Genomic DNA, 72089 nt, shown 5'->3' with positions numbered 1-72089 from the left:
AAGAAATCAAGGAAGAAGTGTGTGAGGTGCAAGGCTTGACTCGTTCGGGAAGATGTTTTACTCCCGAAGAGCTGAGAAAAACTAAAAACAATCCAATACCAACAAAGAAAGCTGTGACGGAAAAAGAGGCGGAGGAGTTTTTAAGAAAAATGAAGCTCCATGATTATTCTGTTGTGGATCAATTAAAGAAAACCCCCGCTCAAATTTCATTGTTGTCATTACTAATCCATTCATAGGAACACCGTCTGGCGTTGATGAAAATCCTGAATGAAGCTCATGTTCCTGAAAAGATCTCTGTAAATCATTTGGGCAAAATAGCCAACAGAATCTTTGAGACAAACAGGATTACATTTGCTGATGATGAATTACCTGTGGAAGGTACCGAGCACAACAGAGCTCTTTACCTCACCGTGAAATGTGAAAACTCCGTAGTAACCCGGGTATTGGTCGACAATGGGTCCAGTGCAAACATATGCCCTCTCTCCACTTTAAACAAATTAAAAATTAAAGAGGAGAGGATCCAAAAGAATAGTATCTGCGTACGAGGATTTGACGGTGGAAGCAGAGATTCATTTGGCGACATTGTGTTGGAACTAACTTTAGGGCCAGTTGAATTCACAATGGAATTCCAAGTGTTGGACATAACTGTCTCTTACAACTTGTTGTTGGGTCGACCATGGATCCATGCTGCTAAAGCAGTCCCGTCAACACTACATCAGGCTGTCAAGTTTGAATGGGACCATCAAGAAATAGTCGTGCATGGAGAAGAAAGTTTAAATGCTCACAACAGCACCATTGTACCAGTCGAGGGAGCAGAAATTGACCAAGGACCATGGGTATACCAAGTGTCCGACACGGTGACGGTAGAAAAAATTCCAGAAGGAAAATACCTTTCGAATCCAAAGGTATCCTCTGCATCAGTCATGGTAGCTTATGAAATGCTGAAGAATGGCTTTATACCCAGCAAAGGTCTGGGCTTATCTTTTCAAGGAATTGTACAACCAGTATCTCTCCCCGAGAACTGGGGAACATTCGGTTTAGGGTTCACACCTACCACCAATGACGTGATAAGGGCCAGGAAGTTGAAACACCAAGCATGGGTTCTTCCAAAACCAGTACCACAGCTGTCGAAGTCTTTTGTCAAGACCGGTGCTAAAAATCGCCCGATAACAACAATTCCTAAATCCCAGGTCAATCCTGAGGAGGAATTAATTGAAAGGTTCGAGAAATTGTTTAGTGATGTGAATATGCTGGAAGGCGGAGAAGGGTGTAGCAACGCAGAAGTTCAATTCGTTGGACCAGAAACAAAGCTCAATAATTGGAAAGCCACTCCTCTCCCAATTCGAAAGGAGTCTTGGTAGTTTATTTTGATTTTCTTTCAGTTTGTTTGGGATATTTCAAGGTTGTAATCCCAAAGTTTATCTTACAGTTGGTTTGAAGTGTGCAAAACCTTGTTATCTTTCATTATCCAATAAAAAGCAGTTTCCTTTTTATTATCATTCCTAATAGCTTTCTTTTCTTTTTCTTCTTTTCTATACAGTTCTTTTTACGCTGGCTCTAGTGATATGGCATGCATGAGGAATCTTCAGCCCAGTCTTAAAAATCAATCTGGTTCTGAAGTAATAATTCAAGAAATATATTGTGATTACGAATTAGAATATGATGAAGATGAGGGTTTTGAAGAGATTAGTAAAGAGTTAATTCACTTTGAGGAAAAAATCAAACCTAACTTGAGTGATACCGAGGACATCAATATAGGGGACACGAGTAATATCCGAGAAACTAAAATAAGTGTCCATCTCGAACCAAAGATCCGAGAAGAGTTAATTAAAGCACTCATAGAATTCAAAGATGTTTTTGCATGGTCATATGACGACATGCCGGGTTTGAGCACTGATTTAGTGGTCCACAAATTGCCCACCGATCCAACGGTGCCTCCTGTCAAGCAGAGGCTGAGAAAATTCAAGCCTGATATGAGTATGAGAATTAAGGAAGAAATCACCAAACAATTGGAAGCAAAGGTCATTCGAGTCACTCGATATCCTATTTGGTTAGCTAATGTCGTTCCTGTGCCAAAGAAAGACGGCAAAATTAGAGTATGCGTCGACTATCGCAATCTCAACAAAGCAAGTCCAAAGGATAATTTCCCATTACCCAATATCCATATTTTGATCGACAATTGTGCCAAGCATGATATAGGATCTTTCGTGGATTGTTATGCCGGATATCATCAAATTCTAATGGATGAAGAAGATGCAGAAAAGACGGCATTCATCACACCATGGGGAACTTATTGCTACCGGGTAATGCCATTCGGTTTAAAGAACGCCGGAGCAACCTATATGAGAGCAAATGACCACAGTGTTTCATGATATGATACACAAGGAGATTGAGGTATACGTGGACGATGTGATCATAAAATCAAAACATCAGGCCAACCACGTTGGGGATTTGAGGAAGTTCTTCTTAAGACTTCGCAGGTACAACCTCAAGCTTAACCCTGCCAAGTGTGCATTTGGAGTTCCATCTGGAAAGTTATTGGGATTCATAGTCAGTCGACGAGGCATCGAGCTAGACCCATCAAAGATCAAAGCCATCCAAGAACTACCACCCCCAAGAAACAAAACTGAAGTAATGAGTTTGTTGGGAAGGTTAAATTATATCAGCAGGTTTATTGCTCAGCTCACAACAACTTGTGAGCCAATTTTCAAATTGTTGAAAAAGGATGTTGCGGTCAAATGGACTGATGAGTGTCAAGAAGCGTTCGATAAGATAAAAGGGTACTTGTCGAAACCACCCATGTTGGTCCCGCCAGAGCCAGGAAGACCTTTGATTCTTTACTTAACGGTCTTGGAGAATTCATTTGGTTGTGTATTGGGGCAACATGACCTCACGGGCAGAAAAGAACAGGCCATCTACTACCTTAGCAAGAAGTTCACAGCTTATGAGGTTAAGTATACTCATCTGGAAAAGACATGTTGCGCCCTAACATGGGTAGCTCAAAAATTGAAACACTATTTGTCATCCTACACCACTTACCTCATTTCTCGGTTGGATCCATTGAAATACATTTTTCAAAAGCCTATGCCAACAGGAAGACTTGCAAAGTGGCAGATATTGCTCACAGAATTCGACATCATCTATGTGACTCGAACTGCAATGAAGGCTCAAGCACTGGCCGATCATTTAGCCGAAAACCCGGTCGATGAGGAATATGAGCCGTTGAAGACTTATTTTCCTGATGAAGAAACAATGCATATCGACGAGGTGGAGCAAATTGAAAAACCTGGCTGGAAACTTTTCTTTGATGGAGCTGCTAACATGAAAGGAGTCGGAATAGGAGCTGTAATCATTTCTGAAACAGGGCATCACTATCCTGTTACGGCTCAACTACGATTTTATTGCACCAATAATATGGCTGAATATGAAGCTTGCATTTTGGGGTTAAGGCTAGCCGCCGATATGGGTATCCGAGAAATCTTAGTCATGGGAGATTCGGATCTTTTGGTACATCAAATTCAAGGAGAATGGGAAACCCGAGACTTGAAGCTCATCCCATACCGGCAATGTCTACATGATCTTTGTCAGCGGTTTCAATCAGTGGAATTCCAACATATTCCAAGAATCCATAATGAGGTTGCCGATGCATTGGCTACCCTAGCATCAATGTTGCACCATCCGGACAAAGCTTATGTAGATCCAATACATATTCAAGTCCACGATCAGCACGCTTATTGCAATATGGTTGAAGAAGAATTTGATGGTGAACCATGGTTCCACGACATCAAGGAGTATATCAGGATGGGGATATATCCCGCACAAGCCACAGGAGATCAAAAGAGGACCATTAGGCGATTAGCAAATGGATTCTTCTTAAGCGGAGGAGTTTTGTATAAAAGAACACCAGATCTCGGATTATTAAGATGCATAGATGCCAGACAAGCTACAACTGTCATGTCTGAAGTACATTCAGGAGTTTGCGGACCCCACATGAGTGGATATGTGTTGGCAAAGAAAATCCTCCGAGCTGGTTACTATTGGCTTACCATGGAGAGAGATTGTATCAGTTTTGTACGCAAGTGTCATCAATGCCAAATACACGGAGATTTGATTCATTCTCCACCATCCGAGTTGCACACAATGTCGGCACCATGGCCTTTCGTTGCTTGGGGCATGGATGTGATTGGACCAATTGAGCCGGCAGCATCCAATGGACACAGATTCATTCTGGTAGCTATTGATTATTTTACCAAATGGGTTGAGGCCAAGACATTCAAATCAGTGACCAAGAAAGCTGTGGTCGATTTTGTCCACTCAAATATCATATGTCGATTCGGAATCCCGAAGGTGATCATCACAGATAACGGTGCTAATCTTAACAGCAACTTAATGAAAGAAGTATGTCAACAGTTTAAGATTACACATCGTAACTCTACCCCATATCGGCCCAAGGCGAATGGAGCAGTAGAAGCAGCCAACAAAAACATAAAGAAGATACTTCGGAAAATGGTAGAAGGTTCAAAACAATGGCATGAAAAATTACCATTTGCATTATTGGGATACCGCACTACTGTTCGCACTTCAGTAGGAGCAACTCCTTATTTGTTGGTATACGGCACTGAAGCAGTAATTCCTGCAGAAATTGAGATTCCTTCCCTTCGGATCATCGCCGAAGCAAAGATTGATGATGATGAATGGGTCAAAACCCGTCTAGAACAGTTAAACTTGATTGACGAAAAACGATTGACCGCAGTATGCCATGGTCAATTATATCAAAGAAGAATAGAAAGAGCATACAACAAAAAGGTGCGTCCCCGGAAGTTTGAAGTAGGTCAGCATGTGCTGAAACGTATTCTTCCACATCAGGTTGAAGCAAAAGGCAAATTTGCCCCGAATTGGCAAGGACCATTCATTGTGACCAGAGTATTATCGAATGGTGCACTATGTTTAACAGATATTGAAGGCAAATGCATAGATATGGCGATCAATTCTGACGCGGTAAAGAGATATTATGCATAACTTTTTGAATGTTTGTATTTAGCACTATTTCGAAGATTGAAATGACAAAGGCAATTTATTCTGCTATCCAAACACTATACCATTTGCTTCCCCTTTGAGCCATACTTGTTTCTTTCCTACCCTCTCTTGGAATCAATAAAAAAAAAGATCAAAATCTTCACTATTATGTGGTGAACTACGTTTGACCTGATTCCTCAAAGAAGGATACGTAGGCGCTTCACGGCTCGGTCATAGGGTGCACAACATACATAAAATGTGCACAAAAAGAAACATTAAGCGACCCCAATCAAGGAACTAGGGCAAGAATTGTATTAGGAATAAGAAAAGATTCCAAGAGTTGTAATTTCAAACACATACCAAAATTGTTTAAGCTTTTCACCTAAGAACCCCATACCAAAAAGACCTTTCGACCAATCTTAGAAAAAATGCTAATGGTTCATAACATTCTGGTACAAACAAGAAAAGAAAGTAAAAATAAGAGAGTCTTATAGGTGAAAACCTAAATGGGCACCATAAGGCGACAGAAGTTGAGAGAAAAAAATAAAAATGAGAGAGTCTTATTGGTGAAAACCTTTGTAGGCACCACAAGGCGAAAAGGAAATGAGAAGTGAAAAACGAGAAAATTTATCGATGAAAACTCCTTGAGACAATTGAGAGGAGATTGATTAAAAGACTGGGTTGATTAATCCGAAATGCATACCCTGATCATTGGTGCCAGTAATTCCAATCAGATAAGTCCTTTATTCCTTTTCCAACAGTCATCCAAAAATTGGATTTTTCTTTTCATTCTATAATTGTCGAAATCAGCGTATTTCGTTACTAATAATCTTACTTTCTCCAAGCTTTGAGATAAGTTTTATTCCAAACAAATAAGAAGGAATGTCAAGGTATACTACCAAGATTCAAGGTTACAAAATACAGCCACGAAAGGTGGGAGATAAAATACGGGTGTAAGAAAGATGAAATCAAAAGTGGATCAGCAAAGTCAAAAGAGGCACATGATTACAGTTGAAAGGTTTTGAAGGAAAAAGACACAGAGGGGAATCCTATAGTCAAGGCTCAATTACAAAGACAAAACAGTCTTTTCAATCATTCCAAGGCAATAAAGAGAGACGAAGAGAAACATCACCATCTGCAAGAATACCACAGCCAACCACCCTGCTTTAAACTAACGAAGTTTTCTTTGATTTAAAACAGGGGCAAAAACAATATTTGTGTCAGGAAATACCTCGTAAAGAAAAGAAGAAGTCAGGCGTCCACCTGGAGAATGAGGATAAAGAATTAAAGAAATCAGGCGTCCACCTGGAGAATGAGGATGAAGAAAAGAAGAAGTCAGGCGTCCACCTGGAGAATGAGGATGAAGAATTGAAAAGTCAGGCGTCCACCTGGAGAATGAGGATGAGAATTAAAGAAATCAGGCGTCCACCTGGAGAATGAGGATGAGAAATTGAAGAAGTCAGGCGTCCACCTGGAGAATGAGGATGAGGAAAAGAAGAAGTCAGGCGTCCACCTGGAGAATGAGGATAAAGAATTAAAGAAATCAGGCGTCCACCTGGAGAATGAGGATGAGAAAAGAAGAAGTCAGGCGTCCACCTGGAGAATGAGGATGAAGATTTAAAGAAGTCAGGTGTCCACCTGGAGAATGAGGATAAAGAATTGAAAAGTCAGGCGTCCACCTGGAGAATGAGGATGAAAAAATTGAAGAAGTCAGGCGTCCACCTGGAGAATGAGGATGAAAAAATTGAAGAAGTCAGGCGTCCACCTGGAGAATGAGGATGAAGAATTAAAGAAATCAGGCGTCCACCTGGAGAATGAGGATGAGAAAAGAAGAAGTCAGGCGTCCACCTGGAGAATGAGGATGAGGAAAAGAAGAAGTCAGGCGTCCACCTGGAGAATGAGGATAAAGAATTAAAGAAATCAGGCGTCCACCTGGAGAATGAGGATGAGAAAAGAAGAAGTCAGGCGTCCACCTGGAGAATGAGGATGAAGAATTAAAGAAGTCAGGCGTCCACCTGGAGAATGAGGATAAGAATTAAAGAAGTCAGGCGTCCACCTGGAGAATGAGGATGAAGAATTGAAGAAGTCAGGCGTCCACCTGGAGAATGAGGATGAGAAAAATTGAAGAAGTCAGGCGTCCACCTGGAGAATGAGGATGAAGAATTAAAGAAATCAGGCGTCCACCTGGAGAATGAGGATGAAGAAATTAAAAGAAGTCAGGCGTCCACCTGGAGAATGAGGATGAAGAAAAGAAGAAGTCAGGCGTCCACCTGGAGAATGAGGATGAAGAATTAAAGAAGTCAGGCGTCCACCTGGAGAATGAGGATAAGAATTAAAGAAGTCAGGCGTCCACCTGGAGAATGAGGATAAAGAATTGAAAAGTCAGGCGTCCACCTAGAGAATGAGGATGAAAAAATTGAAGAAGTCAGGCGTCCACCTGGAGAATGAGGATGAGAAAAGAAGAAGTCAGGCGTCCACCTGGAGAATGAGGATGAAGAATTAAAGAAGTCAGGCGTCCACCTGGAGAATGAGGATGAAGAATTAAAGAAGTCAGGCGTCCACCTGGAGAATGAGGATGAGAAAAAGAAGAAGTCAGGCGTTCACTTGGATAATGAGGACAAAGAAGAGAAGAAGTCAGGCGTCCACCTGTAAAATGAAGATGAAAAAAGAAAAGAAGCAGTCAAGGCATCCACCTGAAGAACGAGGGAATGAAATTGAAGTGTTTAAATCAAAAGGCCTGCTCATATGAGAAAGGAGCACACTTAGAATCAATAAAGCAGAGGGGTCTAACAGAATCCCCAGCAAGAAACAACAAGAGTCTCAAAAGAAAATACGGGACATAATGAAAAAGAATACGGAATAAGCCAAATGCCCAAGAGTCACCAAGATATCAAGACAACAAGAAACGCAAGGGCATGATCTAGATAAGATTTTTACAATTCCTGTACCATAATCTAGTTTAGCTTTTTGTATTTCCTTTAAAGTAAGGTGTAATAAGGAGGTCAGCAAGCAGTAAAAACAGCACGAAGCAGCAGTAACATCACAGTCCCACGGTAGTCCCAGCTACCCAAAACTTCCCGAACTACATTGACCTGATTCCTTTATAGCCAAGGATATGTAGGAAACCTTTGAAGCAGAGGTTCGGTCAAATCTTTCTAAAAATGCTTCCCACGGAGTATTCGAACGGGCAAAAATCGCTCGTATCCGCTCACTTTATCTTTGCACGAAAACTCTTCGAGTTTCCGCACAAAGAGGGGCAGCTGTGAGCACGTGATTTTTGCTTTAACGAAAACTACTCCAAAAATAAATCAAAAAATAAAATAAATTTCTTTTACTGTGTAATTTTTGAATTTGCGTGGTGTTAAATGTTTGTGTTATGTCCGTAAATGTTTATTTTGTCAAAATAAATCAAAAAATAAAATAAAATACATATTGCATGCATATAGGATTTAATTATGCATTTAAGAGATAATTTAAATAAAATCACAAAAATATGCGTTTGTTCTAATTTTAATGTTTCATTGTGTGATTGATGTTTTGACTATGTGTTAAATAATTGTTATGAAGTAATTAATATTTTTTGTGTAAGGTTAAAAATTGTTTTATAATTTTTATTAGGATTTTTTTTAATTAGAAAATATATGTAATTGTGAAAGAATATTGGACCTGGATTAAAATCCAGGCCCAAGTGAATTAATTACCCCAACAGCCCAAACCAAATTACCCCCCCCCCCTTTAGCCCAGGTCTGGTCCAGTCCGAAAAGAATCAATACGACAGCGTTTAGTCGCGGTTCAGCATGGACCGTTCGATCAAATCCAATCAACGGACGAGATCTCCTACCCTTACCCGAAACCTGTAACCCGACCCTTTGACCCAATACAGGCCGACCCTGAACTTAGACCAAACGACGTCGTTCGGATTAGTGGATTAATCTTGGCCTTTCATCTTACTTGATCGGACGGATAACATCAATCCACCCCACCCCTATATAAACTCGTAACCCTTTACCCGGCCCCCTAACTAAACACCCCCCCCCCTCTCCGCTCCTGTTCATCATCGTTCCAAACAGACCTCTAACCCTAGCCGCCCCTATTCCCCTTCGCCTGAAACCCGGCGGCATCAACGCCGCCGGTCACCAACTTAACACCCTAGGACCCCCTGAACACCCTCTATCCGAATATGTTACCAGCTTGGTTCGAATCTCCCTGGAGGTTCTCGAATCTTCATTTGAAGATTCGAGCCAAGTTCAGATCTAGACCTAACAGTCCCAAATCGACACCACAGCTTCCCCTAGTCACCCTGAATATGGATCTATCGTTTGTTTGGTTCGAATCAGTGCGGAACTTCTCGAATCTTCTTTTGAAGATTCGGACCAAACAAGAACAGACTCAGATCCGTTTCAAACTAACACCAAATAACCCCTAGGCTACCCTCACCATTGTGTCATGTTTGGTTCTTCTCGAATCTGACCAGAAATGGTTAAATTCCAAATCGTGTTTTTAAGAACCCTAAAAATACCAAACTTCCGGATTCTGTGCCTATTAAATGAAGATTGAGGTTTAATCGACCTTAGTCGAAGTATTTTCAGTGGAAAATACTTCGACTAAGGTCAGTTTGATTTCAAACAAAAAGGTCCAAATCCAAGTTGAGTTCGAGTGAAGATTCAGAGGTATTTTTTCTATTTCTTTTGTGTATTCTACGTGTATTGTTGTCTGTTTTAATAGCTTTTTAATTTTTCATATTTGTTTTGATCAATTCTGTCATTTCTGTCTCCTACCTATTTACTTGATCTGAATGTGAATTGTTTTTATTGGTTGTGATTGTTTACAATGTGTGTAATCGACTCGATTAAGTTCGTCGATTAGTTATATTACGAATTTTCATTTCTGAAAATATTAACTGAAACAGTCTGCTTCTATTGTTTAGACTAATATTTGACAAATGTTGTAAATAGTCAATTGATTAGTACTCGTCAATTGAATCATGTTTGTTTGTGAATCAGTGAATTCAAATGTATGCTGTATTGTTGTTTTCTAAACAGGACATTGTCAGTATATTGACAATGCTCCTGTATTTGTTTGCTTTTAATTCAGTTTTGAATTCCAGTGGAAATAATCCTGCATATTCTGTATAATGTTAAGGTTGTTTTTATTCAGTATTCAGTTGAGAATTCCCTATTTAAATGCAGTTTTTGTCAATCAGTTATTAGAATGTAATATACTGTCTCAAAGTCATAGGATTGGTTATAGCTGTAAATCAGAAGGATAGTTAAGTCTATACAGATTGTAGAATCTGTTTTACAGTGGGTTCTGATTTTTCAAGTAATAACAGTAGGTCAGGGGCATTTCTGGGAATAAAACAGTAAAAACAGGGTGTTAGTGCTAGTGTATTATAATGTAATGTTAATGGCTATATTTAAGTAATAAAGGGGGAACAAGGGATAATGGGGCTGCTGAAAATCATGTTAGGATCACATAAAGTATTAAAAAGAAGTTTCAATGGAAACTTTCTGGTTGTTAAAGGGATAAAGGGTCCCTCCAATACTAATGAGTATAGAACCAGCCCTGTATAAATACAGGAGCTGGACAGACTTTAAAAAGAGGATCAGTTTTTAAGACCCTAGAGAATTTTTAGGAGAGTTTGGAAGGAATTTTAAGAGGGCAGTCTTTAAGAGTTTTAAGAGAAAAAGAGAGTGTGAAATTGGGAAAGCAAACAGATTTTAGGATCAGTTTTCAGGATCAGTTTTTAAGGGAGAGAAAGATTTTTGAGGAGAGTTTTAAAGGAATCCTAAGAGGGAGTCTTGATCATTTTTAAGACAAAGAGAGAATTTTAAGAGAGAGAGAGAGAGAGAGAAATCTGGACAGGAACATACAGAGGAAAACACACAGAAGCAGAAACAAAAATCTGAAAAGAAATAAGAAAAACAGAAAAAAAAAAATCTGAAACATTATTTTTTTGGAATCTGTCCGGGTTTTGTTTGTTGATACTGCTGGGTTTTAAAATCTGAAATTCTTCAAGAAGCTTTACTCTTGTGCATCTGGGTTCCTCGGGTCCTGTTTTTGTGGCTCAAATCTGTGGAAATACTGATATATTTCGCTGCTTTGCTGCTGTTGTCACTGCTGAAATTCATTTCTTCTACCTCCATTTTCAGGTACATGCCTTTTAAATTTTAAGTTGGAAAGAGATTCAACATGACTCATCAATGAAGTTTGAATTGAAATTCTGTTTTTTATTTGTCCAAGTTCATCAATTTAAATTTCATTTTTATTTTATGTTAGTTAATTAGTAGTGAATTCAATTTGATAGCTATGAGCTAATTGTCTTGCTGTGAAAGTTCGTATAAAGATTTGTAATAACATTAGCTCATTATCTCATTAGTTTAATCAATAATAATTGTCGAAGTAGGGAATATGGTATGAATGTTGGTCATTATTTAAATTTTGTTGTTGGTTAAGTAAGAAGTGATGTAGAAAGTGCCAAGATAACTATAGTAGTGATATTTATGGTGATGTTGATAAGATAATAGATGTGTGTATAAAAGTGGGCGAAAGGCGATATGATGTAGCTTATTACAATACGTTATGAATACGATATACAGTTAAGTTGCATGTAAGGTAATTTTATTGAATTAACTTGTATAATAATTCGGCCATTATAGCTCGATGTCTATCTACCTTCATAAAACAAATTAACCAAGTAATTAGGCCTATTAGATTAAAAGCAAGCATATAAGAATGAAAAGAGATGTATAAGCATAAATTGCCACACTTCATACCAATGATAATTAAAAGTAGAATTTGCATTAAGTAAATAATGAAAATTCTCGGAAAATATTTCCTTCCTTTATGAATCATTTATTTTCAGTTCCATATGCAATTTATTATTTGGCATATATATATATATGTCATATTTGTTTAAAAATAGTATTAATCATATTTTTATTCCGTTCTTTGAATTTGAGTAGTCTTGGATAAACATGTTATATGCGGAAATTATAATCAATGGGTAACATTTAATAAATTATTTTTTTTCAAAAATTAAGGATATCTTAGAGGAAAATTTCTCATAATATAATAAACATTTTATGGAAAAATCCGTAATATCATTCCAAATATGTCGCGCGATTAGGGATACGTTCGCGTACCCTGATTATATTTTTAAAAGTAAAAATTCGGATTATGCGTACGCGCAATTTCGAACAATATTTAATAAAAGGATTTTTCCAAAGGCGTTAAATCAATTTCATAAAAAAACGAGATGTACGGTTCATTATTCAAGAAAAACAAATATTTTTGATTCAACACAATCTCGGAAAAATGATTGTTGTATATATTATCAAAAGTTATTGTGTACACGTACGCGTGACACAATTCCGCATTTTTAAATTTATAACACGAATATACGTACGCGTAATTCGATTCAAAGAAGGGTCCTTAATCACAATAAGTAAAAGCGGTAGAAAAATCACGTAACAAAAAGTATTTAATAAAAATCAAGATAATTAAGCCAATAATAAAAACAGTTAAGCGACCGTGCTAGAACCACGGAATTCGGAAATGTCTAACACCTTCTTCCGGATTAACAGAATTCCTTACTCAGGATTTCTGGTTCGCAGAATAATAAACAGAGTCATATTCTCCTCGATTCAGGGATTGAAATTGGTGACTTGGGACGCCTTAAAATTCCCAAGTGGCGACTCTAAAATAAACAAACAAATCCCGTTTCGACTGTCCTTTAATTGGAGAAAACTCCCCACGCGCCCCGCGGGCGCGGCAAAAAGGAGGTGCGACACACATCACCATATATACACACACTAGAGTCTTCAAACATTATATTATCTACTTCTTCACATGACTCTAATGAATTCTTCTTATTATTGACATCATCAGCAAAAATATGATAAAATGATTGGCTCTCTGCTTTAGCTCCGCAATTTGGCTTGTCAATTCTTTCAGCTTCACACAACTTGTAACTAATTTGTTGGATGTTAAACGCATCAACCTTTGAAATCAAATTATCGTTAAAGTTGTGAATAGCTAAGCCAAACCTGTCAATATCTCGACTCAATTTGTCTTCAAACTAAGTTATTCACCAAACCTTTTAGTAAACGACGTCACCATGCATATTTTTCTAATCGCATATATTCTTCCATAAGCCAACTTTTACTCCCTTGCTCAAACTGGTACTCCTAAGATGCCAAGTCATGACAAGAGAGGCGATTCATGTCAAAAAAGCAATGCAAATATTTACACAAATAAAATTCCAAAAATAAAACTTAGATAGATAAAAAGTAAAAATCTAATCTAGAAAAACATAGTTAATTTTTAAGTCCATGTCAACAATGCCAACAATTTATTGCGGCCAAATGCACGTGCAGGTATACGCAGTCTTCAAGTATAAAATAGTGAGATAGATGTCGTACCCACATAAACTTATAATTTAACCAAATACCAGATTAAACTATCCTAATAATCTAAATAAAAATTAAACCTAAGAGTGGTACCGCTAAACTAATTAAACTAAAAAGAAAATAACTTATGAATTCTAAACAAAAAAGAGCAGTTTTTATGTTATTAGTGTGATGAACTCAATCTAGAGTTATGGGATATCTAATAATACTAGTGTATTCTTCAACTATTTTAACTTCTTATTCTATCTAGTTTACTTGCTGAAATTGTGCATATGGCTAGCATGCTCCCGCAGTACTACTCGCATATTCAAAATATATCAACCATATGTCCCTATAGTATCAAATCTATCAGGAATAAATAAAATACGGCATTCAACTAAGCAAGATGGTTAGGTACATCCCTATTCTAACCGCGAAATTATCTTCCAAGTCACGGGTTCAGAAACATGCTCTACTCAATCCTTTTTACAATATGGAATTCTCTCTTTCGAGTTCAGCTCTTGATTCGTAGATAATGTTCAACTGGTGATCAAACAATCAAATAATAAAGTGCATGATTAAATAAATAAATATGATAACTCAAAAAATTGAAATTAATATTCAAACAATAATAGTCATGAAAGAACCGCAATCCTTAGAATGTGAAGTTTAACTCCACATAGACATGGTAGCCAAACGACCAATCATCCAATGAAACATAAAAATCACCAATCTTGGTGGAAGAAAAGATGAACTTCAAGCTCCACACCATTCCCTGCTCTTCATAGATCCAAAGTTATGTAAAAATCATGTTTAGGGTGTATTTATGGGTGAAATAAACGATTTAGACCAATCCCAACTTATAAAGGAAACTGGGGACCACGTTTGGCATCCGCACAACGCAAGGACCTTGAACGAGCTCACAATTAGCTTTTTCATCTTCTTTTCTTTTTTTCTCGCGCTGGCTCGCGCGATGGTCTTCAGTTCACTGCTTTGAATGAGACTGACTCCTCCGGCTTGTCCCTCTCTCTAGCGACGTTCGGCTTTGGACGAGAAGCCTTCAGCTCTTCCTTCTTGGTTCTTCGCGTCCCGTTTCGCTCTAAATCAACCGCTTTTGACCCACTTTCGTGCAAACATGTGCCTACATATAAGAAACACGAAATGAGCATAAATCATTCATATAATCATTGAATCTACATCAAATCACACAATACATGGGACACAACACAAGCATACTCAAAAACATGTACTTTTTGCTAATTATAAGTACAATTTCCTCAAATTCATGTTGAATTAAACATAAAGAACAACAGTAATAATATTTAAATCATTTATAAATTTTATTAATGTAATTATTACATTGTACAGAGCGGCAATTGCTCTCATGCGGTCCAGAGACGAAGCACCTTTGGTCATGAACAACAAAAACCAATGATCACACATTGAAAACTTGCCATTAAGCACACCAATATTGCCTGAGAAAGAAAAAGTGCAAAGAACGCTTTTTGCCTTTAGTCGAAATTATTTATATTCGGTAGCCGTAAAAGTGTATAAAATTTGTATTTTTTTATATATAATATACAGGAATGCGCGTGTATGTGTGTATATATATATTATTTTTTTTATTTAATTATTATTTTGAGAGCAGTTATACAGCGTCATTTTCTCAAAGAAAAACAATAAACCACTACTGTTGTTCTGCTTTTTTTTTCCTATTATTTTCTTCTTTTTAAATTTTGGTGGAAAGAAACTCAATACTGCTCTTCTTCAAGTTGCAGCTAGATCAAGATAAGGCTTGAAAGGTCGTGTAGTTTTCAGAATGCTAATTATATCTTTCCACGTTTGTCATGTCAATGGCATCATGACTTAAAATGGAAAACAAGGCAAAAAGCTACGGAAAAGATACTTGCATCAAACTCGTTATCCCTACTCATTTGAGGACCTGACCAGCATTCTCAGTAGCCAAGTTTAGTGCGGTGCCCATGCCGGCGCTTGCCGAAAGGAAAATCGCATTGGCACTTAGTATCAGAGATACCACCAAAACACGTTGACTCCATTGCTGAACAGATGATACACTGAAAGCACAGTAGGTGCTTAGTGTTTAAGTACAAATGAGCTAAGCCTAAAGATACAGGTTATATGAACAAGTCCATGTCAAATACGACATGCAAAATGAATGCAGCTTCGCAATTTCAACTACAATTTCACCAAGACCCTAGGGAGCAGTATAACGTCGGAGATAGCTAATGAAAGCTAATCAAAACAAAGCTGAGCAATATGACATCATGAAGGCTCGAACATGCACTAAATCTTCATTGCCTGGTCCGGCCATGTCTGTCTGCACTTTTTAATCCATTCCGTTATCAGAAGCATGGTCATTTTGAGCAGATGAACTTGAACTTCTCAATTTTATATCTCCAGCTTGCTGCAATTGTTGTTCCTGCTGTTGCTGCTGGTGGAGCTGATGGTGCTGAAACTGGTGTTGCTGCTTGTGAGAATGTATCTGGAGCTGTTGAAGCTGTTGTGCCGTCAATAACGCATGTATTGCATGGTTGTTAGAGTAAAATTGCTGATTGCCTCCATTATTGGAGGCTGGAAAGTTCATCATAGGTCCAGCATTTGCTAAGCCTTGGCCAGTTAGCACTTTGAGATGTTGTATTTCCTCCTTAAGTGCATCATTCAATGCTACATACATGCAGAAAAAACAAAGAGAACAATGTTCAAAAAAAAAATTGCTTAAATATTTTAGGTCATGCATTCAAGAACCCAATAAGCACTACAGGGAAATCATAGACCAAGGAACACCATTTCACATAGAAAGTCTGCACAGAAGCACTTAACCACTAAGTTAGTCAGGTGGAACCTCCTAATCAGTTGTAGCAACGAGGTATTTAACACATCTATCTCTATGCCTTCGGGTTTCCACAGTTGTGAATTGTCAGCGTTGTACAAGACTAGGATGCAGTTTGACAAGAAAAATGAAGAGGTAAAAGTAAATCAGACACAACAGGAGCTGGAGAACATGTTGACCAATTAATGCACGACAACAGAAGTAGCAGAGGGTGCATATATTTGCTCCTTTGCTACAGGAGGTAACTGATTTCTGGCACACTAATTATGCTAATTTAGGCATTTACTTGGTGATGCCCAACATTGTTAAAGCTCTGTCAAACTGCTGGACTTTGATTGGACTGGTAAGAGATTGCAAAAGTCACACTAAACCTTGAATTCAGTGCTGACTTTCCTTCCCAATGATCTTTAAAACTTAAGTAATATGCTTAATCCCGTGGAAAATAATTCAGTTTAATCCCGTGAGATGCGGCATGTATTCATGTCCTCTTCTTATATGTAAAGGCCCATTAATGGGCTAAAAGATAGCGGCCATATTGCGTTATCTTTCTGACTTGGTCTATTTCTTTGAATCCACTAGGTGAAGAAAAATTTCTCTCTGAATTATAAGGTTGCATCCCACAACCTGAAAACAATTATTTACCAAAGTTAGCCTTCTTTTCTTATGTGATGCACTCTCCTTTCTAAGGTGATTTTAATTTGGGACTGGCATTCTAGAATAGGAAAGTGCGGCACCGCCTTAGAATTACTTGTTTAGGATATTATCTTACTTAGAAATGTATGCCTATTCAAATTTTAAAAGTAACTAATACCAATTAACAGAATAGGACCTAATATACTGGCGCCTATCAAGGAGAATAAAATATATATTTTCTGAATAATCAATAATACTATAATGACAGTGCTTGGCTAGACAAACAAAAGTTTTGAAAGTTCAAATATCTGAAATAACCAGCACAAATTAAAAGAAAGTGAAATATCAAGCTTTCTCAAGACATTTACTTTTTAGCTCTCAGGCACACTCCCCGAGGAGCCTGAGTACAAGAATTTTTAGCTTTCCATGAACACCATTAGACAGCCCTCGAAATTCCGACCACTCCACTGAAATTTTTCCGACGAAGCAGCCTCCACGCGCCGCCACGCGCGGCACTTTCCGGCGACCCTTCCCCACGCGCCGGGCGCGTGAGCCAATTTTCGGCAGCTTTTCGAAAAAAAAATTTGGACAGCTTCCTGTACTGCTAATTCCGACCAGATCGGTACAATTTTTTCAGATTTCCGACGACTTTTATTTTTCCGGGAGCGGGAAACCACTGTTTTAGCCCAAATTTCAGTTTCTTTTACCTCAACAGCTCAACTGTGATGACCATCAAATACTCCTTATAATTTCCATAACCTGAACAGCTGGGTTGTACAATATGGGAGACAACCGGATTTATTTCAACGCAGGATTCAAATCTTTTGACATCACCAGATGGAATTCCAACAAAGAGGTATGGTTCGAATGGGTGGAGAGAAGCCGCAGCATGATGAGACGTTCATCCATGGCAGAAAGGTAATGGAATGGATTTGTTTTGTACTTAAAGAAGTGTCGAAAGATCAAATGAATTTAGTGAAGCGATGGAAGTACAAGGAACATATGACATAACATTTCTGTACCAGGAAATTCAACATTCATGGAAGATACAAGAGCATTCTGTCACTGAAGGGAGAAGGGAGGTCTGTTATTATAATTCCAGAGTTAGCCTTGAATGCAGGTTGGAAAGACATAGCAGCTAAGATAGAAAGATTCATACATCAGACCCCCAAAATGAATCTCACAGCCCCACCTAGAATCATTGTGGACAACTACCTTTATGTCAAAGCAATCAAGGAGAGTAAATGGCAATCCAATACCCTTCGAGAGGCAAAGGTCAGCATAAACAATGGAGATATCTCTGTTGTGGAACCGACAGGTAGCGAGGATTCTGGTTTACTAAAAAGATGCATTGTCGGGTTTTTTTGGGAAAGAAATCAATGAGAGACCCACTTTAGCAGACATAAGGCGATGGGCTAGTGCGTCATGGAACAAAGCATATGGAGTAAACATGTATGAAATGACATGTAACATGTTTCTTTTTGAATTTCCAAACAGATTCATGGCGGAGCAGATTATGCAAGGAGAATGGAGTTGGAAAAAGTTCAAGCTTCATCTGGAATGGTGGAGTCATACTGCTGGATGCATTCCAAACTCACAAATCGAGGAAACATGTTGGATTAGAGCCATGGGGATTCCTTTACATCTATGGTCACAAAAGATCTTCAAAGAAATAGGAGATCTCTGTGGGGGATGGATAGCTACTGAAGAAGAAACTGATCTCAAAAATCATCTTAAGTGGGCAAGAATTAAAATTGTTGGTGATGGCAGAAAGACTCCCAATGAGGTTGGGATTGAAAGAGACGGTATCAAATTTTTCATCCCAATCTGGGCTGAAAGACAGACAAGATATGAGCTGAAGATGCAAGAAAACGAACAATGTTTTGAAATAGAGAGATATTTGAACAATCAAGTGGGGTGCACCATATTGCAAAACACTGATAAAGGAAAGGCAAGCGTGCAACTTACACAAGGTTCGAGTTCGATGAATCAGAGCAGTAAAGTGACAAACAATGAGCTGAAATCCTATGACTCCGACTTGGCTGCACAAGTCATTTTTAATGATCTATCGTGTGAGTTTTCTGGTGATATTAGGCTGAAGCCTTGTATTGAGGAAATGGGAGGACCTTCTTACCTGGGGGCAAAAGAGTCCACTCCAGGGGATCCAATCCCCAATGAAAACCTTGAAAGTATGCCAAAGGCAACACTTAACAGTTGCAGTCAGCCAGAAGGTGGAGCAGAGATAGCAAGACTGGAACAGAAGACAGGGGAGCAGAGCATAAACACAAATATGGGGGAAGATCAAGTTGGAAGTGCTTTGGAACAACTAAAGCACCTTAGCTCTATCCAAGATTGGGAAATCGAGGAGGTGAATCCTATAGCAGTTCAGCAACACAATCCATTAATCAACACAATCCATTAATGGATAAAGACATAGATGCAACACTATGGGTCCATCAAAATATGATCAAATTGGGGAAAATGTTTGGAGTAGATTTTCAAGGCCATGAAGAAGAAGCATTGGAGTTGTTAATGCAAATTGACAGTTGCAGACAGGTTAGAAGGGTGGAGACAGAGTTGGAGGCGAAGAAACAAAGATTCAAAGGATCACTGGAATTAAAAGGTTTAACTTTGTTTGATGTCAAATTCAAGAGTGACGGGAAAAGGAGTAGGGGAAGAGATCTATCAATCATTTCAATATGAAGATCAAAGTAATTTCCTGGAATATAAGGGGATTAAACGACAAGAAGAAAAGGGAGATCATAAAAAGTCAAGTGCAGAACTGGAGGGCAGACATTATATGCATGCAAGAGACAAAAGTGGAGGGGGATATTAAGGAAATAGTCAGTCAAATATGGGGTGGTAGATGGGTGAGGTATGCAAGATTAGAAGCTAGCGGCACGAGAGGGGGGATTTTGTTATTATGGGATTGCAGAGTATGGAAAGGGGAGGTGTTACAGATTGGTGCATACACTTTGACTTGCAAGTTCGAGGCTCTTTTACAGAATTTTCAATGTCACATAACAGGAGTGTATGCCCTTGAGGGGATTGATGGAAGGTCCTTGGGCTGTTTGTGGCGATTTTAACGTTACAAGGTACCCTTTTCAAAAACGGGAATGTTCAAGGAGGTCCAAAGCGATGGTGGAATTCTCGGATTTTATAGAAGATATGGAGTTGATAGATCTACGACTTGAAGGAGGCTACTATACTTGGTTCAAAGGGGACAATCATACATCCGCTTCAAGAATTGATAGATTTCTCATTTCAGAAGAATGGGATGAAAGCTTCAGAAACATCAAGCAAACTATCCAACAAAGGTTGATTTCGGACCATTCACCTGTGGCTCTATATTGTGGTGCGTGGGAACAAGCTAAATCATACTTTAAGTTTGAAAATTGGTGGCTGAATGTGGAAGGTTTTGATGACAGAATTAGAGACTGGTGGACATCTTTTGAATTCTCAGGAAGACCAGATTACATTTTAGCTTGCAAGTTAAAAGCTCTCAAGGGCAAGCTAAAAGAATGGAGCAGAGTTTATGAAGGTAATTTGGGACTGCAAAAAACAAAATTGCTAAGTCAACTAGCAGGTTTTGAGACAACACAACAACTAAGAGCGCTGACAGAGGAGGAATCAGTGAGGAAAGCAACTACTCTAATAGAGATTGAGGAACAACTCAAGAATGAAGAAATTGTATGGGGACAAAAATCAAGAGCTCTGTGGCTCAAAGAAGGGGACAGGAATACAAAATTTTTCCATCGCACTGCAAATGCACACAAGAGAAACAACAACATTGATCAACTAATGATTCGACATGAAGTAGTCGAGGATCCAGACAGAATAGAGATTGAGATAACTGAATTCTACAAGGAGTTATACAAAGAACCTGAAGAGTGGAGACCAACGGTCAATTTCGAAAATAGCTCAAGAATTTCTGAATCGGAAAGGGATGTTTTACAGAGTAACTTTGAGGAACAAGAAGTTTTGACCTGTCTGAAGATGTGTGCAAGTGACAAGGCCCCAGGTCCGATGGATACACAATGGGTTTTTTCAGAAAGTGTTGGGACATTTTGAAGGAAGACATCATGGCGGCCTTCAACAACTTCCATTCTCAGGAGATGTTTGAGAAAAGCTTCAATGCAACATATATAGCTTTGATTCCAAAGAAGACAGGTGCGAAAGAATTGAGAGATTTCAGACCGATCAGTCTGATAGGGAGCTTCTACAAATTGCTCTCAAAAGTCTTAACCGAAAGACTTAAGAGGGTGGTAGGGAAAATTGTCGATGCTCAACAAATGGCTTTCATCAAAGGAAGACAAATAATAGATGCAGTGTTGATTGCCAACGAAGCTGTGGATTCAAGAATAAAAAAGAAGGAACCTGGAATCTTATGCAAATTAGATATTGAGAAGGCCTATGATCATGTAAATTGGAGCTTCCTACTCAGAATGTTAGAACTAATGGGTTTTCGGCAGAAATGGAATAGATGGATGAAATTTTGCATATCTACTGTAAAATTCTCCATTCTCATAAATGGATCTCCCAAAGGTTTTTTCCATTCACACAGAGGTCTAAGACAAGATGATCCTTTATCTCCCTTTCTATTCATTATAGCCATGGAAGGATTGAACAACATGATCAAAACGGCTAAAGTCAGTGGATGGGTTAAAGGTTTTGAGGTAAACAGGAGTGGGGCAAACAATCTAGAGATCACACATCTCCAATATGCTGATGATACTCTAGTCTTCTGTGATGCCGAAAAGGACCAACTTAGATTCCTAAGAATCATTTTGGTCTTATTTGAGGGAGTCTCAGGATTACACATCAACTGGAGAAAGAGCAATATTTTTCCCATTAATGAAGTTAACAACATGGAGCAACTGACACAGATATTGGGAGGAGAAGTTGGGTCCCTACCAACTGTTTACCTTGGGATGCCTCTTGGTGCAAGATCCAAATCAAAAGAAATCTGGAATTCAGTCATAGAAAAGTGTGAGAAGAAGCTGTCAAGATGGAAATCACAATACCTATCATTGGGGGGCAGGCTAGTTCTAATCAACTCAGTATTAGACTCACTTCCTACTTATATGATGTCTTTGTTCCTAATTCCAGCAGGCATTTTACAGAGATTGGACAAACTCCGAAGATCATTCCTTTGGCAAGGTAATAAGGAGAAAAAGGTCTTCCATTTAGTTAAATGGAAGACACTCACAATGGATAAAAAACAAGGTGGTTTAGGAATAAGGAATTTGAAGAATCATAGCAAGGCTCTTAGAATGAAATGGTTATGGAAGTACTCTCAAGAACCCCAATCTTTATGGGGCAAAGTGATCAAAGCAAAGTTTGGTGAGGAAAATAATGGGTGTCAAAAAAAGTCAGAACATCATATGGAGTAAGTGTGTGGAAATCCATCAGAGAACTTTGGCCTATAATGAAGAATCACTCCTCCATAAGAGTGAACAACGGAAGGAACACATCATTCTGGAATGATAATTGGTTAGGAAACGGAAGCTTAAAGGAAAGATACCCCGATATGTTTGGTTTAGCACAAAACCAGCATAAGACAGTAGCTGATATGAGGAGTCATCAAAGATGGGAAATCGCTCTAAGAAGACAGTTGAATGACTGGGAGATAACAAGATTAGCTAACCTTTACAAAGAGCTGGAAGCATTTAAAGGATTACAGGAAGGTTTTGATTCACTTTGGTGGAAGAGGCACAATAGAGGGGTTTACCGGGTGAAGGATGCATATAAGATTTTGAATCATAATAATCAACAGGTGGACCCATGGCCTTGGAAACATATATGGAAAACAAAGATTCCATACAAGGTAGCTTGCTTCACTTGGCTACTAGCAAAGGAGGCGGTATTAACCCAGGATAATCTCATAAAAAGGGGAATTTCTCTGTGCTCAAGATGTTTTCTGTGCGGGGAAAATGCTGAAACTGTCACACATTTGTTTCTACATTGCAAGATTACAGACCAACTATGGAAAATCTTTATTAGTCTTAGGGGTATTTCATAGTCAATGCTATACAGGCTTAAAGATGTCCTTTATAGCTGGGAAGAAGCTGGAGCTGAAGCAACTAGTAGAGATAGATGGAGGACTATCCCGGCTTGTATCTGGTGGACAGTTTGGAGGGAAAGGAACGCTAGATGTTTTGAAGATAGAAGCAATCCAGTGCAGAAGATCAAACTCAATTGTATTCTTCTTTTTTGTTTTTGGTGCAAACAGATTTACATAGAAGATATATTGACAATCATAGACGTACTAGGATCTTGCTAGGTCTCGAATTAGAACATCTACTAATCCTCTTCATGTAAATTTGGTTTTCAGTGCAACCTATGTACTGATGTTTTTAATATATGCAATAGTTACCAATTCAAAAAAAAAATATCTGAAATAACCAAACCTTCAAAACCAAAACATTATATCTAAAAGAATCCACTTTAAATTATCGGCATGCATCCGAACCTCCACAACCTAACTATTAGAATTCGCAGACTTCACTACGAATTATTATCGATATTTTAATTGCAAGAACTGTTCAATATTAGGGTCAACCAGTTTTGGATCCTGCGCTTATGGACAACAAAGATGAAGAGCACTTACGGAACTACTGCATTAGTTTAACCAGAAAAGTCAATCAAACATGCAATGTGAAGCTGAAGAAGTATTTCAACTTTGATTTCACTTAACTTTTTCCTAAAATTAAAGTATACTTGAAAACAAAGCACGCCATAATACTTATCAGATCCAAATAGTAATCCTATTTGAATCAGCATGAATTATCTGAACTATATAGATTCAAAGGGGATGTTGATGAAACGGCACATTTTCCAGCAAAATCAGGAGGCGGGAAGAAAGGGGAGAACTATCTGACATCCGGAGTAAGAGATGAAGAAACTAGTCAGTTTTCTGAGAGAGAAGACGAAGTCATGTTTAGTTTCTTACCATCTTGCAAGTGCACCTGTTGTTCCATTGTCTGCAAGCGCAATTTAAGTTCATTGTTTTCAGCACTCAGACCATTTGTATCTCTCTGTTCCATATGGAAAACAATAGCAGATATATCAAAACCTAGCTTTTTATATGTGCGTATTGCACATTAGAGAAATATAAGAAGTTGAATATGCATTTATATATGTATTTATGTATATACATTCATATGCTATGCATATACAAGACCAAGAAAACAAGGATTTACTTACTTCCATCTCTTCAACCATGTCCATGAAAAGAATGCAATACAAGTTTTAAAAAAAAAAAAAGGAACTGCATAGCTGTGAAAGCTCTGATGTATACCTGCAACAGGGTCAACTGAGCAGACAAAGAAGTCGCTTCTGTTTGCAGAGCTTGCACTCTCCTCTCGAGCTCTGCTATATATCTCATCTTCCTTTCCTTTGATCTGGCAGCTGACTGCCTGTTTGCCCAAATTCTGTATAGTGAAGCACAGACAAGAATGTGAGAATGCAGCAGTAGTAGGACATTTGTTTGAGTATTAAATTTACTTGAATTTTGAACCATGCCAGACAATTTTCAAAATGAGAGTAAGTGTGTGTGTGAGAGAGAGTGAGAGAGAGACTTCAAAGCATTGGACGACTTAAAGCATTAAAAAATACTTCAACAAGCAAACAAAAAAATTTCCCGTTAAACTAAATAGAATTAAGACATCAAATGCAGATGTTTAGAATCCTCAGTCACTTTTAAGAGTTTGTTGGACACCAAATTTGAGACCTTGGGAGGAAGAAGGCATAAGTCAGATGGCGGAGGAAGTTAAGAAAACCAGGATTAATAACTTTTACTACACGCAGTAAAAGGAAAAAACGGATCACCCTGGAAAGGGAGGACACCTTTTTTTCTCGGTAGATAAGGAAAGGATAAATGATCCAGAAGAACAATGGTGTAGTACCTATCTAAAATAGCAATGGTGTAATATTTCATAATACAAGATATTTTGCTTACCACACAAAAAACTTTTCAGAATTTTAAGCCATCCGAACAATCAGCTTTCAGACTAACTTCCAACAATGCAACTTAAAAATGAGCACCAGAGCCACACGTGCCTATATAACTAATATTAAAAGAACACAATGTTATTCGGGAAAGGAATGCATATAACCTAATAGAACTTCCAAATAGCTACAGTTTCCTAACATGCAGTGTTATCAAAGGCAAGCGCAAAAAAAGCTCTAAGGTCTTTTGGGGCTTTAAGCACAAAGCGCAAATAAAGCGTGAGCTTTAATGAAGAAAGGTGCAAATTGAGAAAAATTACAAATGTGTTTGTGTTGTCCAAGACTAATATCTATAAGCATGAATACCAAATACATGGACAAATAAATTGAAGAAACTTTATGATAAAGTGAAATATCAATTGTTTGGTGTCTCCTCTTCAGGATTACACTCATTGGCATGGAAAAGTATGTTTTGGTCCCTTGATGACAACACTAAAGCGCCCGCTAAGCGAGACGAAGCGCTCAATATGTTTTGAGCCTCACTATAGGGCTTAAGCGCGCCTTTGATAACACTGCTAACATGACTTCCGAATAGTCAGTGCCATATTACGCAATATAGAGCACATTCATAACATTTTGAAAGAAAAACAAAGCCTGAGAAACTCATACCCCTCTCTTGACCTCCTTTTATTACTCTATAAACAAGTATTGATATCCAAAAGAAAGCAAGACTGGAGAAATTGAATGTTGAATACAAAGAGTGATAGTTTTCAATTAACCTCAGAAACATCTGAAGTAATTACATACGGGGAAAGGAAACAGACCGAGTTTGTATCCCATCCGCCTCCTTCCCACCCAAATCCAGTGCCCTGTTCCCCCACCATCATAAAAAGGAAGAGCAGGAGACGAGGAAAGAAAAAAGCGCACATTTCCTTTGGCAAACAAGCCAAACATTAAACCAACCCTTAAGAAAATGTCACAACTTAAACTTATGGTGTGTACCGTCTGCTTTGGTCCAACAGAATTCACGAATTTGTCCCTTGGAGATTCGAGCCTAAATGTGGGCATACCGTGTGAACTTGTGCTCTATCTTATATATCACTTCCCTTTTCAAACTGGAGTTTGTCTAAGGTGTCATATGCACCTCTCCTTCAAAAGCTTCCCAACCTATAAGACTGACAGTCCTTTACTTGACCCACTCTCATCAGTTCACCCTCTATTATGGATGTCATATAAATATCCCTTAGCGACTCAGTATCCATTCTGAGGTTTTGTCTCACTATCTTACTGCAAAACAAGCTCTAATGCCATATTTGTCACAACCCAATTATATAAGGTAGCAACATGCATCTAATGGGATGATCCGCCCGGCGAACCATGTATCTCATCCTACTAAAGCAGCTAACAGCACAATTTTCATTTTTTGACAAATAATCCTACTATTTCATAAGTCACTATTTATTGTTACCTAGTTCATGCAATATAAAACTCTAATATAATACTATTTACACTTGGATAACATTGACTCGAAATTCCTCATCTTTGAGAGGCAGAAAATTAGGACAAATCTAACAATGAACCACAGGTTTATTTGTTCTTGATAAATTCTTGAAAGATTCATTAGAGACAAGTGATGAGACCAAGATATATCAACACAAGGACCTAAAGAGCAAGGAACACTGGAGGGAGGACTTCAGATACCCCACTTTCAGAAAATGGCATTGGAAGTCCTCCCTTCAGAAAATTCTAATAGTATTGGCATTGGAAGTCCTCTCTGCTGAAAACAAGTAACTGTAAATATATTCTGAAGGAAGGAATTCCAATGCCATACTTTCAGAATATATTTACTATTACTAGTTTTCAGCTTCAGTATGGCATTGCACGTGGCTATCTAACTCTTGACCCGATAGTTTAAGGAAGATTATCTGTTCAGTGGATCATTAGACTCACTCTTTACTTCTAAAGTTGGTGAACGGTGAACCTCACTTCTTATTCAGAGTGCCTTTATGGGTTATCCAGACTTTCCTTTTTTGACAGTTGTCTGAAATCTGCAGTCATGTTCCATGAGCTTGGTAATGGGTGTATTTCAGTTCGATTTAAGACTGGAGTTGTATATGTTAACTCCATCATAGTACTTTATATCACTCACAAGAGCTAGCTATACTCAAGGTTGTAATGTTAGCTAGTATGAAACACAACATTCGCGTGGTCAATTAGCCCACTAGGTACTATGTCGCGGTCTTATAGAATTGGGTGCTGACGAGAATAATGAAGCATAAATAAAGCAATTTGCACCCCAGCATCTATCTCAAACAAAATTACCGATAGGGGGCTGACAATAGTAGCTTGACATCCTTCCCATCAATGAAGGCCAAGATAAGCTAATATGAAGGGCTTCAAACAACTGTTTTTGGCTTCTTACTTCTTATAGGTAAATCTTGTGAACAGCATGTCTAAATTCAACTGCTAATAGGATTTTTTTTATCTTTCAGCCATTAAAGCGAAAAGTTGACAGAAGAGGCCCTGGGCGAAGACTTTAGAAAGAGTGAAGAGCGAATGCTTCAAAATACTAAAAATCAGAAAAGTTCGAGGAGCAAAGTGATTGGAGGTAATAAACAGTTGAAAACGAAACATCACTAAAATGAACTCACCACCAATAAAACACTAATTAAAGTCAACAAATACAGAAAGTATTCATTTAACAAACTACATTGCAGTATAATAACCAGATCATATCAGGATGTTCACAGCTTTAGCTCCCCCCGCCTCCACCATTTTCAGCTGCCAAATCTCCAACGAGGATTTCATCTCGTGCATGACAAAGTATTATAGAAGCAAATCCAAATGGTTGCTCAAGCTTTGATATTGGTTAAATTGTGAATAATGTCAGAGACAGCAAAAAACAAAGGAGCAACAGATGGAGTTCTTGTGGGATTATACTGGGTCGTTGTTGTTGTTGTTGTTGCAACAGATGGAGTTACCTCTTCGCACGTTTCGGATCAATAAGAGCGAGCTCAGCAAGCTTTGCTGCGGACATGGCTTTCTTAGTCTCAGCTGAAGATGGATCTTCTCCTCCTGACATAAGCATCTCCGGCTTGATTATAGTTGAACCATCCATGGACTGACTATGCTGATGTCTGACTCTTGGCTTTTCACTAACAGCGGCAGTAACATTGTCAGTCCTTGAAGCTGTAAAACCCATCGCTGGAGCTTGCAATGAGCCCGAAGATGACTCACCCACTTGGAATGAAGAAGTAGCAGATGAAGAGTTAAATTTATCCATATCAAGATACATAGAGAGGAAATCCTCCTCAGTCTCATCAGACAAAGACGGTCCATCCAGTCCACCAACAACACCAAGATCACTATCGAAACTTATATCATCAGGAAGTGTAAGAATCTCCGAATGGGCACGTCGATGACCCAAATTCTTAGGTGGGTTATCTGGCATTCGACTAATATCATGACTAAATTGGTTTGCTTTTAGTTCTGAAGCAGGTACAGGCCCTAAAGGAGGTAAATTAGATGATCCAGATGGCTCAGACTTTACACTATAACTACTCCCGGAAGGCAAAAAGAGCGAATAGTTTCCTGATGGAGGCAATAAACCCCCTACACACTTCTCTTTATCCATACTTAATAATCTTGAAACATAATAGCTCCGAATATGCAATCTTGAATACAAATAGCAAGAAACCCTCAAGTTGAAAATTACAACTCACAAGACAGAGCTTGCATTTTTCAACATAACTGAAAGATGGGTATTCAAATATTTACCAAAAAAGTTACTAAAAATTAGCAGAAACCCCTGTAATCCACAATTTTTTCAATAATCATTCTCCTGTAAAATGCACCCTGCAAAATGGAAAATTGTGAAATAAAGATTGGAGTTTTAGAAAGCATAAATGTTAGTACTATTTTGAAAGAATATGCCCTAGAATTCAATGTTTTCAATGGTTTTTCTAGGAATTTTTGCACACGCCAAAAAGAGAGGAACAACAGAAAGGGAAAATGAGCATTTTTAAAACCATAAAAAAAAGGATAAAAATCAGCATAAAGGAAAGGGTAATTTTCTTACACAGTTTCTGGTTTAGCTTTTAAGATAAGATCTCCAGAAAAGGGAAATAAACAAACGGAATCCACAGCAGCTGTTGAAATGGCGCGTGTGTGGGAGAGAGAGAGCTCGGAAAAACTTCGGGGAGACGATATATAAGGCAGGGTATTCTGAGGGAGACAGAGAGTGTGTATGTGCCCGTCGTGACGAGGAGGAAGTGTGTAAAAATTAGAAGTATTAGTTTGATTGATTAAACTTTTAGAATGTAATTCTCGAGAATCTTGGTGTCTAGTCTAGAATTAAAAGTGTGTGCAACATACCAAATATATATTTAGATTCCTAAAATGCTTATTAAATGGAAAAGTGCTCCCGAATGCCGATCATAATTTTTTTATTTTCAAAGACAAGATCTTTAATTAAAAGTGGCGGGATTATATATACCTCATCATAATTCTTACATGCTAATTACTATGTAATCTTAGTTTAATTTATCAATCAATCACGGTATTTAACATGGTTTAGTATATTCCCTCTTTCACTTTTACTTGTTTACAATGATCTTTGCACTACCCTTAATAAATAATAAATGAAGTACATATTTTATCATAATACTCATAATAATTATAGCATTTTAAAAAGATTTGAAAAATAATTTAAAAAATGAGTAGTTAATGATAAGTGTAGAATAGGAAAAAAAGTATTTTTTTTCTCTTGATTTGCTAAAATAAATAAGTAAAAATAAAAATATATTTTTAATATAATACACAAGTAAAAGCAAACGGAATATTAATATATACCTAGTCAAAGACAAGCGTTTTACTTCCTAAGGGCAAGTTGCCCAGCCGATACACATTCCCCATAGGAAGCTGGATTGTGACACAAATAACTAACAATTGTATGGGTTAAAATCTGATCATAGGATGGTTGTTCTTAAAGGGAACGACAAGGGGTCACCCAAGTCGTAATCACGCCCATGTGGCATGATAGCAAAGAGCATCTCGGTCACTGCCGGGGTCAAACCGTCGGAAAACTTATATTGCAGAACAAGCGTAATGTTTGAGCGAGCGATGAAGAAAATTGCTAATATATATAGGGGAGCTGAGCCAAGAGAAATGGGGGATGATTCTACGATAGAGTCAATAAGGACAATCTCTTCGTCACCCACAGTTTCTTCTCTTCTCCTTCCTTACTTCCATGATCATGGTGCAAATATGTCTTAGATGTAAGCCTATCATTCATATTCGAAGTACAATAATTATATTAAGAAATATTACACATTCTTGTTCTTCTTCGATTTCCGTATTCAGCATATTTGGATCTAGAATTAATTATGTTTGGCTAAGATTTACCTTCTATATCTCGATAATTAGTTTGACAAAAGGGTTTAATACTTTTTGGTCAAACAATTTGGCACCGTTTGGGGGGATTTCTTAGCCAAATTTCTTAGTTTCTTTTAGATCTAGAACCGGCGAAATGTCACTACCTACTCGAAAGAGCGGTAAGTAAGCCTTCGAGACAACAGTACCAAACTAGGTCAGGCTGCTACATAAAGTAGAAGTTATAACCAATGTCTATGCAAAACCCATGTCTCGCATGTAACGATGGGTTTGGCACGACGTACGCACGATCAAAATAGGATTATGGTCATCTGGCATGACCATAGCCCCATTTGACGTATTTACCTTATATATTGACCCGCATTCCCACCCCTTGGGAGGGGATGACAGCTTATTGCGCGGTCTTTTGAAAAAATTGGCACATCCTGCCCTATTTTTACATTCTCCCACACATTGGATGGTCTATGAACGAAGTATGACATGTTTCCCTTGTTGTTGGTACAAATCGGACGAGATCGGACCAGGACTCGATTTCACCACTTCAGCGAGTGAGGTGGATCCAACCCATGCAAAGCCTAGACGCTGTTAAAGATGGAGCCGAACACGGCTGCTAAATCTGAAACCACCATTCGAGCACCAAGAGAAGCGAGTAACACTACAATGTCACTCCTTCTTTCACTGACTCATTGGGTCGAGGTAACGAAAAATTTAATTTTGGTTTATCTTCACTCTTGTGTTGGTTCGAACAGGAATGCGAGCACTCGCATGGGCAAGCAAAGGAGCATTCCAACTAGAAACAATGGAAGGAAAGCTACTACAAAACAATTAAAATGTTGCCCACCTCAAATACTTCAACTTCGTAAAAAGGACACCCCTCAAGTCGTACCCTTTTTCCCCCACCCGGGTTTTGTCCTAATTGGGTCTTCTCGGGGAGATTTCTGGCGAGGTGACGAAAGGGACGTCTCAAAGTTCAAGTATGATTCATCACCCTGCCTGCTGACTGCTTCCCCAGGCCGGGCGATGAAAGGACTAGATACATGGAAACTTCTCCAATATATGCATGGAACGAACATGTATAACATTTTCTAGTAAATGAAATAGAGCAACATTTTGTACTCTCCACCAAGATATCCTCCAATACATGCGAAGTTAAGCTAAACTGGGACTCACCCAGGAAGCGCACAAAAGCAAACGGGGACTCACCTAGGAAACGCATAGTATTCTCCAATGCAAGCGCACAAAAGCAAACTGGGACTCACCTAGGAAACGCAGAAGCTAAGCAAAATAGGGACTCACCCAGGGAACACCCAATATTCTCTAGTAAAAACAAAGCCGAGACAACGAGTTAATATTTCGACCTTAGTGTGAAATAACACCCCTACGGCCAATTGCCACCGCCAAAAGAAGAATTCGACCTCGCTCGAATTACAACGGGTTAACATTTCGACCTTAGCTCGAAATAACACCTTTATGGCCAACGGACACCGCCAAAAGAATAATTCGACCTCGTTCGAATTACAACGGGTTAATATTTTGACCTTAGCTCGAAATAACACCCCTACGGCCAATGGCCACCGCCAAAAGAAGAATTCGACCTTAGCTCGAAATAACACCCCTACGACCAATGGCCACCGCCAAAAGAAGAATTCGACCTCGCTCGAATTACAACAAGTTAACATTTCGACCTTAGCTCTAAATAACACACCTACGGCCAACGGCCACCGCCAAAAGGAGAATTCGACCTCGCTCGAATTACAACGGGTTAACATTTCGACCTTAGCTCGAAATAACACCCGTCGGCCAACGGCCACCGCCAAAAGAAGAATTTGACCTCGCTCGAATTACAATGGGTTAACATTTCGACCTTAGTTCAAAATAACACCCTTACAGCGGATGGCCATCACCGAATCGAATAGGTTACTATTTTGATCTTCCACAAAATAACACCTTTACGACCACCGGCCATTGTCAAAACAAGTAGGTCACAATCCAACCTCGTTTGGAACAACACCTTTTACGGCCGCCGGCTACAGTCAAATAAAAGGAAAAGGCTGGCGTCATTCAAGTATAAGTCAAAAATCGACTTTGCCCAAAACAGCGACTCCAAATTCGATCTCGTTCAAATAAAGTTAGAAATTGGCCTCGCTCTAGATGACGGTTCCAAACTCAACCCCGGTCAAGTACACACTAAAAAATTAATTCTGCCTAAGTCAGCAAGTCTGAACTTAGTCCCACTCGAATGTTCGAGTCAAAAATAGCTTTGACCGAAAGGACGGATCCGAATTCAACCTTGTTAGAATCAAGGATGATACCGCCTAAAGAGACAAATTAGAAATAAATCTCGCCCGAATGTGCAAGTCCGAAGAAGCTCCATTCGGACTCACGCAACGAGACCCTACTCGATCCGGTCAAGGTCGGATTCCCAAATCGAAAAATTAGGGACTCGCCACACAAAATCCGAAGCTACGCCAAAACAAAAAGATGTAACAAGCAAGGGGAAGGGAAAGAAAATCAAAGGATATACAAAGGCGAAACAACTTCTTTATTTATATATACGTGCGCAATAGCCGCACCTTACAAAAGGCCAAAACGAGCCCGACAAAAAGACAAAGATGAACAAAAAAAATAATATATACTAAAGCAGTAACAACTTTTCACTCGGCATCATCACCGTCGTTCTCCCCATCATTGTCCGCAAGAAACTCCTCCTCAACATCAGCCTCCTCACCGACCTCCGATGTCGCAGGGTCGTAGCCGTAGTTGACACGAGTCTCTTGTGCCTTCACTCGGGCTTCTTCATAAGCAGCCTCAGAAACATTGCTCGTCTCCCAAAATCCTTGTATATATCTCGTTGGGCATCGGCATGGACCCAAAGCTCATGCAATTGACGAGGAACAGCGGCAGAGACAGATTCAACTTGAGCTAACAACTACGCCCTCTCAGCCTCAAGTGCCACGACCCGGTCGCCTAGGATCGAATCCTCCCAATCGATCTCGTTGATGCGCTCTTCGAGCCTCGCCTCCCTTAGTGTGGTCGTTGCCATCTCGGACTCCTGCTTAGACTGAAGGATATGGATAGTGTCCTCCAACGCCGTCACACTTGATAAAGCTGACGCTCGAGGGTTCTCGGCATTATCCAACTCATCTACTTTTCTCTCCAGCTCGGCTAACTTCCCCCATACATTCTACACTCAAAGCCTCAACTCTGGCAGCATTCTGATCGAGTTCGGCTTGCAACAACAGCACTCAAGTTCCTCGTCCTAAAGATGCTCGCACTCTGTAGCGACCCCCTTTCCCAACTCAAGTTCCTCGTCCTTAGCATGAAGTAGCTCCTCGAGCTCACTACACATGCGAATGGACTACATCAGCTTCTTATCCCTTTTCTCCAACTCCTCCCCGAGAGATTGATTGACAGTGCTCGCTCTGAGCCGCTCATGCATATCACGACATTTTTTGCGATAACGCCGATACTTTTCAAGCATCATCAGAAAAATCTTGGCCCGGGTCTCGGCCCTGCAAGCACTCTCTATCTCCAGCATGTAAGTCTAAAAATAGCAAGGAGAAGAGAGTCGATAAGAGCCAAAGTAAAAAAACAAACAAAGAAGAGAAACTTACCCTCAAGCCTAACGCGGCCACACCTTGCGATAGTTTGGCATCGCTAACTTCCTGAAGAGACCCGCTTTTTGTGGCAGAGCATAGAAGGCCAAACTGCGGCACAAAATCCACCGTATCTTGCAGAAGGTTGAGATTCGACGGGATTTCGAGTATTCGGGAAGGACCTCTCGCTCTTACCACAGTTCGCGTAAAGCCCTCCTCGAACATCCTAACATAGTTAGGATCGAGGTCAGATTCAAACTCGTAATCGTCCACCATGATGCCTTTCCCCCCCTCTTTGGCCAAAGAAGAAGTGCGGTTCGGCCAGGAAGACGAAGGGCCGCCCAAGATAGTAATTGAAATCCTGGGACTCCGTCTCTCCACCACATCAGCCTATTGACCACTCACAACAGGTGCTGTGTCCACAGCAGGGCTGACATCATCTCTGATTTCTATCAACGCCAGGGTAAGGGTACCCCTCAAAGAAGTATCGGCCGGGGAAACCTCTTTCAACACCACCCTTCGTCTCTTCGGTGGGTCCTCCTTACTACTTACGCGAGAAGATTCGTCGACTGGACAGGGTGCAGGGGGGAGTAATCTCCGAACATGCAGCTTCGGCCATAGGTGCAGGCTGAGTAGTTCTTGATACAGGACATGCAGCAGCCCTCAGCGTAGGATGAATAGAAGGCGCTGGTTGACGCAACGCAAGCAGAGGAGCCCTCGTCCTTCGCACCCTCCCTGTCAGTAATGAAATACGGTCATACAACGACAAAATCAAACTATAAGGCAAAGAACAAAGAACTGCAATGGGCTCACTCACCAGTGAGAGGCTTACGCCTATATCTCTCATAGAAGGACGCCCACACGCAAACCCCCATTGTATAGGGAAGAATGGCGTTTACCCACTCACGGATGTCGTCAACTGGCAGGGGAGGCAATCTCTCGGCTACGAAAGCGAAAACAAGTCATTAGCAATGCCATCTAAAGAAGAACGGTCGACGATCGCCTTAGAATCGCAAAATAAACAAAGGAAAACTTACGTGTGAAGTTCCACGTCTCAAGGAACCCCGCCGAGTCCGCCATAAGGTGTTTTATCCGCACATAAAAATAGCTTTCCTAGAAGCGGTGATTAGCCTTATCATCCATCTTCACCATCAAACTCTTGGTTCTTTGATGACACATGTGGATCATCGTGCCTAAAATAAATTGAGGGACAAAAATATTAAGAATATGCCCCAAAGTGATCCCTCGACCGGCGAGCTCCACATACTTGAGAAGCATGAGGAAGAGCTTGTATGCGTACGTTGAAAGCTGAACCGGGCACACTTCGTAAAAACGACAGAAGTCCACCACTAGAGAGGGGGGAGGAAACATATATCCGACAACAAAAGGATACGCGTAAAATGGGCAGTACCCCGGGCGGTGCAAGTGCACAATGTCCGTTCCCGTCGCCGGTGCCATTTCGATATGGTTTGGAATTCCCCACTTGGTCTTGAGCGCCATAATCGCCACTTTATCCATGGTAGAAGGGACATGTTCTGGTTCTTCTCCGGTGATGCTGTTAAAATCAGTCCATAATTTCCCCAGGTAGGGTAGTATCTCAGCCATTATCGGAACTCCCTCATCTTCCGTCACCTCCACTCCCTCTCTAAGAGGAGGTACTTCATTTTCCAGCACCAGAGCTTCGACGAATTTGTCGGTCTGGGAAGGAGTACCAACTATTTGACTAACTTGATTGAAATAAACAAGAGTGATGAAGGAAAAGAGAAGATGGTCACGTCAAATTCAGACGAAAGCAGAAGTATGAAATCGAAAGTATGAAATATTGAAGAGGGTGGAAGTTTGCAAAATTCCTCAGGTAAACCGAAAAGTGTAACAATCGAATGATAGGTTCCCCCTATTTATAGGAACATGAATGTCCTAAGTGGGAAACCCAAGAGCCGCCAATCAAAAAATTGAAAGGGCACGGGAAACGATACGGTTCTTGGGAAACGTGCGCCATAATGATGCATAATGGGTATCCATGATATCTCGAATCGATGCAACGATTCAGCTCCGAACTGACATAACAGTCCGATGATACCACTGAAGCATCACGTCGCCGCCTCGATTTAAGGACCTCGTTTAATGCTATTCAAATTTCTCCTAATTATTGAATCGATAGAGTCCACCCGTTGTGGACGGAAGGACTAACTCTATGGGTCAAAATATGATCATAGGATGGTTGTTCTTAAAGGGAACGACAAGGGGTCGCCCAAGCCGTAATCATGCCCTCGAGGCGTGATAGCAAAGAGCATCTCGGTCACTGCCGGGGTTAAATCGTCGGAAAGCTTACATCGCAGAAGAAGCGTAATGTTTGAGCGAGCGATAAAGGGTACAATCATAAGAAAGTACGCCGGTCAAAGATCATTGGATAAAAGAAAAATTGCTAATATATATAGGGGGAGCTGAGCCTAGAGAAAGGGGGGTGATTCTTGATAGCCATCACAATAGAGTCAACAAGGGGAATCTCTTCGTCCCCCATAATTTCTTCTCCTTCCTTACTTCCATGATCATGGTGCAAATCTGTCTTAGATGTAAGCCTATCATTCATATTCGATGTACAATAATTATATTAAGAAATATTACACGTTCTTATTCTTCTTCGATTTTCGTATTCATCATATTTGGATCTAAAATTAATTATGTTTGGCTAAGATTTACCTTCTATATCTCTGATAATTAGTTTGACAAAAGGGTTTAATACTTTTTGGTCAAACAACAACCATTTGTCATCATCATTCTTGCTACCAAAAGGGAATGTGCTCTCTCCGAATAATTTCTACTATCCCGACCAGTAATTTCTTGCATTGGAGCATCAAAATTTGCACAACCTGGTAAACATGCTTGGTGATGTGGAGCATTTTCTAAGGTTTGTGAAGTCAAACAAATGAAAAGTGCTTAGGATAAGTTTCTAAAATAAACTAATTTTGACAAGTATTTTTTTCTTTCTAAAATGCTTTTTTTCAAAACTACTTTTAGTAAGAAGCGGTTTGTATTTAGTTAATTAATTTGAAAATCACTTTTGAGCAGCAATTAGTATCTGGCCAAATACTTTAATTTTAAAAAAAAGTACTTTTTTGAAAGAAAAAGAAAATGCTTTTGGCTTTGGAGAATTTTGGTCATACAAGCTATAGTTCCAAGGGAGCTTTTTTTTTTTTTTTGACTTGTATCTGACTATGTTCTTAACTTTAAGAATTGCACAATAGCGTACTTTTTTGGTTCCAAAAATATACTTGTTTTTTTATAAATAAATCCCTACCAGGCAGGGTACCTGAATGGCTTCTAACCTGATACAATCATGAGTAAAATATGGACGTGTAAGAGTGTGTTTGGTATGAAGGAAAACATTTTCTGTCATACCAAACACACCTAAGAGTCAAAAATTCTAGTATCATCTTAGGATTTAAATGACATCCTAAAATGATAATACAGGATGAAGTGTTAATAAAATGAAGCATCTTTATCATGCTAACAATCAAAAATTCCATGGCTAACTTTTTGTTGGACATCGAAGCATGAAAAGATTAAAAAATTCCTTTAGCTGGCAGCTATTCAAATGAGTTCCAATAAATAGCCCAGTAATTTATTTGAACCGATAAACTATTTCTTTGTTTAGTTCAAGTCCTTTATTTTTTTTCTAGCTATTGCCAATTAAGACGTTTTTTTTTGAGTATTTCCATCTCTGCAAATATAATCTACATGAAGAAATTTCCACAAAACACTGTTGATCCCAAAAGAAAGTAAGAAAACAGAACCAAGAAACTAGTTAGCCAAATATACCAAATAAGAGATATTAATAATTTCCAAGCACAACCTTCAAATGATTCAACAATTAACAAGAGAATGAACCAAAGCCAAATGCATAGACCTTTGCATAACAAGCCCCACTATTTAACAGATGGACATGACATTTACATGACTGAAAATCACTAAATCGTCAATGAGGAAAAACAATTAGGTCATTGGTTTATCTACCCAATGGTACAACTGGATTACACAGAAAGAAAGCCAGTAGAACACTTTAGCAGATCATATGTGAAGCACAGGTATATCGTTGGTTCCATTTTGTGAATGAGTCTCCAATGTTCTAATGGCTCGTGCCATTTCTTTGTCAGCCTTGATTCTTACTTTTCTTTTCTCCACTTCTTCACCAAAACATATATTACCACTCGAGGACTGCAACAATCTGGATGCCACTGGTTTTGATCTACACGGCCAATAGTGAAATCCTCTGCAGCTGCTTGTAAGAAGTACTCAAGGATAGCATCTGCCACAAGAAAATCACATGATATATATCTATCTCCAGACCATCTGAAGTTTAGTAATATCCAGAGTCTATACCGTTCCGGAGTTCTCCAGCTAAAATAACTGTTGTCTGAGTACCAGAGAGGTTGAGAAGTGTTGCTAACAAATCCATGACAGCTCCCTCACTATAAATCACGTCTGATCCAAGTACTGAAATACAAATATATTCAGAACATGAAACAGTAAACTAAAATCAAGGATATGCAAACTGGACAAGTGACCAGAGACCATTTACCTGGCCTTTGGAACATGAAAGAAGAGAAAGGGGGTGGTATGTGAGCTATCAAGCTGAGTATGTGATATTTTTTAAATAACAGAGAAATCCCCTAGGGCTAGCTGGCTCGCAGTTCGAAACTAAGTGGATAATGGATCAGTCCCTCTATCCTTCTCCACTTAAATACAGACTTTTATCCATGACAGGGTTCAAACTCGTCTGCTCAACCCACACATCATATGCTGCAGTCTTACCTCTGCACCAAACCCTGAGGGTCCCTAAAAAATCTTTTGGCATGTCAACGTAGAAAACATTGAGGTGGTGTCCCATGTTTTGCTATGGGTAGAGGGAGCGGTGAGAGGGTGTAAAGCTGTAGGTAAGAACATCCATTTTCTTTGCAAGATTAGGTGGCAACAGTGTTTCATAAATAGGCAAAATTAATCAGACCCAACAAATTCTAAAAAAAAAAAAGATAAGAGTATCAACAACCCATATACGCTCAGCAGCAATTTTGGACTGGTCTAAAACTGATAGCACGAACAACCTATATATACCTACTTGCTAACTCAGAAAAGGAAAACAAGTTAAACTCACTCCCCGACCTAAAATGAAAACAAGGAAACAAATTGTTATAGATGACCAATCGGGGAGTGAGTACGTACCCTCTCAATACATCTCTTCTGATTCAGGGCCAACTCCTACAGCCCCAGCTTCACATACTTCCCAAGCCCTACAACGTGTACCGTCTGAGTTGTCTGATGGCTCAACAACAGGCAGCGGTGAATACTCCACCTCCCCCACAGCTTCAGTATCTGGGGAGAGTGTAGAAGGTGGGACGAATAGTGATAATGAGGTACCGGACAGTGGTGTGCCCCAGGTTGGGGGTGTTGAATGAACTAGAAAACCTGAAGTTTGGGAAGATCGATTTGTCAGCTAGGTGGTGTTCCACAAGTTTAGGGAATGGTGGCCATTACAGAAGTTGATTCTTGAGAGAAGCTTCATTGACAAAGAACTTCCACCCCTACACCCCAATGTTCATAGATAGTTTCAGGCTCGAGCGGGTTGGGAGTTCTTTAAAGATAATTGTTTGAAGGCAAATAAGCATATGGTCAAGGAATTTTACAGCAATGTGGCCCATATCTTGAAGGTCACTAAGGTGACCAAGGTGAGAAACAAATATGTGGTATTCACCGGGAGGGAACTGAATGAATACTTGGGGTTCATTGATGAAGATGAGTCCCTTTACAATGAAAAGTTAGAAATGGGCGAGGAGGTTCGTCCGTGGTTAGCTTCATACCTGGAAATCCCGGGTACGGTTCCAGAATGGCAAAGTGCATAACAACCCATATACACCCACCGCAACTTTTCAAGTGAGGGAGAAATGAAATTAGGTTTTGATTCTGGTCGGACTTTGTAAGAAAGCTTCTTAAGAGCAGGAGCAAGGGTCAAAACAAACTGATTCATTTGTAGTTGTTATGCAGCCACTTGACATCCTTATCAATTTTTTTTTTTTTAAAAAGGAAAAAATAAAACAAAAGTAGCCAATTGACATATATCTCTTATTGAAGATGTAATTTTCTCCATATTTAGTCTATTGATTACATACATAGATCTACTCACCACTTGTCACCGGACAAATTGATTTCAAAGGGGGGGGGGTGTTACCCATTTTGCCTTTCAGGATTGCTCTAATATATTAAAAGCCTAAAGCTGGCAAATGTCTCAACTTAATAGAAGCCAGTCATATACACAACAACAACTTCAAGTTCTACAAAACCTTCATTCGATAAGGCTTCTAATCTATAAATGAAAAAAGGATTATTGACAAGAATTCTGGAAAAATAATACTTCTGTGGTTAGACAGTTAAATAGTATATAACTAATTCTAGTTCACCTCCTCCACAAAGAAAAGATAAGGATAAGAAAAGAAAATAACAATATAAAGCAATATGCGACAACATTGTGAAGGGAAACTAAACAACCGCAGATATAAGAATATGGTATTTGATTATGTATTGTGAATAAAATGCTATAGGGAATGAGACCATCTCAGATTATTACCATAATCTGGCAAAGGATCCTTTATATCATGATCTAGCTCATCTCCCCATGTGAGCTCATCCACTGTTGCAGAACCTCTTACATCTCCATACAAATTAGCCTCTACATTTTTCTTCAGTAGCCTCAGTCTATCCGGTAGGTCAGTAAGAATAACTTGACCACCCAAAAGAGCTGCAATGCAGCTGGAAACATTGTATGAGAAACTTAATAAGAGAATTGTACCATTTAACAACAGTATACTTATGCCATGTAAAGTGAGTGATTTAAACATTTAATTTCTACTACTAGCTACCAACATAAATTTGTGAGCAAGTACTTTACTTTGTGCACATGCCATGCCTTGTTTATCATACACATTCCGGAGACAAGAAACTACAATAGGAACTAATCCAAACATTATTTTGTTGGAACGTGCAAGTGCACCGTTTCAAACTCTTGACTGCCATCCACTAGCTTAAACCAATAATGACTGGAAAATCATTTTGACAAATCAGATATCAACAACAACAACAACAACAAACCCAGTGAAATCCCACAAGTGGAGTCTGGGAAGGATAGTGTATACGCCGACCTTACCCCTACCCTAGGGAGGTAGAGGGGCTGTTTTCAAAAGCCCCTCGGCTCGAGAGGATGCGAATCAAATATCAATGTCATAAAATATAAACAGCATTACCCAACTAATCCACAGCCAGAGCCCAACTCAACAACCTTCTTGCCTTGAAGATGAATTCTTCCTGATTCTACAGCGTGCTCCAAGAATTTCCCAAGGACCACTCCACTATCCCACATTACAGAACCAGTTACTCCAGGAGTACCCTGAAATACAAAATACAGCTTGGTCGTTAGAAATTTGATGTGTGTGTGTGTGTGTGTGTGTGTGTGAGAGAGAGAGAGAGAGAGAGAGAGAGAGAGAGAGCAACCGAAATAATGTCAATGCTTTACCAGTGCAAGGAGATCACATTGTTTCACAAGCATTTCAACTTTCAGCAGATAAACTAACAGCAGCTAACCTAAATTGCCTCTGGGTCAAGTCATTGCCAAAGCTTATTAGTCATCTCATAAGTTACTATTCCAAGTGTCTAACTGACACAAACTTTAGCCAAGTCATCATAATTTTCAAGAGTAAAAGCAGAATATGCAGCTAAAGTTCATATACACTAGGACTAGGTGTTATTTTTTTTATCACTATACAATAGGTGTGATTTACTATATATAAAACATCTCGAGCTACTGATTCTGATGTTGCCCTAATTCTGTTCGAGAGGCCCATGGTAGCAAGAAGTACAAGTCAGACAAGTGGGAGGGGAGTGCAGGTTATTTGAAGTAATGAGGATTTGATCCGTTAGCAATTAACAATAATACCAGTATCTCCTTTGTCCTGTGTAAGGAAAGGACATGGGAAGAATACATACCTATAAGACAATGACCTTCAAAGGCAATGACAAGGAAAAAATAACGCTAACAGTGTTGGCTTAAAATTAACAGTAGGCTGAACTAGATGGATTATAACAGCAGAAGTAACTTACTAATGATTCCCAAATGAGTATCATAATGCGCCAGAAATGGGCTATGAAATTTTGGCATACGAAAATTACATGCTGCTGTTCTAAAAAAAAGGGCTATGAAATGAACTGCACTCCACCAATGGGTTCGTTTTTCTTTTGTCCTTTTATGGGCAGTTCACATATAAAACATGCGACCTATAGCCCAATAGTGATATCCGTTTCAGTAAAAAAGTTAAGCTTATTTTATGCACTATTTAACAGTAGGTCACATGTTTAACCAGCGTAAGAAGCATGCAATCTACTTTTAAATTGAGCCTAGTGTAAACTAACTTTTTGACGGAAACGAGAATCATTATTGGGCTACATGTCACATTTTTTATAGGTGAACTGCCCTAAATGGGCAAAAAAAGAGAAGAACCCATTAGTGGAGCGCAGTTCATTTCAGAGCCCATTTTGGGCGCAGACTCCAATTAATGTTCAGCAGGAGACAATACTCCTCTTTGTTCCTAAGCTTACTTCTTGAAAATGTTCTAGTTGTGATAATCATGTATTGAACCTTGAGAAAAAAGACCATGTCCTAAATTTGCTCAAGTTTCTCGAAGGTCAGATCACGCTATTTGTCGTTGGATGGTTGGCAGTTTGTTTTCACTGACTTTGCTGCACTTAAAATTGACTGCTAAATTTAGTTACTAGTTACTACTCATAAGATCTTCTGCCTGTTAAAAACCATGGAACTTGATCAATGATGATAACTTTCATGTGGTAATTTGCTTCTCGGGTATTAACTCTTTAGACTTAACTCATTATAAGAATGACAAAATCCATGTTTATCTGGCTCACTCTTTTCACTCATCTTCATGAAGTCCTTAAAAACTTGCCAATTGATAAGTCGATGTGGATTTGGGAATTCAGTCTAATTGGCTGATTATATACCCAAAACAACCAAATATTAACTCAAAACCCCCATAATCTACTAATCATAATTAACCAATTTATAATTTTCTAAGCATAGAAAAAGTTTCTCCCGACAATTTCATCAATTTCTCTCCATAAAGAATAAAAACTTACTTTATCTTCATTTGATAATTAAACAAATTACCAGAAAGACCCCCCCCCCCCCAAAAAAAAAAAAAAAGAGGAAAAAAGTACTCATTTTGACCTTAAGCGAGTTAAATCAAGAGTAATCCATTAAGAAATAAAGGAAAAACTATCTAAAACAAGCCATAAATAATGGTGGAGCTATAAATCATGTATGAAAATTTAAAGTTAACTTGTTTCTACGTATAAAAGGGTACATTTTTTTCCGGAACAGATAAAAAAGGAAAGTGAATCACGTAATTTGGGACAGAGGGAGTGCACAAACCAGGTTAGAAGGGGACTGAAGAATGGAGAGAGAGCGGCCACAAGCGTCAATAGGGATCTGGAGAGAAGTTTGACGGGCGAAGGCATTGGGCTTTGAAAACGTTGGCTGTTGAATTCCCCAAAGCAACATAGTCTCCTCTGCTGGCTCTTCACTGTTCACCAATCTCACCTTTCCTCTGTACATTCCTAACTCTTCAACCATCCTCTCTTCCTCTTCCTCCTCGTATGAGTACTCTTTCTCCTCAGCTTTTCCGGCGAGGTTTGTTTCATCTCTTACGATGCCGTCGACGTTCATGGCTCAGTGCTCTCCGCGCTTGCGCTCCTGCGAGAGGGTTTAGAGTTTAGACCCTCTTCGGCACTTTTTGGGTTGGTCATTCGCAGAAGCGAGTGCACAAATAGCCATATTTAGGAAGCTATTTAAGGAGTAGTCATAATTTATAATGTTTTAAAATTTAACCATTTTAGAATTAACTTTAGACCGGTAAGAATTTTTTTTTTATAAAGGCACGTGGGGCGCTGATTATTATTAAGAATTAAAAATAAAGAGAGTTATTATAGTGTCGGATTGATCTTATCGGAACAATCCCTAGTTTGTCTTTGCAGAAAGTAGAGAAAACAAATAAAGGTGGTTCACTCCAGAAGTGCTCGCCACACTCGGCATTAACATGTGAGTTACAGTTGCTTCCAAACTTCGCTCGTGTGTGCGCCACTTGATTTCCTTCACGGTAGACATGCCTAACTTCCGGTTGATCCAGTGCTTCTAACAAGAACCTGCAATCATGGAGAAGATTAGCATTAGCTTTAGTGTGACAATTGTCATGTAGGAATTGTAGTAATACCTAGCAATCGGTTTCCACTATAAGCGGTATTCCATATTTTTTTGTGAACGCAAGTTTCAATCCTTTTAGTAGGGCGATGATTTCAGCTTGGATGGGTGATGAGGCCATTGTATGGTAAGAGAATCCATCAATCCATTGACCCTTGGAATCTATGATGATTCCGCTTGCTCCTCCTTTATCAGAGTTTTTTTGGTGTGCACCATTTAAATTGAGTTTATAGATGTTGTGTGGTTAGGGGTCCATTTTATCAATATTTTGGTCATTATTGGGTGTTTGAAATTCTGATTTGCGAGACAGAGATATTCCATTGCGTACATAATTATTTTTCTGGTATCAATGTGGTGGGAGTCATTATTGAAGAGGTTTTGGTTGCGATTTAGCCAAATATGCCAAAGGATAATAGGGGTTATTATTGCCAAAGGTATGGAAAAATTGTTTGGTCGAGCATCTAAGGTACAATTTTCTTTTATCCAGTCAAGATAGTTTGAATGTGTTGGTGGACTGATGTTTAGTTATCCCCATATGTTGCTGTTGATGGGACATTGAAAGATGAGGTGGTATTTATTTTCCTCTATACCACAGTGTTTGCAAGAATTATTTTCTATTATGTTTCTTTGGTATAGAACAGCCGCAGTTGGTAGTCGTTGGTGTAGTAGCAGCCAAAGGAAGGTTTTTAGTTTGTTATGGCAGTGTACTTTCCATAACCAGAACTAGAGAAAAAGGTTCCTATTGTCGGATAGTCCCTGTTAGTCTAGTGAAGTGATTGTACACTGATTTCGTTGTGAAGTTCCAATCCTCAATTTCTTTCCAGAAGAAGGAGTCATTTAGGTGTTCAGAGAAGAGGATGTAAGTTTGTTGTATGATGTTAGAGATCGTATTTGGTAGGTCATATGTTAGTGTGTCTAGATTCCAGATATTATTGGTAATGATAATGTTAACTGTTTTAGTAGAATCTTCCATGTTGAGTGGTCCCTTGATTAATTCCCGTAGTGCCTGGCTACCTGTAACCCACCTATCTTCTCAAAGTCGTACTTTTGTCCCGCTTCCAATGTTCCAGGATATACCTTTGGAGAAGAAATAGTATGTTTGGCAACACTTTTCCAGATGTAGGAGTCATTATTTTTGAAAACCGTGTGATTTCTTCTTTGTGTTTTGGTATATTTTTTCTTTAAGAGTTTTTACCCAAAGGGTGTCAAGGTTTGTTGTTTGGCAGCGCTTTAGACAAGAGGGGTTGCTCTGATGGTAAGCAACCCTCACTTCCAACCGAGAGGTTGTGAGTTCGAGTCACCCCAAGAGCAAATGTGGGGAGTTCTTGGAGGGAAGGATGTCGAGGGTCTATTTAGAAACAGTCTCTCTACTTTTGGTAGGGTTAAGGTTTGAGTACACACTACCCTCTCCAGACCCCACTAGTGGGATTATACTGGATTGTTGTTATTGTTGGTGGTATCAGGGTTTGTGTGTGATCTCCATAGTAGGTTAGAAAGGAGTGTAATATTCTTTCCTATTGCTTTATACAATCCCAGTCCACCCTCTCTTTTAGGAGAAGCTACTATATTCCAATTGATGTGATGAACTTTTCGTTTTCTTATTGTTGACCCCCATAGAAAGTTGCACTGTATGCGATTGATATTATTTCTAATCTTAGCTGGTAGAAGGTTTATTTGCATGGAGTGTGTAGGTATTGCTGAGAGAGTCAATTGTATAAGGGTTACTTTGCCAAATAAGCTCAGTAGATTGGCTTTCCAACCTTTAAGTCTAGTATTCATCCTGTCCAAAATGAATTGGTAATCACAGCTTTTTGGTTGCATGTTAGTGATTGGGAAACCCAGATACTTACCTACATTTGTTTTTATCTTAATGTTTAGTGTTGTAGCCAGCGTTGCTTGTTTTGTAGGCGGTACATTAGATAAAAAAAATGATTTTTAGTTTTCAAAAATTAATTCTTTGGCCGGATCGGTGGGCAATAAAGTTGAATATGTTAATGATAGAGGTTGCGCTAGAGTTATCAGCCTTAGCAAATAGGATTAGGTCATCCGCAAAAAAGAGGTGGTATATGGCTGGCACATTGTGACTTATTTTAATAGGTTTCTGATGATAGGCTATAATTGCATATTTTAGTCGCTTATTACATTCTAATTTACTGCACTTTAATTGAGTTTGAGCTTTAATCGCTAGTATTTTGCACTAATTGTGTGTTTTATGCCTTGTAGGAGCGATTCCGAGCTATGTAGATGTTATGAAATGAATTCAAGTGATTTAGAGCTTTGAAGACTGAGTAAATGCTCAAGGAATTAAGTCGGGATTGTGTTCAGGGGTCAACGGATGATAGTTAGAACAAACGAAGAATCGAGTAGGTATATTGCATACTATCTAGTAAAATGAACATAACCTTTTACTCAGAATTCCATTTGGGATCCACAATATATGGTTGGAAAACTAAATCAAAAGGCTAAAACTTTCATGTTTTACGTTTTTCTAAATTCCATATGGAACAAGGTGAAAAGTGCGCGTTAAGAGCGTGGCCACGCTCGTCAGGCAGAATCAAAGTGGATATGCGCGGTCTGAGCGTGGTCACGCACATCCTATCCGGAAAATATGTCCTTTTTCGCGTAGGAGAAGGTGTAATTATTTGGGCCCAACCCTACTTGGTATATATATACATGAAAAAAACGGTATTTTGAAGACCTTGGACATACTTTTGACATATTTTAGACCTAAGGAGGCTAAGAAGACCGAGATTCGACCTAAGGAGACAGAGACACAATAGGAGCAAGGCGGGGAATTCTTCTACGAGTTTTTCCTTCCCCTTCCTATTTTTCATTGTTAGTTATGACTTTTAGCATTGTAGTTTTACATACTATTATGAATAGCTAATTTGTTATCTAGGGTTTTGATGGATCCTTTTGTAGGATAAATTCTTGTTATGTTTTTATATAATTGAGCCGTAGTATTTTCTCTATTTGTTCAACTATATTATTCTTGTGGTTGATTGAAGGGCCCTCAATTAGATGTGCCTATTTAGTATGTGTTACTCGGGAGAGAGTGCATATTTAGGTAGTTGTTGAACAACATCACTCCTGATGTATGTGAGGAATCAATAACCAAGGGTTTAAAGGTGGGATTAGGGATAACGAAATTGTGTGTGTGATCTAAGTGAGTTGTAATTAAAGCCAGCTAGCGTAACTCGGGAGAGTATGTCTAGTAAATTATCGTAATTACTCGGGAGAGAATTACAACACGCAGAGCGCTTATGTCGGTAGAGTATACTTAGGCGAAATTATAGAAGACATAGCAGGAAGGATTCCGACAATTGGGGAAATTATAACTCTAGACCTCCTTAATCTTTTCTCCAACCTGTAGTATCTTTAGTATTAATTTATTATTTTAATTTGTTAGTTAGTTAGTTAAACACAAGAATCTTAATATCTATAAGTTAGGAATTGTTCAAGCTTGTATTCTTGGTGATAGTGAACAACTATAGCTAAGCTTTAGTTCTTTGTGGGATTCAACTCCGGACTTGTAAACTGGATTATATTTGCAACAACCGCTTTGTCCTTTTTATAAGGCATAGTTGGGCGTGATCAAATTTTGGTGCCGTTGCCGGGGAACTAACGGTGTAGCTGTAGGTGTACATATTTCTAGGTTGCAAGTTTGAACTTATTTTTGTTTTCGTGTATTTGATTAATTATTTATTTTTAATTTTTTTATTTTTGATTTAAGAGACATGACAACTTGGAATTATGAGAGTTTTGATGTTGGTAATTCTATTTTTGATCCTCGTTATGCATATTGTGGAGGAAATCATGAAGGCAAAATTATCAAAATATTCTTGAGAGCGAGTTATATGCACCAACTCAATCTTATGTGTGGAATGTGTGTGATATGTGTGGTGGTCAATATGGTCACTTTCATGGTTGTGCTTATATTTCTTATCTTCCCCCAACCCCTTACTTTGATGGTGAAGTTAATAGGAACAAAGAACCCAGTTATGAGGACCTGAAAGAGATCGAGGATATGCTAAAGTTCCTTATAGAACAATATGATGAGATACAACTGCTGGTACAAAGGCAAGGGGCAACTATTCATAACTTGGAGGCTCAAGCGAATAAATTAATTGAACCTTGTAAATCGCAACAAGTTGACATTGTGGATAATAGCCAATATGAGTATGAATTGACTGCAGAAATTGCCATTATACTGGAGGATTTAAAAAAATACGAGGATGAGCTAGAGGAGAAGGCTAGAGTAGAACACCAACAATCAATCGATCTAGATTTTGAGGATGCCGATATCGTAGAAGAGATATTAGAGTCAACCAAGGATATTGAGGATACATATTTAGTTGACTCTATTGTCATTAGTGTTGAGAATGTAGACAGTCCCAACGTTCATGTAGTTGAGCGCATTGGTCCACACTCCAAACATTTTTCCATATTGTATTTGGATGATGATATAAAAATAGAGTCATCCGAACCACTTGAGGAGTCAAGAAATCAGGAACAAGGTGCTTACATTTTGGAATTCTTCTTGCCAGAAAGTCGGGATTACACACCTTATCTAAAGGCCAAGAAATGCAGAATACTACATTATTTTATTGGGCCAGTCAGATTCATTCCACCACCCCAGGAGCATGATCACATAGCAAAATCAAAACTTGGGGTCCAATTCATAAATTCGAAGGGGAGGCAGAAAGTGATTCACATCGTGCCGCGACGTTAAATCAAGCGCTTATCGGGAGGCAACCCAACTTTACTGCTTTCTTTTGTTTTATTATTATTATTATTATTATTATTTTATTATTATTATATTATTTTTGTATTGTCGATTTTTGATTTTCTAGGAGCATGGAAAGCAAAGCTATTGAAAGGATGCAACAACAAACTAGATGGTTGGAACAAAGTGTGAGGTACCCGCACGAAGGACTATGCATGGGAGAAGTCTGAGTACCCTATGAGATGCTAGTGCTTCGGCCTTTGGCCTACCAAGGAGTTTCTTTTATCCTCTTGTATGTATGGGTGTGCATTAGGGACAATGCACAATTTTAAGTGTGGGGTGAGGGGATTGTCTAGGTAACTTTCTATGCTATTTTAGTTATATTAGTATAATTGATTTTTTTAAAATTGAAAAGCTTGGACTTTTCCCGACGGTGTATCTATTAGATAATTTTCTTGAGGGATTTAAGTCTAAAGTTAGGTAGTGTAGCAATTCTCCTTTGGTTTTTCTTTGTGTCGTGGTTCTTTTCCAAGAGTTTTATTTGAACCGGGTGTAGTTAGTCTTTTTTTAGGAATAGGAGCCATTGTGTTGTGTTTTGAAATGAAACAATATCTCTTGACTTTGTTATGCATTGAGAATAGTGAGTACTTTGGTTGTGACGCTTAGGCTCAGTTTTTAACTCTTGTATAAGTACCTTAAATTGTATGATTTTAACTTTGCTTAACTGCTTTGACTAGAGTGTCTTGATGAATCTAATCTTGAGTGAGTTATGTGCCATGTGTGTGTGTGAGGTTTGGGTATTATTCTGTGCATTGCATTTGATGCCTAGAACTTGCCCCGTGTATTTGCAAAGCAAAATAGTAGTTTTATTCAGTCTTAGAAGTGATATAGGCGTTTCTTTGTTGAGCCAGATATGTATCTTTTATCCGCCTAATTGTTATGTATCGTAGTTAACCCCTTTGAGCCTATAATCCTGTTTCTTTGGCAACCACATTATAAGCTTTACCCATTTGTTTGAATTAACCATCTATTTGAACCTTCTAACCTCTCATGAGCACTTGAATTGTTATGAGCCGTGTAAAAGTTAAAGTGTGGGGTGGTTTGTTTGGCTTTTGAGTGGAACTAATGAAATAAGGAGAAAGGTCCACTATTTTGAAAAAGTAAGAGCCACATGAATAAAAAATAAAGAAAAGAAAGAAAAAAAAAAGTTGTATTGTTGTGGAAAAAAATTCCTTGATAAGTGGTGAACTCTTGATGTAATTGTGCTTGTGCTTAAAGAAGTTTGGGGTAAAATACATTAATGTAAAGGCGGAGTTGGTTTGACATAAGTATGGGATTTGAATGTTAAAGTATATGTATTAAAGTGCTTAGGGAGGTGTAGTACTCTTACATCTAAATGTATCCTACCCGTTCCGCAGTCTATATTACAACCAAATAAAGTCCTACTTGATCCTAGACTGAATAAGCTCAATTTGTAGAGTAGTACACTACGGACAAGCCTATGGTGCATCTTTTGTGGCATATGAATGTCAATTCTGAGAGTGAGTGAATTCTTTCTATCTTGAGTTCCTCATTGTTCTTAAATTGTATTGTATGTGGAACTACTCTCTTTTGTTGTGCGAGGGCACTTGATTCATGAAGGAAAGGTAATGTCAGTGACCTACATGTTAGAGTAAGTGGGTGAGTTGTGAATAATTCGTGGTACTTGTGAGTCAAATCTTGAGGTTAAGCTGTTACACTTTTGTGCTTAGTCTATTTTAAATATTCTTGGTGTGATGAGTTAGGAGAATTGTTTAAAAAGGTCGTGTCTATATAAAGTGTAGTTTGATTGCTCGAGGATGAGCAATGGTTTAAGTGTGGGGTATTGATGATAGGCTATAATTGCGTATTTTAGTCGCTTATTACACTCTAATTTACTGCACTTTAATTGAGTTTGAGCTTTAATCGCTAGTGTTTTGCACTAATTGTGTGTTTTATGCCTTGTAGGAGTGATTCCGAGCTATGTAGATGTTATGGAATGAATTAAAGTGATTTAGAGCTTTGAAGTCTGAGTAAAAGCTCAAGGAATTAAGCCGGAATCGTGTTCGGGAGTCAACGTATGATAGCTGGAACAAGCGAAGAATCGAGTAGGCATATTACAAATTATCTAGTAAAATACACATAACCTTTTGCTCAGAACTCCATTTGGGCTCCACAATATATGGTTGGAAATCTAACTCAAAGGGCTACAACTTTCATATTTTACATTTTTCTAAATTCCAAACAGAACAGGGTGAAATGTACGCATCAAGAGCGCGGCCGCGCTCGTCAGGCAGAATCAAAGTGGATATGCGCGGTCTGAGCGCGATTCAAGCACGTCCGCGCACGTCCTGTCTGGAAAATATGTCCTTTTTCGCATAGGAGAAGGTGTAATTATTTGGGCCCAACCCTACTTGATATATATACATGGAAAAACGGTATTTTGAAGACCTTGGACATACTTTTGACATATTTTAGACCTAAGGAAGCTAAGGAAACCGAGATTCGACCTAAGGAGGCCGAGACACAATATGTGACGACCCAGTCGGTCATCTTAAGAATTAATGCCACGATCCCCTATTAACTGCTTTTCCCGTATTTATTTCTGCTATTTTGATTTGTCGGAATGTTCGGTTTTGAGTTTCGGAGAGTTTTGGACACTTAGTCCCTAAATGAGAGCTTAAGTGTTGGAAGGTTGATCGTAGTTGGAACAGTATGAAGATGATCTCAGAATGGAAATCCGATGGTTCCGTTAGCTCTGTTGGGTGATTTCGGGGTTAGGAGCGTGTTCGGATTGTGTTTTGGAGGTCCGTAGCTAATTTAGGCTTGAAACGCCGAAGGTTGAATTTTTGAAGTTTCTGGTTCGATAGCGAGATTTTGATCTGAGTGTCAGAATTGAATTCCGAGAGTTGCAGTAGTTCTGTTGTGTCATTTGGGATGTGTGTGCAAAATTTCAGGTCATTCAGACGTGTTTTGGTTGTGTTTTTTATAGAAAGCGGAATTCAGAAGATTTTAGAAACTTAGGCTTGAATCCGATGTGTTTTGGTTGTTTTGATATTGTTTGAAGTGTTTTGAAGATTGACACAAGTTTGAATAAGGTTTTATGATATGTTGATACCTTTGGTTGAGGTCCCGGGGGCCTCGGGATGAATTCAGATGGTTGACGGAGGAAATTTTTGAGTTGAAGTTGTGCAGCAGCTGGACTTCTGGTATTTTCACATCTGCAGTTTGGGGACTGCAGATGTGGCACCGCAGAAGCCGCTAAGGGGACACAAAAGCGGATTTTGGTCTCTTCTTCGGGTTTCGCAGATGCGGGCAATTTTATGTAGAAGCGGAAATTGGGGACTTCTTCATGAACTGCAAGAGCAGTTGTAATTCCGCAGAAGCGATACCACATCTGCGGATTGGGAGTCGCAGATGCGAGAATTGGACTATAAGTGAAAAGTCGCAGATGCAACATTAGTTCTGCAGAAGCGGGACCGCATCCGCAAATGCAGAAATCGCTGGGCAGAACATATAAATAGTTGCCTTCGCGAATTTGAGGGATTATTTCACCATTTTCATCCCAGTTTAAAGCTTTTGAGAGAGATTTTTGAGGAAAACAAAGGGGAATCGCTTAGAGGTAACATCCTTAACTTCATAACTCGTTTTTATATAATTAAAGACCTAATTAGTGGTGAGAAATTTGGGGAAAATGAGTAATTAGAGCTTGAGTTTAAGAGGCCTTTAAATGAGGATTTGGGGGGCCATTTGGACTCCGATTTTCAGTGTTCTTGTTATGTATAGACTCGTGAGAGTACGAGGTTTCTGAAAATATAAATGTCACCCAATTCCGAGGCATGGGCCTAAGGGGCATTTTGGTCATTTTACATAATTTTACGTATTAGCTTAGAATTTAATTGTAGAATCAGTTACCTGAAGTGTTGTTTACATTATGCGATTGAATTGAATAGATTTGGGCCATTTGGAGTCGAGTACGCATGTCAAGAGCGTGGTGTTGGGTTGATTTTGAGCCGGTTCGAGGTAAGTGACTTGTCTAACCTTGTGTGGGGGATCTTCCCCCTTAGGATTGATATATTTGGTAATTGAAATGCCTTGTACGTGAGGTGACGAGTGCGTACTTGTGCAAATTGTTAGAAATCCAATTTTCTTTAAGTACTTATCAGTATGTTGCTTCTCCCGCTTTTATTACTTGTACTATTAATCCCGTTATTAGCTTAGGAAAGCATGTCTAAGTAATTTAATTGCTTTAATTGTTCAATCTGTTTACCTGAACTCTGTGCAATATGCTAGACTAGAATTATTTGTTGCTTTAATATGAAATTTCCCTTCTCTGAATATTTTTCTTGCTGCTGCTGTGTATTTACATTGGGACTATGGATGTGGGATTCCGGTAGCTCCCCTTTGTTTGTTTACTTTGGGATTGCGGGTTAGATTCCCGATATATCCCCCTGCAGATTTAGTTTGGGACTGCGGGTTAGATTCCCGATAGATGCCCCTGCACAACTATATGGAACTACGGGAATGCACCCGGTAGATTCCCCCAGTTCTGGGTATTTACATTTGGGACTACGGATCGGGATTCCGGTAGATCCCCGCGCATTGATAGTTGGACTACGGGACGGGATCCCAGGAGATCCTTCGGACATATATATGATGGACTATGGGACAGTATCCCGGGAGATCCACTAGATAGTTGTAATTGGGACTATAGGACGGTATCCTGGAAGGTGCCCCGATTGTTATCTCTGTGTTGAGCTGTATTTCTTTCTGTGACTTGTTTTGTCTCTATTCTAGTTGTTGTTCTGTCAATTATATGTTATTTCTTACTGTTACACTTATTTATACCATTTTATTCCACACTGTTAACCCTTATATTGTATTTAACCTCAGTAGGGCCCTGACATTCCTCGTCACTACCCGACCGAGGTTAGGCTTGGCACTTACTAAGTACCGCTGTGGTGTACTCATGCCCCTTCTGCGCATGTTTTTCATGTGCAGATCCAGGTACTTCTACTTAGGCCTACCATCCTTGAGAGAGGCGACTGCTTAGAGACTTCGAGGTACACCTGCCGCATCCGCAGACCGAGAAGTCCCTTTCTATTCATGCTTTTAGTATTTAGCCCTTTTGTACTTCTGTTCTTATTAGACAAAATTTCGGAGTTAGAGCTATGTAGTATTTCGTTTTCTTAGCTTGTGATTCGTGGGTTTTCGGGTCTTGGATTTAGCCATTGGTTTTGATATCTATATAAATATGGTGTATGCCGAGCAACACATTTAACACTGTTATTGCCTTATTTCTATTTTTAAATTGTTTTACTTCCGCAGGTTTTGGTTATCTTCCGCAAGTGTAGGCTTACCTAGTCGTAGAGACTAGGTGCCGTCACGATGGTTCACGGAGGGCGAACTGGGGTCGTGACACAATAGGAGCAAGGCGGGGAATTCTTCTACGAGTTTTTCCTTCCCCTTCCTATTTTTCATTGTTGGTTATGACTTTTAGCATTGTAGTTTTACATACTATTATGAATAGCTAATTTGTTATCTAGGGTTTTGATGGAACCTTTTGTAGGATAATTCTTGTTATGTTTTTATATAATTGAGCCGTAGTATTTTCTCTATTTGTTCAACTATATTATACTTGTGGTTGTTTGAAGGGCCCTCAATTAGCTGTGCCTATTTAGTATGTATTACTCGAGAGAGAGTGCATATTTAGGTAGTTGTTGAACAACATCACTTCCGACGTATATGAGGAATCAATAACCAAGGGTTTAAAGGTGGGATTAGGGATAACGAAACCTTAGGTGCGATCTAAGTGATCTGTAATTAAAGCCAGCTAGTGTAACTCGGGAGAGTATGTCTAGTAAATTGTCGTAATTACTTGGGAGAGAATTACAACACGTAGAGCGCTCATGATCGGTAGATAATACTTAGGCAAAATTATAGAAGACATAGCGGGAAGGATTCCGACAATTGGGAAAATCATAACTCTAGACTTCCTTAATCTTTTCTCCAACATGTAGTATCTTTACTATTAATTTATTATTTTAATTTATTAGTTAGTTAGTTAAACATAAGAATCTTAATATCTATAAGTTAGGAATTGTTCAAGCTTGTATTCTTGGTGATAGTGAACAAATGTAGCTAAGCCTTAGTTCTCGGTGGGATTCGACTCCGGACTTGTAAATCGAATTATATTTGCAACGACCACTTGTCCTTTTTATAAGGAATAGTTTGCCGTGATTGGTTTCCAATTTAAGATATACATTTGTTGGTCAATGTATGATATTAGCAATTGCATGCAGATGATGAAGAGGTAAGGATATAGCGGGTCCCCTTGACGGATGCCTCTTGACGGTTAAAAAAATAGTAGGCTTTCCATTGACAATGATTGAGGTTATAGTGGTGGTTATACAATTCATAATAAGGGTGATTAGGTCCTATGGGAAATTTAGATCATTCAGTGAGCTTCTGATGAAGGACCATTCAAGTCGGTCAAAAGCTTTTTCTAGATCAATTTTTAGCATCATTTTCCCAGCCCGACCCCTACAACACTTGAATGAGTGAATTGCTTCTTGGACAATTATTGCATTGTCAGTTTCTCTTCTTCCTGGAATACAACTACATTGATTAGGACTGATAATATTTTTAAGAAAGGGCGAATACAATTTACGATAATTTTTGTTATAGTTTTGTAAACAATGTTGCAAATACTTATGGGTCTATATTGGAAGATATTGTGGGGGTGTTTTACCTAGGGAATGAGAGTTACATAGGTATATTTAAGTCAGGGGGTATAAATAGTGTATTAAAAGCTTGAGCACAAGTATATGTGATAGCTGATTGTGTGTCTGTCCAGTATTTTTGGAAGAAAATTGGGTGGATACTATCCGGACCAGAAGCCTTAAGAGGTTTGAAACTACTAATAACTTTGGTAATTTCAGTTATTGCGAGAGGCCTAGTGAGAGCTGTTTTGTCCTGCTCTGAAAGGGTATTTAGGTTGCTTGGGTTAGTTTGTGCAGAATATGTACATGATTCCAGATCAGTTGTGTAGATGTTTAAGAAGTGCTTTATAATAATGTCATTAATTCCTTTAGTGTTAAAAGTCCAGTTCCCAATATTGCCGTTAAGTCCTAGTACTATGTTTTTCCTACTTCTCTGGATAGCTGAGAGGTGGAAGAATTTTGTATTTGCATCCCCATCGTTTATCCATTGTACTCTTGATTTTAGCTTCCAAAAATCATGTTCATTTTGGAAGATAAGGTTATAATCATGAATAAGGTTGTTGTCAAGAGTAGTGTGGAAGTTGGTCTTATGTTGTGAGTCCATGTTCTTGAGCCCACGTATACATGCTAAATGAAGTCTTTTTACTTTTTAAAAATATTCCCAAAAGTAGACCTATTCCATTCTTCCACGTGTTCTGTAAACAGGTGATAGCATTTGTGTAATTTGTATTGTTGTTCCAGTGTTGTCTAACAATGTTTAGGAAAAGTGGGTGATTGAGTCACATTGTTTCAAAGCAGAAAACAGGTGTAGGTTTATTAATAGTTTTTGTCAGACTGAGCATTAGTGGGCAGTGATCCGAATGTGTATGGGGTAAGTGTGTGACAATCGTATAAAGGAATTATTCTACCCAGTTAGAATCCCAAGGAATCTGTCTAATTGCTCATAAATTTGGTGTTGCCTTCATTTCCTTCAAATTTGTCTGTGAAACGTGGGCCCACAAAGCCCAAGTCAATTATATCAATGTTGTCAAGACAGTTAAGAAAAACAGTACTTCTGCTACTGTTTATGGGCCTTCCTCCAAACTTTTCGTAGGCAGATGTGACTTCATTAAAGTCTCCACATAGTACCCACGGGTAGGTATTATGTTTTGCTACAATTTCCAGATTATTTCGTAATTTTTTTTTATTTGCTAGCAAGATGCTGGCATAAACCAAGGAGAGCAGCCAAGGTTTTGAATTGCTATTGACCTATATATTTGCATAGATTTTCCGGTCTATCACAACTACTAGGTCCATCTCAAATTCTTTATACTTCCATATAAGGACAACTCCACTAGAGTATCCATCTGCGCTAATTTCAAAGAGATCCGTAAAACCAATAAATTCCATGAGATCATAGTGGCTTTGCATGCGTGTTTTAATGAGGCAGATGATAGAGGGATTTTTCCAATACATAAGGTCTTTGAAGTTGCACCTGAATTCTTGGTTGTTGCAGCCTCTGTAGTTCCAAAGGAGTATCCTCATTTTGGTTTCATTTATTATACGTGAGCTCCCACCGGGGGCCAGTGACATGTGCAGGTGTGCAACTAGCGGGTGATCCTCCCCATTGGGTGTCGACAATGGTAAGTCTTCCTGGGGAGAATCAGAACTGCATATTTATGGGGAATCAAGAAGGGTTAGGTACGGATGTTCAATGTTATGCGAAGCATATTTTTTTGAATTATGATGAAATATCATTTTTCTCTATTTTTGTGAAGTGTTATCGACATTTATTCCCATAGAGTGATGTGTTGCAACATTTGATCTAGGATGTTTGGTGACTGCACTCCTTGGTTGTTCATTAGGTTGATTATGTCTGCCTCCGAATTCAAAAGGGAAAATGGCGGTGTTGGTATCTCAATTGTTACTGCCTCCACTAATGGTGCCTCCACTGCGATGTCCAGGTTTGCAGGTAGCTGTAACTCCTCTGTGTCTAGTGATGAGAGCAACCAAGTGTTTGGTGGGGGGTGTAGGAATTTGTTGCTCTGCTTGGGCTTCTATATGGATCTAAACCTGCGATTATTGATGTGCCTATGGTTGCTGGTAGGTCCGCTACATTTGTTACTGTCGTTGAGTGGCTTTTATGAGGTGGTTTACCATCTCCAATGGTAACATCTCCATGTTCTGCAATGTTTCTATTCGCACTGCTGTGTGGGTCCCCAATCCTGTAGCTGGTCGACGAGGTCTTGGATGTTCTTTATGATATATTGCTGTAGTCCCACTACATCCAACAAATGCGTCGGTGGTGGGTGATGTAGTATAGGAACTGGCATTATTGGGACTATTGTTGTTTGGAAGTAGTAGTGTGCTTGGAAGTGATTGTATTGATATAGAGGGTATTGGTGGATCTCCCTCATATGCGGTAGGTACTGGTGGTGATAGCGCTAGTGGGGACGTTGATGGTATTGTTAATACATGTTGTGGTTGAGGTGAAATGGAGACTGGTGCTTGGGGAGGGAGTGACCGGAAGGAGATAAATTGGCCAGTTAGAATGGGGGGGGGGTTGCTTGGGCTTATGGGTGGGTAAGGTGACTGATGGGAGGGTATTGGGTGAGTGATGGATGTGAGAGCTCTTGGCCGTCAGTGAGAGGGTGAGGGTGGGTAGTAGGGAGGGAGTAGGCTTCATAGGTTGATATGATTTCATGTAAGTAGTCTTTTTTGGAGGGGTATTACGGGTGTTGTCTTTTTTAATATGAACGTGTGGGTTATTGTTGCTGCATGTGGTATTTTGTTTTTGTCCTTGAGTACTTTTGGGTGTTCCTTTTTTGGTATTATTGTTGTTTGCTGCAGTCAGTATCTTTCAGGCCGTAGTAGAAGTATTAGCAGAAAAGATTGCTTTTGTCTGTGGTACAAGTGGTGGGTAGTTAGGAGTTTGGGCTGAAAATAGAAATAGGTAATTTTTTTGGATTTGATTGTAGCCGGCAGATGAAGGTGTTGGTGATATGATTTTTATGTCAGTTTTCTCTTTCTTCTGTTTTGGCAGTTTATGTTCCAAGTCTAGTTGGCTAAGGATTGTGAATTGATTTTTTTGTGGAAGGATAGTTGACTCTTGAGATATTTTAGAGGTAGAATAGGGAACAAATGCCTTTGTCCCCAAGTTTGGGGTGCTTGTAGGTGTGGAGGTATTTTTTGGTATTGAGGTAGTAGGAGTCATGATGTAAGTGTCATTTCCTCAATCAATTTCCTTTTTTTTCCCATCCATTCTTTCAACAGTATTTGTTTTTTGACTTTCTTAATCTTTTTTTTCTGTTAATGTTATTTTTGTTTTTTTTCTTCTTTTTCTAATTTTTCTTTTTCTTTTTCTATAATTGTTGGGAGTGAAGTTGGAGTAGTGTACCTTTTGTTGGAGTATGATACCGTCTTCTAGCGTTCAAGTGGTCTTTGTGGTTCGTCGCTTTCCTTAGTCGTTGCGGAAGTTGCTGCCTTGTTTGGGCATTGATATAGGTTGTGTCCCAGGTATCTCTATATTGTGCATAGTAGGTTGGTGTCTTTGTAGTGAATATCCCGTAGATGTTTTTCAATCATGACATTTTTTGATAGTGGTTTCGCCAGTATACATAGCCTTGCATACCGTCCCCTGATTGTGTTGGTTGTGCAGCTATCAATCTTCAAAACGTTTCCTATCATTTGGCCTATTTTTTTAGCATTTCAAGGTCATAATATTCTGTGGGTAGTTATTGAAGTCGTATCCAGATGGAGGAAAAATTGATGTGGTTTGCGTCTGGGTTGAATTTTGGTGTCTATTTCCTGACTATAAGGTACTGTGATCCAATAAACCAAGGTTTATGGTTGATGATTCTTAGGCAGTGATCTATGGAAGAGATCTTTATAAGGTAGTAATCGTTGCCCAAGTCTATTAAGTTAAGGGGTTCAGATGAGTTCCAAGTTTTTCGGATTTTGGTGCGCAGTAAGTTGTACCCCATACGTTTCCCCAGTAGTTTAATAATTATGGATTGTTTCCAGGATTCGTAAAGTCTAGTTTTATCCTCAACTGTGATGGTATGAAGTTCGGGTGATTTGATGGGCTATTGTTTTCTTCTTCTAGGATAAGTGTACTAAAAAGTATATAATCAAAGTCCATGGAAGTAAAAGTTTGTTTGTTGGTTACTGTATCTCTGTAGTTTGTTTCCATAAATGGTTTGTGTGCACTCTGTGAAATGAGATCCTTTTCTTCCTTGGTTGTGGTGCTGTTCTTCATCATGATCTATGTTTGAGTTGCAATGTCTTTGATTGCTTTGTATAGATTTGCTGTAGAGATTGCATAGATGTGGCTGTTGTTGATTGATGTGTATGGATGAGATTTGTTTTGATTTTTTGTGGATTTTCTGTGATTTGGTTGGTTCTCTCTCTATAGGGTTAGAGAGAAGTCAGAGCAATTTTCCTCTTGAATTGCTTACCCCTATAGAGAAATCTTTGTTTGACCTATAAGACTTAAAGTTCGAACAACACAAGCAATATGTCAACTTTAAATAATTGAAGTTGTCATATTGCATGTGTAGTTCGCTTCAGATATTTGGCTAATTAAATGATTTAATTAAAATAATTTGGGAGATTCTGGGTCATCTGATGGACTGAGGGGTAATTTTTAAATGTTTGTTGATGGTAGAAATAAATTAGCCGAATAATATAATGGTAGGAGTAAATTTTACCGAATAGTAGTAAATAGTATCTGAAAGCAGAGGGTGCCACATCCATTTCAACATAAGAAATATATAGGTGTTAACTATAATCATATTTTATTTTTTAGTATGATTTTCCATTAAATCATGGCTAAGGAAAAAATGAAACATCTATATATTTCTTATGTAAATAAATGTACTATATTATTTAAAACTCGAGTTATGTGAGCAAAATTTATTCAATTTTTCATAGGAAGTAAAAGAAAAACAGTAAAACTATTTGGTCTTTTGTCTTTAGAATCTTTTATTCTACATCCAATGTCTTTCTTGAGTAATTCTTCTCTGGAGAATATGATGGTAGCCTATATTATGCGATGTATATGCTATTAAAGCTCGAAGTTCACTATACTTTATTGGTGTCTTAAGTGCTAAATGATAACAAAATGCTCTAATTGAGGTTTTTATGCTTTGCAAGAACTACTCCGAGTTAGGAGGAGGATATAGCGTGTTTTGGGGTCAAATATATAAATACAAGGCCAATCGAGAAGAGCCCGGATGAAAACAAGCAAGAAAAGGCGAAGAAAAACTGGGCAACAGTCCACCGCGACCGCGGTAAGGCCGCGGCTGGAATGCGGTGAAAGAAGAAAGTCTAAAATTACCACGGTTGGCCCGCGACTGCGGTCGATCTGGAGAAGGCTAAGAAAGTTTAAGGGCTAAAGTGTAAAGTGTGGGAAACTTATCCTAACCCTATATAAACTCAACAAACTCTCCCAAGTCAAGGTTAAGCTTGTTTTTAGACTCAATTGAAGGCAGAACAAGTGTGAGAAGATCAAGACACCATTAGAGTTTTTCATTCCTCTTCTTGTTATCATTATTTTGTGAATTATGAATGATTTTATCTTATTTTACCATGAGTAGCTAAACATTTAATCTAGGGTTGATGGAACCAATTGTTAGATGAAGTTTTGACCCAGTTTTGTTATAATCGAGCCGGGTTTACTATATGATTGTTCAACTATGTTTTGTATGATGATTAATTGAATGGACCCTTAATTAATCGTGTCTAATCGCCTTGTATTGGTTGAGAAAGAATACTAGGTTAGATTGTTGTTGAACAACACCACTTTTGGGTAATTGAAGAGATTCATTACTTGAATTTAAAAGTGGGGTTAGAAATAACGAAACTTTGGTGGGATAATTCAGAGATGCAAAGATTATCAGTTAGAGTAGTTCGAGAGAATGTGTCACACCTCCTTTTTCTACCTACACCGGTAAGGGCGTAAAGGAGTTTTTCCATTTAAAGGACAATCGGAACGGAATTTAATTATTAATTATTCAGAGTCGCCACTTGGGAGATTAATGGTGTCCCAAGTCACCGGTTGAATCCCGAACCGAGGAAGAATATAACTCTGTTACAGTCCGCAAACCAGAAATCCGAGTAGGGAATTCTGTTAACCCGAGAGAAGGTGTTAGGCATTCCCGGATTCCGTGGTTCTAGCACGATCGCTTAACTGTTGTATTTGATTTTATCTTATTCTAATACATGCTAGCTTATGTGCCTTTTATTCGTAAACCGCTTTTTATCATTATTTATTTTATAAGAATTACGATGTCATGAAAACGCATTTCGAACCTCGTCGCAATCAATGCGCCCGTGATTGTTGACACATTTCGACTTCATCGAGATTTGGATTTGGGTCGCATCAATGTGCACCCGAATTTAAGAAGGTAATTTAATTAAATCGTGCCTAAAGATGCTAACGTAGTATTATTTTGGGGAAAAACCATGAAGTTCGCTAAACGGCCATCCCAAATTCTAATTATTTTCGATAATTATTTATTGAGGGCCCCACATTTATTTATTTTTTGTGCGGTGAGGCTCGTCTCAATTTGTGAACCTCCTTTCTATCATCATTCATTTTATAAGAATTACGACGTCGTGAAAACGCGTTTCGAACCACGTCACAATCAATGCACCCGTGATTGTCAACACATTTTGACTTTGTCGAGATTTGGATTTGGGTCGCATCAATGCGCACCCGAGTTTAAGAAGGTAATTTAATTAATACTGCGCCTAAAGATTCTGATGTAACATTATTTTGGGGAAGGCCGTGAAGTTCGCTAAATGGCCCTCCCAAATTCTAAACATTTTTAATAATCAATTGTTGACAGCCTGCGTATGTGATTTTATTCGGGCGAGGCTAGTAGCAATCCCGAAGTAACTATGATTTACTACTTATTTATGTGTCTTTAAAAGACTAACAAATTCGGAATTTGAATTACATTGCAGTAAACTAAAAAACCAAATTTAAATAAAATGGGCCTGCCTCACGACGTTGATACAGCCCAATTAGCCCAATGAATATGGGTACAATTCCAATGTCACATTTGATATAATATCAACGAACTACTATAATGACAATGCGTACCCTCATTTAGCTGATAGCCGTGAATTCCGAAATCACTAAATCGATTTGTCCTACTAATTATTTATCAAGACCTGCTACTCTAATGAACCAAACCAATTATGAATGAATCTTGTTTCATGATTTTTAACTAGTTTCGATACCAATCACCCAACAATAACTATGTTTTGCCTACCAAACGATTTCAGAAAACTTTAATCAAAAGTAGACCTTTTATCACACTATCACGACCAATGACAAAATTACTAGTAAACAGGCTGAATGTCACCAGACTTACTCCTGAATTCACATATCATTTACATAGATCCAATTGCTACTGATTGATATTGAATTCACACAAATTTTCAAATTAGACCACATATGCTCAACGCTATTTCAATTTTCCAATTCAACAGTTCAACATTACGCAACTTTTAACATGTAATCAACCTCGCTGAACAAGCTACAAACTGCCAATTATATAACAGGAAACTACACTATTAATATCAGTCAAGATACAAACTGTTCTCAGTTGAATAACAAGCCCCTTGAACATTTCATTTCAACTTCAACAAGCATACATCAGTGAGGTTCAGGGGAACATACCTGGAAATTGGAATGTAAATAGAGAAAAGGAGAGAAGTCAGCTACTTTGAACAGCAACAACAACAAACTCAGCAATATTACACCACAGAAATACAGGCAGATTGCTTTGAAAACCAGAAATATGGGCAGACTCCACAGATCAACTCAAACACAACTTCAAATGCACTCCTAACCTTTTCAGCTGAACCTAAGCACCTCTATGATAATGCTAAAACCAAAACCCAAACTGAAATCCAAAATTAGTAATGAAACTGTGAAATTGTTTCGGATTTCTCCATCTTTTGATCTTTTGTTTTCTGAATAAACTTGGAATTAAAGTGCCAGCTGAAATTGAAAACAGGAAGAAGGGTCTTTGGTGGAGGGTTTTAAGCTTAGAGCTGAAGGCAGAAGAAGAAGAACCCCCTTTTCCAAGGCATTTCATGCCCTTTTATAGGCAACCCCAAAGAGAGTAAATCAGATTCTGATTTTCTAATCAGTCCCCTCCCTATTTTCAGTTTGGTCCCTCTATTCTTAACTTGCTAAACAAGTAAATTCATTATAATTATTAAAATCTACACTTGTTCCCCATTCTAGAAGGCCCTAGGGTATTCCTCTACCCATACAATACCTATACTTCCCTTCCATATACCTTGATATTACTATTCCTATCAGAACTACCCTTTTCCATACCCAGATTACCCCTGAAAGCCCCTCAAAGTTACTGAACCTACCCTCATCCTTAACAGCTATAACCAATACCCTAACCCAATCTAAAACTAACTGGGAATGATTAACTAGCACTCAGAAAACAATTAATCAACTAACCAAAACCAAATGTTTAATTATATAAATTCAATCAAACTAAATGATATCAAACTAAACTTAAACTAACATGAACAACATTAAATGAACTAAAGCTAATTCTTAATCCGTAAACTCATAATCATTCAAACAAAATCAATTCAGAACTAATCAACCATTGACAGAACTTAAACTAATACGAATAAATCATAAAATTAACAGAAAAATTAACGAAACAACAACTGTAAATAACACTTCAAACATGCGAGTAAAAGGAAGCAGTAAAACTCACAGAGGCACAAGGGACTCCGGCCAATCAGAAACGTCTGAATCCTTTCAGATTTTTGACGCGTAACACCCCTAACCATGTGTTCTTGCAAGAGAACACATGGTTAAGGATACTACGGTTCGAAATCAAAAGGATTTGATTTTAAGGTTTGGCCAGAAATTCTTAGATCTAATATTCGGGCCGTTTCACAGTGATTTGAAGGAAAACAACCATGGATTAGTGTTGAGGAAGGGCCGGGGGTTGTGTGGTGTGATTTTGGACTGATTTGGATGAACTTGTCACTTGGCCGGAAAACTTCAAACTAAGATTCGACGAGTTTCGGCCTTGTTCGAGGTGAACCAGTGGGTGCAATGGACAGAGGAGAGTGAGGGGGATCTGTGGTGTTAATCTCGGAGTGAACGGCGTAGGTTGTGTTCACTGCCGGCGAGGGGTTTGATGGCGGCGCGGATTAGGGTTTGTGGAGGAGGGGTAGGGTAAGGACGATGAGGCAAATGGGGGTAGGGGGAGAGTTTCGGACCCTTTTATATTAAGAACCTCGTTAGTTCCGGACCGTTGGATTGATGAGATCCAGTGGTCCTGATTTGGAGTCCACGAAACGACGTCGTTTCGATTAGAAGGGGGACGGACCGGGTTGGGGACTTGGGCTGGGGCTGATTTACAACGGGTTGAGACGTTTGGGCCTGAACAAATCCTCTGATTTGGCCCAAATTTGGGTCTTTTATTAAGACCCAATTTCTATTCTTATTTCCTTTTTGTTTTCTTTTCCCACTTTTACAATTTTTTATAATTTTTCTAATTTTTATGGAAATGTAAAACTAACATGAAATCCTAGCTATTTCCAAACATTCAACTAATTAATTACTAAAATTGTTCAAAAGCTATTTCATGACAAATTCAAGTCAAAATCATTAAAATGTGAAAGTAACTAATTTTTGTGATTTTCATGTTTTGTTTTTTTAAAACAATTAACCCTTAATTGATACTAAAACCTAAACGCAAAAATGCATATTTTTGTACTTTATGGAATTAACATGCGCAAATAGAATGCAACAATTATCAGAAAATGACGCCAAAATTGCACAAAAATTGTAAAAAAAGTAAAAAAAAATAAAGGAAAATTATTTTGTTTGGGATTTTGGGAATAATCATATTTTAGGGCAAAAATCACGTGCTCACAGCTGCCCCTCTTTGCTCGGAAACACGAAGGGTTTTCGGGCAAAGATAAGTGAGCAAATACGAGCGATTTTTGCCCGTTTGAAAATTCCGTGTGAAGCATTTTGGAAAAGTTTGACCGCATCCTGCTTCGGAGGTTGCCTACATATCCTGGGCTAAACAGGAATCAGGTCAATATAGTTCGGGAATGTCTGGTAGCTGGGACTACCAGGAACTGTGATTGTACTACGCTTGCTGTTGTTACTGCTGCCGTTACTGCTTGCTGACCTCCCTTATTACACCATGTCAAAGATAAAAGAAGTTAAATTAACTATGCTCTATGAATTATAAAAATCCTATCTAAATTCTTCAAACTTGCTCTTGTACTTCCTTGTTGCCTTGTTGTCTTGTTCTTTCTCGATAAAATCCATATTGCTATTCCCTTAGGCGGACTCCCAACTTCTAAAACTTGAACTGTATGTATTCCTCTGTTATACAGGAAGGCTCCTGACTTCTGAAACTTGAACTGTATGTATTCCTCTGTTATACAGGCGGGCTCCTGACTTCTGAAACTTGAACTCTATTCTCCAAGCGGATTCCCTGACCTCCGAAACTTGAATCGCATGCCTCTATTCTTCAGGCGGGCTCCTGTCTTCCAAATAAACAAAGAGATTGATTGAAAACTAAAATTGAATTATATCACCTCTGTTCTCCAGGCGGGCTCCTGATTTCGACTGCTAAAAATATTTAACACCTCCATTTTCCAGGCGGGCTCCTGACTTTGAACCTAAAATTGAAACTACTCCTCTATTATCCAGGCGGGCTCCTGATTGCTAAAATTAAATTGTATGTCTCTATTCTCCAGGCGGACTCCTGACTTTTGAACCTAAAATTGAAACTACTCCTCTATTATCCAGGAAGGTCCTGATAACTTGCACTTATTCTAATCATGCCAACTTTGCAATCAAATTCCATTCCCCTTATGCACTTCAAGATTATCTCGTATTTAATCAAACCGCACTTTGCGATCAAACCTAATTACTGCTTGTTTTCTTCTTGGAGAATTCCTTTTCAACGGCTAACTTTCTGCCCCTGTTACAATCAAAGAAAATTTCGTCAGTTTAAAATGGTGGTTAGTTAATGGCCTTCTTGCTGACAAATCCTTCCACTGCCTTGCTTTGTGTTGATTGCCTTCCACGCACTGTCCCTGAACCGCTTGACTTTCTGACCAACTTTTAAATTTCCCAACATCCGGCGACCTAAATGTTTTACGTACATGCTGTTATTTCAGTTTCTGACCTTTTGTTTAAGCTTTTGCCTTTCCAGACATTCCCCAATCATTTCACCGATGAAACTTCCGTTAATTCCCTGTGTTCCACCTGACATCAAGTTATTTTTTGACATGCTCTGACCACGTTGTTCTTTACAATTCTAGAAACCGGTAGTGAGCTTTGAAGTCCTTTCTGCTTGCATTGACCAAGACTAGTACTGAAACATTTCAACTAGATAAAACCCTCACAAGAAAATGAAATGCGATGATTTTTGAGTCAAGGATAAGAAGAATCCAAAACCAGATGGTTATTTCAAAAAGAGAAGGAAAAGAAACTTATCTGAGCGAGACAGCTGGTACCAATGGTCATGACATGCATTTTGAATTGATCGGCCCAATCTGTCCAAATAACCGGCTTTCAATCACCATACTTTGTTGCCCCAAAACGTCCATCACTTGTTTGGATTACCCAGATCTTAACTTTGCTTTGCTACGGTACCTCGAAACATTTTTCCACCCACATACCTTTTGCCATTCAAACATTTTCCAACTTGCTTTCGCCTCAAGGTGCCCGCGAGGGTTTTCACCAATAAGACTCTCTCATTTATTTTCTCTCAGCTCCCGTCGCCTTACGGTGCCCGTGAAGGTTTTTACCAATAAGACTCTCTCATTTTACTTTCGTTCTTTCTTGCTTGAACCATAGTGTCACCACTGATACGAATTACCGTCACCTACTCGACCTGGCATTTCTTAGAAATTGATCAAAAGGTCTTTCTTTGGACCGTAATGTAGGCTTTTGGATTGGGTTAGAAAGAAAAGTATAGAAGGCTCAAAACAATTCGAATGAGTTTAAATTACAACTTTCGAAATCCATTTTTCACAAAAATCACAACTTCTGCCCCAGTTTCTTGCTTGGGGATTTTTTTGGATTTCTATTTTGGTATGACTGAACCTCGGAATAAGGCTGCCTACGTACCCTTTCGGGATCAAGTCAAACGTAGTTCACTGTATTTAACTTTTTGTTGTTGTGTTTTTCTTTCTTTCCTTTTCTTTCTCTTTCTTTTCCTTTTCCTTTTCTTTCTTTTCCTTTTCCTTTGTTTTTCTCTTCTTTCTTTTCTTTTGCTTTTCTTTCTTTTCCTTTCCTTTGTTTTTCTCTTCTTTCTTTTCATTTTGTTTTTCTCTTCTTTCTTTTATGTTCGGCACCTGTGTTCCCTGATAGTGCCGTTGATTCCGAAAGAGGGGTATGAAAAAAAAATAAGTAAGGCTCAAAGGGGATAACAAGGGATAATAGTGTTTGGATAGCAGGACAAAACACGTTCATCATTTCAATCTTTAAGATATGCCAAATACAAACAGATACATTCAGAAAATAAAGAAATCATACATAATATCTCTTGACCGCATCGGAATTGATGGCCATTTCTATATATTTTCCTTCCACATCTGTCAAATACAATGCTCCGTTAGACAACACTCTGGTTATTACGAATGGTCCCTGCCAGTTTGGGGCAAACTTTCCTTTCTCCTCAGCCCAATGAGGCAAAATCCGCCTCAGTACTAATTGCCCGACTTCGAATTTCCTTGGACGTACTTTCTTGTTGTATGCTCTTGCCATTCTTCGTTGGTACAGTTGGCCATGACACACTGATGCCAATCTCTTCTCGTCAATCAAACTCAACTGCTCAAGACGGCTTTTTCACCCATTCATCATCATCGATCTCAGCCTCTGCAATGATTCGCAGAGATGGGATTTCCACTTCTGCGGGTATTACTGCCTCGGTACCATATACCAATGAGTAAGGAGTCGCCCCCACCGAGGTACGAACGGTGGTGCGATATCCTAACAATGCAAAAGGTAATTTCTCATGCCACTGTCTAGATCCTTCAACCATCTTCCGGAGTATTTTCTTTATATTCTTATTGGCTGCTTCAACCACACCATTTGCTTTGGGATGGTATGGAGTAGAATGCCGATGGGTAATCTTAAACTGCTCACACGTCTCCTCCATCAAATGACTATTAAGATTAGCCCCATTATCTGTGATGATTACCCTTGGGATACCAAACCGACAGATGATATTTGAATGCACGAAGTCGACTACAGCTTTCTTAGTCACAGACTTGAACGTCTTAGCTTCCACCCATTTGGTAAAATAATTTATAGCTACCAGAATAAACCTATACCCATTTGATGCTGCTGGATCAATTGGCCCAATAACGTCCATGCCCCACGCAACAAAAGGCCATGGTGCGGATATCGTATGTAATTCTGATGGTGGAGAATGAATCAAATCTCCATGTACTTGGCATTGGTGACACTTACGCACAAAACTGATACAATCCCGCTCCATCGTGAGCCAATAATAACCCGCTCAGAGAATCTTTTTTGCTAGAACATACCCACTCATATGCGGTCCACAAACTCCGGAATGTACCTCAGTCATGATAGTTGTGGCCTGCCTTGCATCTATACATCTCAACAACCCGAGATCTGGGGTTCTTTTGTACAACACTCTTCCACTAAGGAAAAATCCGCTTGCTAATCGCCGAATCGTTCTTTTCTGATCACCGGTGGCCTGTATCGGATATATTCCCGTTCTAATGTACTCTTTGATATCATGGAACCACGACTCTCCATCAATTTCCTCTTCTATCACATTACAGTAAGCATGCTGATCAGGTACCTGAATCTGCAATGGATCAACATAAGCCTTATCTAGATGGTGCAACATTGACGCCAAAGTCGCCAAAGCGTCAGCAACCTCATTATGAATCCTTGGAATGTGCCTGAATTCTATGGCCTGAAAACGCTGGCAAAGCTCATGCAGACACTGCCGATACGGTATAAGCTTCAAATCCCGTGTTTCCCATTCTCCTTGAATCTGGTGTACCAGTAAGTCCGAGTCACCCATGACCAAGACTTCCCGTACACCCATATCCACAGCTAATCTCAATCCCAATATACACGCCTCATATTCTGCCATGTTGTTTGTACAGTAGAAACGAAGCCGAGCTGTAACAGGGTAATGCTGACCTGTTTCCGAAATAAGTACTGCTCCTATTCCCACACCCTTCATATTTGCAGCCCCATCAAAGAAAAGTTTCCATCCCGACTTCTCAGCTTGTTCTAATTCTTCAATGTGCATTATCTCTTCATCAGGGAAATAAGTTTTCAAAGGCTCATAATCTTCATCAACGGGGTTCTCAGCCAAGTGATCGGCTAATGCCTGTGCTTTCATGGCGGTCCGTGTCACATAGATAATGTCGAACTTGGTAAGCAAGATCTGCCACTTTGCAAGCCTTCCTGTCGGCATGGGTTTCTGAAAAATATACTTCAATGGGTCCAAGCGAGATATAAGGTAAGTAGTGTAAGATGACAAATAATGTTTCAACTTCTGTGCCACCCAAGTTAGGGCGCAACATGTCCTTTCCAGATGAGTATACTTAACCTCGTAGGATGTGAACTTCTTGCTGAGATAGTAGATAGCCTGCTCCTTTCTGCCCGTAACATCGTGCTGCCCCAGTACACAACGGAATGAACTGTCCACAACTGTCAGATATAAAATCAAAGGCCTCCCTGGTTCTGGCGGAACCAACACGGGTGGGTTTGACAAATACCCCTTTATCTTATCAAAAGCCTCCTGACATTCATAAGTCCAATTGACCGCGACATCTTTCTTCAACAACTTGAAAATTGGTTCACACGTTGCCGTGAGCTGAGCAATGAACCTACTGATATAGTTCAATCTTCCCAATAAACGCATCACCTCGGTTTTGTTTCTTGGAGGTGGCAACTCCTGAATAGCTTTGATCTTCGACGGGTCTAATTCAATACCCCCCAGCTGACTATAAACCCCAACAACTTCCCGGATGGCACCCCGAAAGCACACTTTGCAGGATTGAGCTTAAGATTGTACCTGCGAAGCCTTTGAAAGAACTTTCTCAAATCTATGACATGGTCAGATTGCTGTCTAGACTTCACGATCACATCATCCACGTATACCTCGATTTCCTTATGTATTATATCATGGAAGATGGTTGTCATGGCCCTCATATAAGTTGCCCCAACATTTTTCAAACCAAACGGCATGACCCGATAACAATATGTTCCCCACGGCGTGATGAATGCCGTCTTTTCTGCATCTTCCTTGTCCATTAAAATCTGATGATAACCCGCATAACAATCCAAAAAAGAGCCAATATCATGTTTGGCACAATTGTCGATCAGTATATGGATGTTGGGCAATGGGAAATTATCTTTTAGACTTGCTTTGTTAAGGTCTCGATAATCGACGCACACCCTGGTCTTGCCATCTTTCTTCGGCACAGGCACGACATTAGCTAACCAAGTGGGGTACCGTGTAATCTGAATGACCTTTGCCTCAAACTGCTTGGTAGTCTCTTCTTTGATTTTCACACTTATGTCCGTTTTGAACTTTCTCATCTTCTATTTGACAGGGGGAAGTGCCGGATCAGTGGGTAATTTGTGAACCACCAAATCGGTGCTCAAACCTGGCATATCATCATATGACCATGCAAAGACATCTTTGTACTCATGCAATACTTTAATTATCTCCTCCTTGAGTTGTGGCCCAGATGAACACTTATTTTAGTTTCCCGCACATTATCTTGGTCCCCTAGATTAACTGCTTCTGTGTCGTTTAGGTTAGGTTTGGGTTTTTCTTCAAAATGACTTAGTTCTTTACTAATTTCCTCATAAGCTTCATCATTGTTATAGTCCACCCCTTCATCACACTCGATTTCCTGTATTATTACTTCCGAGCTAGATTGACTTTTAAAACCGGGCCGAAGATTCCTCATGTATGTCATATCATTGATATCAGCATAGAAAGAACTGTACAAAAGAAAAGAAAAGAAAATGGAAAAAGAATTAGGGATGAAGGAAATTGCATTTCATTAAATGTAAAGATAACAAGGTTTTAACTCATCCAAACGGATGGATCATAGCAACTGGATTACAAATCCTGAAATAATCGAGGTGACAAAAAGGAAAACAAAGCCCACTACCATGACTCCCTCCGAACTGGAAGAGGAGTAGCTTCCCAATTGTTGATGTTAGCATGTGGTCCGATGTACTGTATATCCGCTCCGCTCGACCCTTCCCCAGCCTCAACCATGTTTACTTCAGCAAATACTCTCTCGAACACCTTATCCAAATTACCCTCTACCCCAATCAATGAACCTGACATCTTTGCCAATGACTGTTTCTTGCTACCAGGCCTAACGAAGGACCTGGATAAACGTGGGATAGGTTTAGGAAGAACCCAAGCTTTCTTTTTCGATTTACGGGCCCTTCTAACATC

General features: G+C 39.0%; 2 protein-coding genes across 2 annotated transcripts; both read right to left on the bottom strand.

Annotated features, from left to right (window-relative positions):
* Positions 1–15438: 15438 nt before the first annotated feature.
* On the bottom strand, positions 15439–29136 carry LOC104235778 (probable transcription factor PosF21). Its single transcript, XM_070165283.1, has 5 exons — positions 28919–29136; positions 27822–28695; positions 24191–24323; positions 23843–23927; positions 15439–16091 (listed from the first exon to the last, which is right to left on the bottom strand). The coding sequence occupies exons 2-5, from the start codon at positions 28472–28474 to the stop codon at positions 15754–15756; spliced, it is 1209 nt and encodes a 402-aa protein (XP_070021384.1). The 5' UTR covers positions 28475–28695; positions 28919–29136; the 3' UTR covers positions 15439–15753.
* An 8507-nt stretch (positions 29137–37643) lies between these two features.
* Positions 37644–43701, bottom strand: LOC104235779 (uncharacterized). Its single transcript, XM_070165152.1, has 5 exons — positions 43315–43701; positions 41120–41262; positions 40447–40628; positions 38208–38321; positions 37644–38133 (listed from the first exon to the last, which is right to left on the bottom strand). Exons 1-5 carry the CDS (start codon positions 43606–43608, stop codon positions 37991–37993), a joined length of 876 nt encoding a protein of 291 aa, XP_070021253.1. The 5' UTR covers positions 43609–43701; the 3' UTR covers positions 37644–37990.
* Between the last annotated feature and the right edge of the window lie 28388 nt (positions 43702–72089).

Source organism: Nicotiana sylvestris, chromosome 12 (genome assembly GCF_000393655.2).
Source record: "Nicotiana sylvestris chromosome 12, ASM39365v2, whole genome shotgun sequence".
Lineage (NCBI taxonomy): Eukaryota > Viridiplantae > Streptophyta > Magnoliopsida > Solanales > Solanaceae > Nicotiana > Nicotiana sylvestris.
This window is presented reverse-complemented; position numbering and strand designations above follow the sequence as displayed.

What these genes read in the sequence shown, in the direction of transcription:
- LOC104235778 (XM_070165283.1), bottom strand. Translation starts at nt 28,474, where the DNA reads ATGGATAAAGAGAAGTGTGTAGGGGGTTTATTGCCTCCATCAGGAAAC. An exon ending in CTCAGTTGACCCTGTTGCAG is followed by an intron (nt 23,928 to 24,190) that starts GTATACATCAGA and finishes CATATGGAACAG; the next exon opens with AGAGATACAAATGGTCTGAG. An exon ending in ACAGGTGCACTTGCAAGATG is followed by an intron (nt 16,092 to 23,842) that starts GTAAGAAACTAA and finishes GCATGTATGTAG; the next exon opens with CATTGAATGATGCACTTAAG.
- LOC104235779 (XM_070165152.1), bottom strand. Translation starts at nt 43,608, where the DNA reads ATGAACGTCGACGGCATCGTAAGAGATGAAACAAACCTCGCCGGAAAA. An exon ending in TCTGGCTGTGGATTAGTTGG is followed by an intron (nt 40,629 to 41,119) that starts GTAATGCTGTTT and finishes CAATGTTTCCAG; the next exon opens with CTGCATTGCAGCTCTTTTGG. An exon ending in AGCTGGAGAACTCCGGAACG is followed by an intron (nt 38,134 to 38,207) that starts GTATAGACTCTG and finishes TTCTTGTGGCAG; the next exon opens with ATGCTATCCTTGAGTACTTC.